Source organism: Gymnoscopelus braueri (genome assembly GCF_963280865.1).
Source record: "Gymnoscopelus braueri genome assembly, chromosome: 5".
In the NCBI taxonomy this organism is placed as follows: domain Eukaryota; kingdom Metazoa; phylum Chordata; class Actinopteri; order Myctophiformes; family Myctophidae; genus Gymnoscopelus; species Gymnoscopelus braueri.
The window spans coordinates 47,032,284-47,099,783 of record NC_137606.1 but is presented as its reverse complement, the minus strand read 5'-3'; the positions used below and the strand labels follow the sequence as shown (position 1 = coordinate 47,099,783).

The 67,500-nt window shown below is 41.0% G+C and overlaps 1 protein-coding gene across 1 annotated transcript; it reads right to left on the bottom strand.

Moving 5' to 3' along the window:
* Window positions 1-8,387: 8,387 nt before the first annotated feature.
* Window positions 8,388-16,033, bottom strand: LOC308085946 (zona pellucida-like domain-containing protein 1; the record flags this gene model as incomplete). Its single annotated transcript, XM_080429261.1, has 9 exons — window positions 8,388-8,539; window positions 9,716-9,854; window positions 10,212-10,383; window positions 10,979-11,062; window positions 11,365-11,462; window positions 11,945-12,017; window positions 13,284-13,474; window positions 13,956-14,182; window positions 15,862-16,033. 9 exons carry the CDS (start codon window positions 16,031-16,033, stop codon window positions 8,388-8,390), a joined length of 1,308 nt encoding a protein of 435 aa, XP_080285387.1.
* Between the last annotated feature and the right edge of the window lie 51,467 nt (window positions 16,034-67,500).

Genomic DNA, 67,500 nt, shown 5'->3' with positions numbered 1-67,500 from the left:
GTTACTAGTTACTTTTCATATATAAATTATGATATTATGAAACATACATGAACCACTTTAGCCCTATTTTATACCTAGGCTATTTGAAAATAGCCGATCTACAAGCTCACAACGCGTCGCATCGCGACGCGTTGTGAGCTTGTAGATCGGCTATTTTCAAATATTTAGTACTTTTGCTTTTGGTACTTTAAGTACATTTTGATGCCAATAATTTTGTACTTTTACTCAAGTAAATTTCTAATTCTGGACTTTTACTTGTAACAGAGTATTTTTATATTGCAGTATTGGTACTTTTACTTAAGTAAAGAATTTGAGTACTTTTTCCACCACTGGCACTTAGATGTATTACTGGTGAAAGCCAGTGTTGATTTCGTCGTCTAAAACTATGACGGAAAATGTTCGTTGACTACCTTTTTTCACTGATGAAAACTTAAAGACGGGGTGCCGTGATTTTCAGTGATCCCCCCCCCCCCCCCCCTAAAACATAATCATCAGGTATTATGGTTATACTGTACTAGGAACTAGGAGGACGATTTTTTTCAAAAAAGTGTACAGAAATTGTTAAAATTATGTTTTTATGTGGACACGTCTCCAGTTCATTAAGTATACCTGGTTCTCACCTTAGGACCTCCTCCACCACCTTAGCACCACCCACCTGTCCTAGTCCCTCCTCCTCCTCATGCCCACACCTGTTGTGTTATGATAATGAGGGGGAGGGTATGTTTTTACTATGTCACTAAAGCGCTGTTTCTCTGTTGGCACGTTTGACCCTCAAGGTTTCAGCCTCCAGGTAGAAACTCAAAATAGTCAGAGAAGACATAAAACACCATAAAAACACCACCAGGGGGCTTAATGAAGTTCTATCAACCTCATAGACACATGAAAAACAGAAAAAGTGCAAAACCATGGCACCACCTCTTTAATAAAAACTAAATAAAAACTAAGCTATGATGACTAAAACCAAGACTAAATATTATTGACAATTTCATCAGCAAATAAAAACTAGACTAAAATGTTAGGGAGAAACTAGTGAAGAAGAGATCCTGTAGAACTAAAAGTCAAGTCATTTTATGCTTGGTTGTGCTCGGGTGTTGCGCTCTGAAAATAGCAGATCTACAAGTTCATATCAGTGTATATCGGCTATTTTCAGCATGCAACCTAGTGTAAAATCTGCCATTACGACGCCATCAAGACACCACCAAAATACATGTTAGTCGACTAAATCAACTGAGATTTTGTCGACTATATTCTTATGATATTTAGTCGACTAAAACTAGACAAAAACTAAAACATTTCAGATGACTAAGATATGACTAAAACTAAATGGAATTTTATTCAAAAGACTAGGACTGAAATTAAATCAAAATTTGCTGTCAAAATCAACACTGGTGAACGCTACGGCACTCACCATTGTATCCTCTACGACAGTGGTTCTCAATCCTTTTCATGCCAAGGACCCCTAAATTGATATACATTTGGCCGCAGACCCCCATCTGAAAATGTTTTGTGCCAGGGACCCCCAGAAGAGAAGATTTGTGTAAAAAAATGCAAAATTCTACAAAACTCTTCAAACACTTTCAAGATTTCAAGCTTGTATATCTGCTATTTTTGAATAGCCAACGTATACAATATGGATAACGGGGTGAAAATGTATTAACACCTTTAGCTGGGGACCACCTGGACCCCCCTCAAGGACCACTGATGTTCCCCGGACCTCTGGTTGAGAACCACTGCTCTACGACAAAGTAGATTGGTCTTCCCTCTCAGAGAGGAGAAATAGGCACTGGTATCAGTTTATTTTTAAGGCTATTGATGGGAAGTTAAATTACATTTTCTATGGACACACAAATCTGAGGCAGGGAAAAAAAGCCCTGGTCGTGGAATGACCTGCAGAAAATTGGCTTCTTTGATCCCCCTAGTGACTTTTAAGAGGATTGCCATGGGCACACTCTCCAGCCATTGCTCCTGCTTTGACGAGTAGCAAACGCTGTGATCTTTATACTAGCTTAGTAGTTTCATGATATATTGTTCTTATTAGTTTTTTATTAGTCTGTTAATGGTTAGCTATTTAGATTCTCTCTGAGCCTCCCTGGTGGTAGGTTTTTCTTGGTATTACGGATGTTATTTGTTTGTCTTTGTCATGTCATGTATTTGTTGTTACTGGCAGAGCTGTGTAACATATATTTGCCTCTTCTCTTGGCCAGTGCACACTCGTAAAAGAGACTATGGTCTCAATGTGATTTTACTGGTTAAATAAAGGTTAAATAAAATTTAAAAAATGGACACGTGGTCAAATAGACCAGTGTTTCTATGGACACGTGGTCAAATAGACCAGTGTTTCTATGGACACGTGGTCAAATAGACCAGTGTTTCTATGGACACGTGGTCAAATAGACCAGTGTTTCTATGGACACGTGGTCAAATAGACCAGCAGTTCCCATTAATGTCTCAGCAGATGTCACTATTTCACCTCCTCTTGGCTCCAGAAGAATACGGTGTACTCTTTTTATTTATTTTTATACTACGATTTTGTAACCCATTTTTTCACCCAGTGCCAAATAATAAGTAATCCTGGGCGCTACACTCCCTCTGCCAGCCTAGGGAGAGCCGCGGTGAGGGTACCGACTGCGCCACCGTGCCTCCTAATACAGTATACTCTCAATACAAGTGAACAAGGTGGCTGGACTTTACACTTGATTTTATTACCTTAGTAAACATTTTCATAAACACTTTATATTTTCAATCGCTAGTTTAAAGTATTTTTTGAACGATCATGATATGTGTTTAGTAAATTATGGTCACATACATTTTTAATTAATGATAACGTTTGGTATGTTTCTAGGGCTTCTACTGGGTCTACCGAGTGGAGACCCTCCCTCTCTGCGGTTGTAGCCAATAGCAGTCGTTTCCGGTTGCTTTCACTTGTTGTAGTTAAGTTAAGTTGAGTAATATTTGAGTGGGAGCACAAATCAGATTTTTGGCCTATTAAGATTGGAATCCAATTTGTTTCATCAAGTCTGAACAGCACAAAAACAACATGGAAACTTATTTTTGCTCATCCGGTTTGAACTACATTCCTGAGCCTTGTTCAGATTGCATAAAGAAACATATTCCTATATTCCTCAGCACAGGTACAGCGCACAATTTACTACAACAATAACATTTTTAACCTCTTGTGACCTGCTGGGTGAACAAAAACATTTTTACGTAAGCATTTTGTAAAGCAAACACGATGCAACTGACTTGTTGATCTGCTATTTTCTGAGAAAGCTTTCCCCACAATACGGGTTCTGGAGTTGGTTAAAAACCACTGAGCTAGACCAGTGGTTCCCAAACTTTTTGTCTGGAGACCCAAAAGATACATTTGATATGATTAATGTCTGAATGTTGTGTTTTTTTTTGTAGGAAATGAACAATAAAGAGACATTTAGTTACTAAAAATGGGTCTCAATCCACTGTTTAGCAAACACTGAGCTAGACAGCAGAGATGTGTGCCAGCTGTCTTATCTGGCTGAGTGAGCGGGCATGCAATGAACTGGATGAACCTCTGAAGTTCCAAGAATGCGTTGTTGATTTGGACTAGAAGTAGTCTCGTGTAGCCAGATAACTATTCCACAATCTCCGAATGAAAACTCTGGAACTACACCTCCCGAAATCCGAGACAGGAAGCTATCATCTGTGCCTCATCATCATCCTTATCCGTTGTAGGCCTATAATATATCTTAAAATATCTTCACATTACATTTTTTAATTTCCATTTCTGCTAAAGTAGCAATTTATTTTGATAAATTTGCGTGACTGTAAAGACAAAACGGAGGTGGGAAGGAGGCTTTATTTCGCATGATCATTTTCAGAGCTTCCGTTGCTCCAGACTGTATGACGGAAGCATTTGAAAATTGTGGGAGGCAACAGTCTGGCTCGCCAGACTAGACTTGAAGGGCAGTAAACAGGGGCCCGTGCTGTGTGGTGTGTGTGTGTGTGTGGGGGGGGGGGGAGGACAGGTGTCTATTCACATGTAGTTGAGTCATACGTGTCTATATCAGCAAAAGAAACCAAAGTTCTGCTTGTACTGAGGCTTCAGGTGAAAAAAAAATCGCATTTTCATTTTTTCCTGAAGACGGAGTGCCTAATTCTTTTAATTTTTTTTTTGATGGCCTTCCTGCCCTGGCATTTGGCCTTTGTGCCCGCAAAAGGGCCTTGCCCTCAAAATTACAAAATTCCAGGCCTGGATGTAACAATACAAAGCATCTTGAATCTTAGTGGTGCAATGATGTCTAGCTGTCCGATTGGCTGTTTTTGTGTGTGTGTGTGTGTGTGTGTGTGTGTGTGTGTGTGTGTGTGTGTGTGTGTGTGTGTGTGTGTGTGTGTGTGTGTGTGTGTGTGTGTGTGTGTGTGTGTGTGTGTGTGTGTGTGTGTGTGTGTGTGTTGTGAGATATGTTATCAATGTGAACCTCCACGTGTTGGCTATGTTGACACAGGCAGAGTTTAGCCCAGCCTCTCTGATAACAGAGTCCTTTATAAACCAACATCAGAAGAGCTTCTCTGTAGAACCAGTACGGCCAATCGCTCAGTCATTGATCCCCATGCAGCTTGAATTATTTCACCGTTGAGGGAGACTCAATATTTATTTGTTAATTTTTTCATCTGTGAAGATTCTAACGTGTTCCTCTCGCCTGTCACTCCACAGAAAGATAAACATGCATCTCAAAGTAGTCATCTTTGTGCTGTCATTCTTATCAACATCAGGTAAGGAAGGATGTCCTCTCACACTTGAACGCTTATATACTTGGAGATATTTATAATTATGTTAGTATATGTTTAGATGCTAATAGGTGTGTGTGTGTGTGTGTGTGTGTGTGTGTGTGTGTGTGTGTGTGTGTGTGTGTGTGTGTGTGTGTGTGTGTGTGTGTGTGTGTGTGTGTGTGTGTGTGCGCGTGCAGCATACCCACTCCATCGTGACACCGGCAGCAGAGAGGCGGTCTGGGCTAACCCCGAAGCCAACCAGGCTAACAACAAGATGGAACTCACCAAGGATGTGACGTGAGTCTAGATTTGTTCGTGCACAGACGTGTCCGCAATGATCTGCCTTCTATTCATTCCAAACGGCAGTGTGCTATTCTGCTATAAAGCTCTCCGTCTTTGCACAGCACGGCGTACAAGACCCACGTGCACAGCGGCGACCTCTACACCCGGTTAGACGTCCACAACCCCATGGTGGAGGAGATGCGACGGAAACTCAACGTGGAGTCGGAGCGCCTTCGCGCCCGTCTGCGGCAGGAGCTGGCCGAGCTGCGGGAGAGGCTCTCGCCGACTCCGGCCGCCTCCTCCGGCTCGGCCCAGCGGGAGCTGCGGGACCGCCTGCGCCCCCTCAGCCGGCAGCTCCAGAGCACCATGAGCGGCGACACCCGGGAGCTGTGCGGGCAGCTCGGCCTCTACCTGCGGGGCCTGGAGGTCCGGGCGGAGGCCGGGCCGACCGTCGTCCTGGAGGCCGTCCGCTGGATGGGCCAGACCATGGAGGACGGCGGGTCCAGGCTGGCGGACGTCATCGGCGACTTCCACGCCAAAGCCTCCGGCGTGATCGACGAGTTCAGAGAGGCGGGCGGCGGCGAGGGAGAGGCGGCGGCCATCGAGCCGAGGCTCTTGGAGGAGATGGAGACAAACTGGGGGCGGGAGGTGGCCTCGCTGAAGCTGGAGGTGCGGAGCAGGGCGGCGGCCGTCAAAGCCGAGCTGGCCGCTCTTCTGGTGACCACGCCGTCCGGCGTGGCCGAGGTGGCGGCCGCCGTCGAGCGGTTCTGCCAAAGCGCGGCGCTGCAGAACCAGGTGTTTCAGGCCCGTATAGAGAGGCTGCCGCAGGGTCTGGAGGTGAAGAGCGGGGCGACGGAGCAGGGACAGCAGGCCAGGCTGCCGTCCTTGTCCTTGACCTCGTCCGTACAGGCCAGTGGAGTGTTGCAAGAGGACTTCTCGGCCAAACTGTCCGCTCTGATCCAGGACATTCTGACCTCAGTGCAGTGAGAGAGACACGTAAACAAACCTCTGTGGGAACCATTGTGACAAAGCTCCATTGATGTTCCGGTTACAATGGTACATTTTGAACTATATTTGTCTTCGTGATCTTGATTTGACTTTCATCCACTTTCTATACGCCCAGGGTTGGATGGGATCTATGCCTCTGCTTTTGTTAACCCTCCCCTCACGTTTTATCCCGAGGCAGTCTGATATGTTTGATATTTATGCTTGGTAATATCATCATTTAAAATGTGTTTTTTGGAAAAGCAAAAAAGTATCCCCCTAACCCTGTATACCCATTGTACATACAGCACAAGCAAAGTAAGTCTTATTATGTATATATTTATGAATGCATCGATCAATGCTTGTTTCATTCCATATGTGTGAGTGATGGTCAGTGGATATGATTGTACTGTAAAAATGTAAATAGACAACGTGTATGTTTAATACATAAATAGAATTTATGACAAAACATGTCCCATACTCGGTTTTGTGTTTGTTTATTCATTTGTCTTTGTCTCTGTTCAAAACTGATTTTTGTTCAGATTGTGAAGCATCATGTGAAATCAACAGTGGTGGGAAAAGTACTCACATTTTTTACTTAAGTAAAAGTATAAATACTGCAATTTAGAAATACTCTGTTACAAGTAAAAGGCAGGAATTCTAAATTTACTTGAGTAAAAGTACAAAAGTATTGGTATCAAAATGTACTTAAAGTACCAATAGTAGAAAGTACTCATTTAGCAGAAGGTTCCTTTTCACAAGCTTTCAAATGTTTAACATGTATAAAAGTCCTTTGAAAATAGACGATCTACTTGTAGATCGTCTATTTTCAAATTGCCAAAGTATATATATATATATCGGTCTGAAGTGGTTTTGTAATAATAATCAAAATCTACAAAGTAACCAGTAACTAAGTTTTCAAATAATTGTAGAGGAGTAAAAGCACAATATTTGCCTCTGAGATGTAGTGGAGTAGAAGTAAAAGTATTGGAAATTGGAAATACTCAAGTAAAGTACAAATACCAAGTGCAGTACTTGAGTACATGTACGTATTACTTTCCACCACTGGAAATCAAGCACACAAAACCCCAACGTCTTACAAAGTCAAAACTTTATTGTGTTTTGTTTAAAGTAATGTACAAAGCAGCAACAGGTCATATGTCTTCATAAGCATGCAGTAACTGTTTTAAAGCATAGTCCACCTCATGTGAACTTCTACACACCCAGCGCCTACGGAACGGCTGACCACGGCAGGCAAAACAAGCAAGCAAAGCATAATAAAACACATTTCAACGTATCCCACGCTCCAGAGTAGAATCAAGTGAACAATAATCAGTAACTTTATATACAAGAAGAACACAAATAAACAATATTCCATCTTTACAGTCTATACATACAATATTTCCAGTTTCCTTCATAACCACTTGACCTGACCACTGAACCACACACATGTTCTAAATTATTATTATTATTTAAATGGCTGATCTACAAGCTCACAACTCATCGCACCGTGACACGTTAGCTTACTTTTTGAGCTTGTAGATCTGCTATTTTTCTAACTTATTTTTTGAGCTTGTCGGTGTGCTATTTTTTTTTGGTTTGTTTTTGTTTGTTTTTTCGCCTACAGACATGCCCAAAATCGGGATGCCAGAGTTAAAGTGGATAAACAGTTATGTTGCACATATAGAGATATAAGTTGAATAATATAAACCACGGCATTTGAATTCTTACAACAGTGAGCGTCAGAAGAGAACACAGATATGAGCGCGCTAAGGGACGGGCAGTGGTGGAAAGTAACTAAATACATTTACTTAAGTACTGTACTTAAGTACAATTTTGAGGTATTTGTACTTTACTTGAGTATTTCCAAATTCCATTACTTTTACTTCTACTCCACTACATCTCAGAGCCAAATATTGTACTTTTACTCCACTACAATTATTTGAAAACTTTAGTTACTAGTTACTTTTCAGATATAAATTATGATATAATGAAACATACATTAACCACTTTAGCCCTATTTTACACCTAGGCTATTTGAAAATAGCAGATCTACAAGCTCACAACGCGTCGCAGCGCGACGCGTTGTGAGCTTGTAGATCGGCTATTTTCAAATATTTAGTACTTTTACTTTTGATACTTTAAGTACATTTTGATACCAATACTTTTGTACTTTTACTCAAGTAAATTTTTTATTCTGGACTTTTACTTGAAACAGAGTATTTTTATATTGCAGTATTGGTACTTTTACTTAAGTAAAGAATTGTAGTACTTTTTCCACCACTGGCGCTAAGGGACGGGTGCATTGGTGAAGTATCAGACGTGTATAGAATAACGAACAGGCTGTAAAGACTACAGTGTGACGGTTAAAGAACGGGTCAGTTGAAGAGGTGAGGGCGACCTCCCACCCAGTAATACTTCTTCAGGGCAAACCAGCCGCCGAGGACCATCAGGACGGCCGCCGCCGATCCGAACACTATGCCCACCGCCAGCCCCGTCACGTCCACATCGCTGCTCGCCTTTCCACCACCTGATGGGGAAACAGGGAGAAGATTTGTGAAGTGTTCTATAGTGTAACCTACAGTGGTGGAAAGTAACTAAGTACATTTACTTAAGTACTGTACTTAAGTACAATTTTGAGGTATTTGTACTTTACTTGAGTATTTCCAATTTTCAGTACTTTTACTTCTACTCCATTACATCTCAGAGGCAAATATTGTACTTTTACTCCACTACAATTACTTGAAAACTTTAGTTACTAGTTACTTTTCAGATATAAACTATGATATTATGAAACCTACATTAACCACTTTAAGGTCCTTGCACACTGGTGCGTCTTTTCGTTGCGTTTTTTTTACAACAATGAAAAAAATTGAAAAAACAATGAAAAAAAAAAAAACGCAACGAAAAGACGCACCAGTGTGCAAGGACCTTTAGCCCTATTTTATACCTAGGCTGTTTGAAAATAGCCGATCTACAAGCTCACAACGCGTCGCGATGCGACGCGTTGTGAGCTTGTAGATCTGCTATTTTCAAATATTTTAGTACTTTTACTTTTGGTACTTTAAGTACATTTTGATGCCAATACTCTTGTACTTTTACTCAAGTAAATTTTGAATTCTAGACTTTTACTTGTAACTAAGTATTTATATAATGCAGTATTGATACTTTTACTTAAGTAAAACATTTGAGTACTTTTTCCACCACTGGTAACCTATTCTGGTGTCATAATAGGCAAACATTCTGCAATTGTACTGTGGGCCTACATACTTTCCTCATTTGTTCTCAAATTGTTATATATGTTTTGACACTCGCTTTGGCAATGTAAACGTATGTTTTCTCATGCCAATAAAGCTCCATTGCATTGAATTTAATTGAATTGCAATCTTCTACAAGTCAAAGAGATTTGTTGTAGAGGGGGAAAAGGAGAGGGTCAAGTATAGAACCTTGGGGGACCCCATGCAACTACTGTAAGTATAATAGAGTTTACAGTATGTGGTTAAAACAAAGGACGAGTGAATGCTGTCATCCAATAGTAAATACATGCAAATATTATTGTTGAGTGCGTGTGTGTGTGTGTGTGTGTGTGTGTGTGTGTGTGTGTGTGTGTGTGTGTGTGTGTGTGTGTGTGTGTGTGTGTGTGTGTGTGTGTGTGTGTGTGTGTGTGTGTGTGTGTGTGTGTGTGTGTGTGTGTGTGATGACTCACCATAGGCAGCAGCTTGGGGACTGCCCTCTTCTGTGGCTTTTCGGGCTGTGAAGAGGGGTCCCACTGTAACGGTGGCTGACTCTTGGGACTCTCCGCCAAAGGGAGTGGCGGCTCTTTTTCTTCTTCCTGAACTACAAGCCTGTTTAACAAAGAACAACTCTCATTTACTTTAATTCACTCATAGCTTCTGTGGCAATGATGTGTCATGAGGATGATACAGTAATCATAACATTTCAGTCGTCAGTGTAAGAAGCATCAAGCATGCAGCGTCATTCACGTCCTTCTAATTTGCTTTGCCAAAACACATTAGTCCCTTCCCTAGTGCACCTGTAGGAGCCACTTTCCTCATGGGCTCTTAAGGTTTTTGAATCAATATCATATACACTAGTATAGAGCCCTGAGGGACTCCGGTCAACCAAATACGGTTTAAGTGGTTAAAATTGATTGATTTTATATTCTATGAAATAGATGTGTTGCAGGTTGCAGCTGTACTTACATTGACCAGCTCCTCACACTTGGTGGGTTCACACAGCCTCAGTATGCAATGCAGGTAGATGCTGGACTTGTCCTGGTCCCGATGCTCCACGAAGCGGAACGCCTCAAAGTTGAACCGAGCGGTGTTGGAAAGACCGTTTTTGGTCACCAAGGTCCTTTGGTCCACTGAACATCTGATCATGAAAAGCAGTAAAGTAGTTCCGTTCAGTTTTGGGTTGTTGGTTTGTTTTCTTTGGTGCAAATGACCAACAGAAGCAGACTCATACAGTAAAAAAAACAAAAACATTTTAGCTTAGAATTGCTAGAATAAATGTGTGATTGCAGGTGGTGTGAAACTGCCCATATGGCTTATTAACAAAAACCTCTCATTTCATAACATACTGTATCGTTGCTGTTGGGCAGAAACCTTTTACTGTGTCTCCATATTTTAACTTTAGTTTAGTTTTTTTTGTATATTAATGCCCTACGTGATCATACTTCAGCTTCACACAAACGTTTCCAAAACAGCTTGTCTATATCTTCACACTCGAAACGCAGCGCTTTTGAGCTTGTAGATCTGCTATTTTTGCTATTTTTGAATTTGAATCCTGAAAAGTAACAGTTACCTTTAGGAGGTTTCCACCCGACAGCGACGATATTGAAGGACAATAATAATATACATCAGATGTTGTTTGAAGAGTATATTGTCAATTGAAATCGTTTTGCATGCGGAATAACATGTCATGTCCAGGCATGTATGGTTGGTGTCGATGTGTTTGCTTATCTCACCCTGTGAAGAAGTTGTGCTGTTCATTGTTGCTCATGTTGTACGGAGACGGCGTTGCAAAACAGTGGTCCAGCAGCACATAGAAGCTGTGAGGACAGGACAAGACAGAGGTCAGTTTACCCCCACTAGCACACTTGGATGAACTCCAACACTGATGCATGCACTCTGGGATTCAGGGATAAATACATCGACCATGCATGCACCGCAACGGAACCCTCAGCGTTAATACAAATTACAACGTCACACTTTTTTTTTTAAAGCTATGTTTCCCTCTCTTTTGTCCGAACTCTGAGCCAGGTTTGTGACACTAGGGTTCAAGTGGTATACATACAGAATGGTCAAAAGAATGGATTGCAGCTTTAAGTGGTGGGTTTGACACTGAACTTACTTCCCAGTGAGGTTCACAGCCTTGACCTCCACAAATATCTTGGTTCTCAGCCCAAGTCCTGTTGAAGGGACCGCCAGTGGGTAGCCGTAGTCTGTATCCTGACAACACAAAACCAACACATGTGAAGTAATACTACACAACACCAGAGGGAGCTCCACTGATTTCATTCCTACCAGATTTGGCACTAACATGGGGAATTGGGGATGAATTCATATACTATTATGCCACCAAAATGTGGAATGCCCTACTAACAGCATCAAAAAGTGCGATTCCCTAGTGAAGTCGTATCCTCCTTCAAAACCGCCATAAAAGAGCACTGCAAGTCTTCTAGCTTTCCAAAATAAATGACCCCCCACAGTTTGTCAGTAAATATACCTTTACTGCTCCTATTATTAATGATTTCTTGTATAGTATGTTATGTCTTTATGTGTCTTGATGAATTGAATACATAGGACCACAATGGAAACAAGCCCTCAGGGCTTTTTGTGTTATCCTTTTAGCATCATTGTATAACTGTACCTCTGTACCTCAGAACAAACAGCAATACTGTACATGCACCAGAAAAGCAATTTGCACTTACATTATATACACTCATTCTGAGTGTATTGATGAAGGTTCCGTTGTTATCGCTGGTGGCCACAGAGACTGAAGACCTACACGTTTAGAGAGGGATAGAAAAATAACATGTATTATGGACATAAAAGTTTTATCTCATTTGCCACTTGACTTGCTGCTGAAATTGCAACTGCATGAAGACATAAAGGATAACTGTCTTACTGTAATAAATAAATATGAATATTGAGTCAGCAGTGCATCAGGCCATTTAAATGTAAGATTTTACCATATATTATTTATGCAAGTTATTACTGGGCTCGCTTTCCAAATATGCAGAGATTGTTCCTCTCACTATTTTATTATTATACTCAAAGATTTATCACAGTCCAGCTCCACTTTCACCTAGCTTCATTCAAACTTTTACATGTTTGGCTTCTTTGGGGAGTCACCGTGACTTTCTGAAACCTTTTTAAATGTTTTATACTTTATGAAACATTAACCATTTTAAAACGTTGTTTTAATTTTATGCTGGAAGTCTGCACTGTTCCTTCAGGAACAGTGCCAGTGTTATTGTACTTCATTTCTCCAGTGGAGGACAAAGTACTCAACACTAGGACTTGATTCAAAGTAATTAGAAAGAGAATGTGACATCACACCATTGAAAGTAATACTATTACTCCTGGTCAAATATTACTCAACTACAATTTGAGTAATTGACTAATGTACTAAGTACATTATTCAAGTAAACGTACTTTGTTACTGTCCACCACTGGTTTTCTTATCCGTTTTTAAAATTGGCATCTGTTGCCAAATCACTTCCGCATAATTTTTCTTTTTCATTCGGGAAATTTTTATTTTCTATGTATGCAACAAATAGACTAGACCTCACCTAGCCTGTGAAAACCATAGACCGTAAAACAATATGGACAACATTACGCCATCGGTTTCTACAGACTTAATTTAAAACAATTCAATGAGGATTTTGGCGAACTTAAACTGATTTTATTACCTTGGTAAACCTTTTCATAAACACTTAATGTTTTCAATCGCTAGTTTAAAGTCTTTTTTTAAATTTGTTTAGTAAATTATAGTTCCGTACATTTTAAAGCTAATGATAAAGTAGGGTATTCTTATAGGGTTTCTACTGGTTCTACCGAGTGAAGACCCGGCCTCGCTGCGGTTGCAGCCAATAGCATTCATTTCCGTTAGCCTTTCGGACGGGATTATAGAAAGATGGCGGATTTGAAATCGCTGACAAATAACCTTCATTTACGGTCTGTAGAAACCAATGGCATCACTTTGTCCATTCATGTTTACGGTCTAAACACTGATCTCTCCAACGAGATGAGAGAAGACGGACTCACGCCACAATCTGGGTGTTGTTGATGAGATACTCCAGCGGGTAGCGACAGGAGAAGTGGTAGTAGAGGTCTGTGGAGTAGCTGATGACGCCCTGGTCTCCTGCGGGGGTGTCGATGTACCCCGTGATGATCACCGACTGGATGGTGGAGAAGGAGCTGAACGGGCCATTGGGGTCCGGGACCTCGTCCACGATCTGAACCACACAGCACAGAAAGACAGAAAGACCCGCTTATCTTAACGGCTGCACAATTATTCATCGAAAATGTTGGATATTATACAGTTACCTATGATCCTAGAAGATTACTATTTCTATGCATTTGATGTGTGCTCTATCAGTGTTTACCGAACAGTGGGTAGGGACCCATTTTTATGGGTCGCGAGTATCCCTTTTGTCAGTTTCCTACAATCTGTTCATATATAGATATTAGTTTTTAAATTCGAAAACATTTCTAAAGAACTTCACAAAAAAAATGTCAAAAAAATCCATATAAAAACCTTAGAAGTAGTGAAAATAGCCAATCTACAAGCACACAATGCGCACGTGTTGTGAGCTTGCAGATCTGCTATTTTCAGCTATAGCTTGGGTCCCGGGGAGACCCAAACGTTTGGATCTCGAGCTAAAAAAAAGGTTTGGGAACCTGCAGTGCTCTATAATATGAAACCCTATGTCGGACCTGCAGTGACTGGCGGCAGGGGTTGGCCTCGCTGTGGTTGACGTGCAGGTAGTAGCGGATGACGGGCGGCTCCACGCTGGTGTCCACGGTGCCCTGGCACTCTGACGTGTTGTGCCTGCCGTTCAGCGCCAAGCCGCTGACCTGAAAGCCCGCCCACTGGGCCGTGCACAGGTTGACCTCCAGAGTGATCATACTGGTACCACAGTCCACCATCAGGTCCTGGTTGTCTGGAGGCGGGGGGCAAAGACACCAGGGTTACATATGATACCAGTGGTTTTAAGTAACTAAGTACGTTTAGTAGGGGCATTCATTTACAAAAGAAAACACAAAAAGTTAGAAAATGGAGATAAGAGGTTTCTGCCCGACAGCGACAATTTACACGTGTACTGTACAATTTTGAGGAGTAAAAAAGTACAATATTTGCCGAGGTGTAATGGAATAGAACTTAGAAGTATAAAGTATTGAAAAGTACCACTACAATTATTTGACACGCATTGTGACGCACTGTGAGCTTGTAAGTTTGACTTTGATGCCATTACTTTTACTCGAGTCAAATTTTTAATGCATGCCTTTGTGACAGAGTCATTTTTCATTTTGGTATTGCTACTTTTACTTAAGAAGAAAAACAATCTGACTACTTCCTCAACCACTGTTACAAATACAAAAGTTCACGGATGAGTTTCAACTGAAAGTATACTTTCATTCACAGTGTAAAGTGATATAGCTGTAATGTCTACAACAGCACCTGACCTATTCTCTCTGTTCTGAGGTTATATTATCAAAATCTAAACTAAAAACTAAAACGGAAACTAATAATGGAACTAATAAAAAACAAACTCAAACTCAAACATTTTTAAACAATAATAACTCAATTGAAACTAGCAACTACACACTCCGAAGGCTAACAGAAACTAAACTGGATTTAACAAAATATAGAATAAATAAATAATGGAAAACAATAATAAGTGTAGAAATAGTTGTAATGCTGATGGAAACAGAACGGCGAATGAGTGGATGAGAGATAGCCTACATAATATAAGCAACTAAGTATATTCACTTGAGTACTTTTATTTCCATTTTTCAATACTTTATACTTCTACTCCACTACATCCCAGAGGCAAAATACTACAATTATTACCACTACATCTTCAGTCAATAGTTACTTTGTATATTTTGATCATAATGACAAAACATTAACCAATTAAGCCCTATTTTATACTATTCAAAAACAGGCACAGTGTGTCGCATCGAGTCACATTGTAAGCGTTTAGATCTGCAACGCGTTGTGAGCTTGTCCATCAGCTATTTACTGTGAAAGCTTTCCCCACAATAACAGAAAACAGAAAAGACCCTAGTACAGAGCTCTGAGGGACCCCAGTCAACCATATAGGCTGGTTAAGTAAAATATCAGTAACTAAGTAAGTACATTTACTCAAGTACTGTACGAGTATTTCCAATTGTCTATACTTTTACTTCTACACTACATCTCAGAGGCAAATATTGTACTTATACTCCAGTACAATTATTTGAAAACTTTAGTTACCAGTTACTTTGCAGATATCAATTATTACATTATAAAACATACATTAACCACTTTACCACTTACCTAAAGCAATTTGAAAATAGCCGATCTACAAGCTCACAACGCGTCGCGACGAGTTGCGAGTATCGGCTATTTTCAAACATTTTAGTACTTTTACTTTTGGTACTTCAAGTATATTTTGATACTAATACTTTTGTACTTTTACTCAAGTAAATTTTGAATTCCGGACTATTACTTGTAACAGGGTACTTCTACATTGCAGTATTGATACTTTGACTTTTTTTTTTTGTAAAGCATTTGAGAACTTTTTCCCACCACACCTTGTTCCACCACTGGGTGAGATATAACAGCACATGTACCAACCTGGGATCCTCTCGTACACAGAGGAGCAGTTGTATGTAGCAGAGACAGCAGGCAGGTGCAGCAGCACCGCCACTAGGGGGAGACAGAACTGAAGAGGACTCATGATGCTCTGCAAGATGATCTGGACTTGAGTGGATGGTTCTGTGTGTTGAGAGGAAGATACCAGAGCCATGGTTATCATCAAATCCTCAGTGTTCATTTAACTCTGAGAGTGTACAATGCAACCACATTGACCGGTCCATTCTGTTCCATTTGTACACTCTCAGAGTTGCAGACCTGTAAGGCTACAGTATCATAGTATCATGGTATGATACAGTATCACAGTATCATCATGTTTAATAGCATCCGCTATAAACACTATGATACTTGCATTGGCTAGCTGTTCTCAGTCAGTCTGTGTAAACAGAGTCTGTAAAATCTGTCCCTATCAAATATGACAAGTAACAACAACAAAATTCTGTGCAGTGGTGCATGGAAAGTACATTCACTCAAGCACTAAGTAAGATTTAACTTTTAACTTTGAGTATTTAAATTTTTTGATAAGAAATTAATCTAATTATTAGCATGAACAGAGCAAAGCAAAATAATGTGATACCACATTTCCTTGCAATGTCTATTGCTGAATAAATCCCTTCCAGTCAAACATAAATAAGCAATGTCTAATGCCAACTGCAAGTAAAACGTTCCAGTTTTAAAAGTAAAATAAATAAATGAATAAATAAATACATACATTATTTCTATCTAAATAAATAAATATCCCCAAAAAAAAGAAAGAAAAAGAAGGGTAAAAAAGAACGAGTCTAGAACAGATGAATCCCTCCATAGATAGCAGAGCACCTACCGTTGTGTGTAGCTGGTGGAGTGTGAACACAGAGCAGGTGGGTGTGTGGTGTGAGAGATACAGGTTGAAATGTGACTTTTATACCCTGAGACAGCCTCAGCAACCAGAGAGGTGTACCTCCTTACACCCTCCCATCATGACTAATTATAGACCCACATCATGTGCACATGACGCATGCACGCTCACATGCACATGCATTCACACAAAAGCTCTCTCTCTCTCTTCCTGCATCTCCCGCCTATTTCCCCCCCCTTCACATCAGCCATATCAATGGCACCAACCCTCCGTCCAGCTGCACACAGAGGTGGCAGAAGTAGGCTACTCTGGGGTTTTTGTGTTTTTTTTTTTAACTTATTCACATCAAGGTTCAAGGTTGTACTTTATTGTTACATTGTGCACATACATAGGTCAAAGGTCAAAGGTTTGGTATTTGTAGCGCGCCCCCATCCAGTTATTACGCTGGCCCGGGGCGCAGTCCGAGAAAGAGAGAAGAAAGAGAAAAACATAGGACAAAGAAGACTAGACTAGGACAACAAGAACTCAGTCACACTGTCACAACAGAAGGGAGTAGAAACTAAACACACACACAAAACACAAAACAACAAGTGAACGTAGGAGTAATCTACAGTGATAAAGTGGGTCTTAAGCATGTTTTTAAAAGTCCCTAGGGTGGGGGCAGCTTTGATCCTCAAAGGGAGTTTGTTCCATAACTTGGGTGCCGACGGTCGCCCATCCTTACTGTGTTAGATCGTGGAGTCGTCATGTTCAACTGACTGTCAGATCTGAGTGACCTGGAGCATAAGAGTAAAACTTATTGTTGTCCGGGTTCCTTCAAACAATGTAGCAGCATAATAATAATAAGTAAAGAAAAAGAATGAGAGAAAACAAAAACAGGAGCAAAAAATTGTCTGTAGTTTTATACTGAATGAATGAATGAATGACTAATTTTATTTTCGTGTCTGGCTGCCTTTCACAGCCCATCCCTTACGGGATTATTCAGACACAATTTAAAGAACACAGTATTTCCAGTGCCAACATGCTGTTACGAAAATAATAAACTAAATAAATACCACACACACCCTGTATACATAACTCTGATCAAAAGTACTGTTTAGTAGTCTGATTTTCAAACTAGAGAGTGGAGGGCAAGAGAGAGAGAGAGAGAGCAAATAACTAATAGGATAATCTATCGCTGATCTAATAAAAATAGATCAGCGTATGGACAATGAACGTATGCTTGCATAATTTATACACCATCAGCATTTATCAGTAGCTGCCACAGTACCTTATGTAAAGCATCCTTATTCCGGTCCTGTAGGCAATGTAGAATAGCTTCGATTATTTTTTTACAGAATTCTTCTCTTCTGGGAGTCCCTGGCGCAAAACATATTCAGATTGAGGGTGAAAAAGTTTGAGAACCACTGGTATAAAAAAAATATATATATTCAAAACATTTAAATACTCAAGCAAAATTGTACTGTACTTGAGTAAATGTACTTAGTTACTTTGCCCCACTGGCTGCAGACTGTGTCACGGGGTTGTGACATAGATCCCACAGGTTCACTTTAACTTTAAATGCTGCTTCAGGTTTCCATCCAACAAAGCAGGTTCCAGCAGAATACCGGCAAGAACCAGCTGTATTGTGCTAAATCTGTTACAGTAGATTGAGGTTTACACACGGCACTGTACTGTATGTGTCATACAAATTATGATTCATGCATTTTAACTGACCACATTCCAATGTGGCCTTGATCATGTTTCATTAAAGGTGCTACCAGTGATATTTGTTTGGTTAAAACAAATATCACTGGCAATGGTTGCAATAGCAACCATTGCTATACGATATAGGGTGTTTGTTCAGTAGGGGACTTCCCATCTCTCCGGATCTGAAGTAAATATAAAATACATGTTCAGGTGGGTCACCAATTTCATCTAATCAGGAGAGAGAACCCATTCATCAGCTTCAATTTTATAGTGTTCCAGGTTCAGGTCTGCTCATTTTTAAAATAATTTCCATTTTCACTTGTTCATCCTGTATCCTCTATAAGTTCTCTCCTGATTGGAAATTGATATCCTGACTTGAAATGGTATTTTCTGTTACAGTACTATGCTATTTTTAACACATTCATTATTTCAAGAACAAAACATCACCTACACCCTCTTCAATACCTTATTTGTTTCATTTGAATTCTCTTCATTTCTTTTTTGTCATTTGACTTAGTAGTGAAAAGTGTGCCATTTTCAATGCCACGCATGTATGTTGTACTTTCTGTCGTGAATCAGACGGCCAAATTGTTTCAGGTCATATCTATCATCTGAATCAGAATTGTATGACTTAGATGTTCATGTTCTGTATTCATTTATTTAAAAAAATATATTACAGAAAAATAAAATAATCAACAGTGATGGGTTTTACATTCCGATTAGATGAGGGAGGAAAAATAAATGATTACATTTAAAATGGAGTGTTCAAAGTGTCCCTACTCTAACATAATTCCCAGCTTGGTGTGTTCTTCTGAGGAGGATAATTTATGGAGGTCAAGTTCACATCCTGGGTGCGTTTGGAGATATCTGAGAGCGCCGTTGTGCTCTGTGGTCTTTGGTAAATTCAGTGCCGTCGGTGCGTTGCCATTTGAAAATACATGCACTGTGCCCTACTGTAGGTCAGTGGTTCTCAATCTTTTCAGACCACGACCCCCCAAAATTATAATATTTGAACTGGGGACCCCCCACCCTGAGAAGCACTTGGAACTGTATAGGAGTTAAGGCATTATATATAGTTTGACTCGGTTCAACAGATAAACATTGTGGAAATAAGTGGAAATAGCCGACAAGCTCACAACGCCTCGCAAAGTGAGCCGTTGTGAGCTTGTAGATCAGCTATTTTAACAATTTTATTTTTAACAGTTCTTTAAAGTGGCATTATGTAACTTTTTGTTTAAATGAATCATTATTATTATTTATGAGTGCTTATAAATATAATGTTACAGTGTTATAAGCAGATTATAATGCATTATAAATATGTTGATAATGCATTATAGACATGGGATGCATACAGTAGCATGTGTTATCGTTTAGTTTTTTTTGTTCCTTAACTCTGTATAAAGAGTTACACAGTTTATCATTAGTGGGTCACAGCAAGACAGCTTGTCTTACTGTGAGCTTTCCCTGCGGTGGCACAGAAACAAGTGTGTAATTGGCCACTCATTCAATCCATATTCTGCATGTGTTATCTTGATGACGTTCTGTAATTCAAGTGGTTGTACTTGTTTTCACTTTGTTTATCTTGGGACTTGTTTATCCTATTGAGTGTCTTTAATTATACTTGACTTACAATATATTCTTTGTGTGTTTTGATATGTACGATGTGTATTTGATGTGGGTATTGGGCGTGCGTGTAATTGTGCCACATTTGCCCTGGTAAATACCCCCAAAATACCCCTGGGACACATTATTCCCAAACCACAACATCATATTTCATTGTTATGCTAATGATACACAGTTATAGATCCCACTTGAACTCGGTGATGCAGGCCATAATGTCCTGGATCCTCCCATGTCTCACTCCAAAAATTAAGTCATTGTTATAATTTTGCTGACCTGGAAAAGACAATTTACGCTTTCATTTCATCACGCCTAGATTACTGTAAGTCCTTACTCATCATGGGCTCAGTAAAGATGCATTTTCTCATCTTTAACTGGTGCAAAGTTCTGCAGCTAATCAGTAACTATAATTCTGAGAAAAGCCTTTCAGTGACTGGTTGTGAAATCCAGAATACATTTTCTGGATTATATTTTTTAGATGACTTTTGAAAACTTGCAAGGCCAGAATCCTAGATTTGAGATAGGCTATGCTGGTTGTGGTCCCCTATGAACATGACCATAGCCTTATATCATCAGATAGGGCCTTCTTGGTTGTTCCTAAAACTCACCTCATTATCCAATACTGGGGCCTCAGGGCTCTTGCGACTTGGACACCTAGGGCCCTAATAAGCACGTCTTAATTCAACGTCTTATGCGGTAATTGAGTGATAACGCCACCATCTTATGTGCAATCCCTATTATGCAAGTCGCGCTGAACGCAAACACTTAAGGCATAAGACTTGCCAGCATATTTTACGCATGGGGGAGTGTTCATATGTTCATTAAGGGCAGTAAATGCTATTTTGCCCCTTGGCTCAGCGCATACATACTGTACCACTAAGACGTGGTCAGACCTATAAGTGCAAAAAGAAATGTTTGGTTGTACAGTAAGGATACCGGCAGTTTAACTATGCCGTATCAGTCAATTCTCAACCGATTGTTATATTTCAAAGTCTATTTTCATTAGGTGTATCAGTCATGATTGTATTGTCTCTCCATCAAACGATATCAAGCGATAAGCAAACGTCGGCCAGTGACAGCGCACGTATTGCGCACGGACAGAAAGCCCTGCTCACCCCGTTTCAATCCATCCGATCTGAAAGACTCGTGTTCCACTCTAGGTGGTATCTCAAAGGCACATTTGCCTTTTATAGCGCCACCAGGAGGCCGACTTATGTAAAACACATTTTTTGATATTAAGCCTTCAGATTTTATCCAAATTTCACGCAAATCGATACACATGATCTCTATAGGCAGAGACCTGTGCTCCAAGGAGCACTTTTTCTAGTTTTTTTTACAGCCCCTCTTCTCTCCATGCACGCTCTCCACGCGTTCAGTGGTAGAAAGTAACTGAGTACATTTACTCAAGTACTGTACTTAAGTACATTTTTGAGGTACTTTCACTTTACTGGAGTATTTCCAATTTTCTTTTTTTCTTAAATAATTTTCTATCCCACGATTGTAACCCATTATAACCCAGTATTTCCAATTTTCAATACTTATACTTATACTCCACTACATCTCAGAGACAAATATTGTACTTTAGTTCCTAGTTACTTTGTAGATTAGAATTATACATACAATAACCACTTCAGCCCTATTTAAATTTTGACTATTTGAAAATAGCCGATCTACAAGCTCACAATGTGTCGCGATGCGACGCATTGTGAGCTTGTAGATCTGCTATTTTCAAAAGATTTGTATACATTTGACAACTTTAAACAACATTCTGACAACATTCTGCATAGTGAGTACTTTTACTTTACATTAAGTGTATTTTGACGCCAATACTTTTGTACTTTTACTCAAGTACATTTTTAATACCAGACTTTTGCTTGTAACAGAGAATTTCTACATGGTGGTATTGATACTTTTACATAAGTAAAACAGATGAGAACTTCTTCCATCACTGCACGCATTGCTGTTGTACTTTCACTTTCACATATGCTGCGCAAACAGATCTGATCTACAAGCCTGGCAGCTGCCTGGCAATGTCAGGAACACCGTTCAGGAACACCGTGCCTGATCTTTGGAGAAGGCTATGTGGTGTTACTCCCATTTAGTGACAGGGCTATATGGATCGGGCAAACAGTCCAAATTGCTCCATATGCCATTTTAAATATTGCCAATATTGCCAAGATCAAGACCATATTCTACAGCAGGCGTCCGCAACTTTCTTTTTTACATGAAGTGCCATGTTTTGGTTTTCTTGATAGTCAGTGTGCCATATCAACATTAGCTTTAATTTAATTAATGACTCCACATGAAAATAAAATATTTCCAACAGATTTTGATTGTCATAACTTTTTTAATATTTTTTTTTCATATCAGGACATTGTAATGATCATTAGACTCGGAGCAATAGCCCCAACTATCTCCCAGACTAAAAGAAAATCACACCCAGTGTGAAGTGGGCGGTGTGGTCACAGTGGTCATCACAGTGATGGAAGTTCACTTAAAGAAAAGTAATATTGTGGACCAACACCCCTAACTTAAAAAAAAACATAAATGTGTTTTTTTTAAGTGCATAGTCCTATTTATAGGGCTATGCACAATTGTCATGTTTCACTAGCCAATCACAGTCCTGAATAGACTGTGATTGGCCAATCACGGGGCAGGGTTAGGGGGGTTCACTGGTGGCCAATCACAGCGCAGGATTGGGGGGTGCATATATCCAAACCTCACATATAGGGGCGGTTTCACCGCCCAAAAAATCCTCTCTCATACTTAAGTGCCAGTGTGCCAGTGATTACCCTCCCCTCCCCTGTGCCAATGTTGGCACCCGTGCCTAAGGTTGCCTACCCCTGCTCTACGGAGACCCAACAATTCCTCCATGAGCGAACACTTGGCGACAGTGGCAAGGAAACACTGGGGAAGAAACATTGAGAAGAACCTGGCTCTCGGTGGGTGGCCCCCTGCCTCTCTCTCTCTCTACCCGTGTTGGGTAGAGAGAGAAAGAGAGAGGGGGGGAGGGGGAGGGAGGGAGAGAGGGAGGCAGGGGCTATGAATCGATGTTACCTCATAAAATCTTATTTATTGAAATGTCAAAAACTGTTCTGCATTTTGTTACTCTTATCAAACACTTAGTTTTCTAAATGCATACATACAGTTTCTTGGACACAGACAAAAGCATTTCACAGTGATTCACCCAAAGTGGATCCATGTCTTCAGAATGAAACACCATGAATGCTTGAAACGTGATCAACCATTGCCACAAGCTATGAAGTAGTATACCAGCCAACCAGAAATAGCCTTTGTTAATTTCTCCCTTGCATGTTACTTCTCTCTTCCATTGTGACCCAGGAGTTGCAGTGCAGGTAATTTTTAGCTACAGGCCATAAAAGCCACTGATCAACTGAGAAGCCTCATTGTTCTTCTAAAATATGGCATGAAAAGGCCATCCGTATTTTTGCCAGAGCGCCCGTGGTGATCGGAGACATTTGTTACACTATCCAGAGATGCGTCATTTCTTTATACAATTCCTTCAATTCTCCTCTATACACGGATAATGTGTCCCATGACACCAGTTTGGAAACACCTACAGTAGACTGGCCTCTTAATCCATTCAATCCGGGGACGCATCTGTGTCATTTTAGATTTCTTTGAGCTATTAAAAAAAAAGCAGATATACAAGCTCATAGCGCAAGTGCAGCGCTAGGAGTTTGTAGATGTGCTATTTTATTTTTAAATCGTGAAAGTTTGTGCAAATATTTTTGAATATATATACTTTTAAAACTTTTTTAACAGTTTTTCTTTTAAAAATCATATGTTTCTATATCAGTGGTGCTCAAACTTTTTCATGTCAAGGACCCCCAAAATTATATGTATTTGGCCACGGAACCCCCATCTCAAAATATGTTGTTCCAGGGACCCCCAGAAGCAAAGATTTTAGTTAAAAATGTATATATATATTCAAAGATTTGCACAAATTACACGATAAAAAAAACAAGCTACATGAGCTTGTATATCTGCTATTTTTTAATAGCCAAAGACATCTTAAAATGACACAGATGCGTTCCCTTCCTGGTCTTAATGGGTTAATCGCATCCTGCAATCCCTATAATCCCACCTGCTACAGGGGTCAGGTGGGTGACAATGACAATTGCATATTATGTAAAGATCTCAGGGACATAGCGTGCTCACCTGTGCAGGTGACTCAAGGTCAAAGAACTTGATCTCTAAATAACTCAACTTAAACTGCAGGCTATTTGTTTTTTTTACTGTGAGGATGAAAAGATGACAGACTGAAATATCTGTGATAACTAAATGACATGTAGAATGTAAAAAAGATAAGATTAGATTAACCTTTATTTATCCCTGGGGGGGGGGATTCCGGTGTCGTAAGCAATATCAGTAAAAGCCTCAAACACAGGAGAGGTACAGCAGGGTCGTATATCAGTTGTTTTTGGTCCTTACTGTGCCACGGTCTGGCACAGTAAGGACGGGCGACCGTGCCTTTCCTGTGTTGGCACCGAAGTTGTGGAACAAACTCCCTTTGAGGATCAAAGCTGCCCCCACCCTATAGGGACGTTCAAAAACATGCTTAAGACCCACCTTTTCACTGCAGAGTGTGTGTGTGTGTGTGTGTGTGTGTGTGTGTGTGTGTGTGTGTGTGTGTGTGTGTGTGTGTGTGTGTGTGTGTGTGTGTGTGTGTGTGTGTGTGTGTGTGTGTGTGTGTGCGTGTGCGTGTGCGCGTGTTTAGTTCCTCCTGTTGTGACTGACTGACAGTGTGACTACGTTGTCCTAGTCTAGTCTTCTTTGTTTTTTCTCTTTTCTCTTTCTGTAATAACTGGATGGGGGCGCACTGCAAATACCCAACTTATGAACCAATAAGATTGGAGTAAAATAAATAGATACATAATAAATACATAAGACATTTGCATTGAGGTTGACTGAGTTAACATAATGTATATCAAGTGAATATACAGTATGAATATACTGTACATCTACCACCTATGAATGGATATACGGTAAACTGTATGTGCAGACTATCAACAATAAATATTGTTCCTGTGGGGCAGAAACCTCCATATTTAAACTTTACAGCGTCACACAAAAACATCAAAAGTAACAGATCTTGCTGGAAACGCTTCTCGAAACACGGCTCGTTTTGGACGGTTTCCACCCGACAGAGACCATATAGACTGGCATGTATGGTATCAACCGGCCTACAACAGCGGGTCCATGAATCATAAAAACACGGGACGTGATGTTGATACTGTCCATTGTGCCAATAGATGGTGTGCACTCACATGAGATTTGCCTTGATGTTACGAGAGTGGCATGGGAGGTGTTTTTCTTAGACTGGGGTAAGATGTCAATTTTGGGACACATCCTCAGTAGTGTGCCTTTGAATCAGGGGGTGTTTCGGCCTTCAAACACTATACACCCTCATCAAAGGTGGCCAGCTACAGGGTGATCAAGCCTTAGCTTGTGTCCCATGCCCAATCATTAAGATTTGCCTAGTTGTTAAGTGGCAGACATCCCAAGGGACTGTGCAAGGCAGGGGCGTCCTCTTCCCTGAACCGGCCTACAACAGCGGGTCCATGGATGATATACTGTACTGTACATGTACAGTAAATCAACATTGAATGCATGAGTGATTACAGGTAGGTCTCAGCAGCAGTTATCCTTGACAGAAATGTCAAGTACATGTGTAGTGTACATCCGGTGGTTCTCAAAGTGGTTCCCGGGTACCCCCAGGGGTCCTTGAGGGGGTTATTGGAAATCTTTTTGAACACAAATCCTTTCTTATTGGGAGCCCATGGCACAAAATCTCTTCCAATATAGTCCAAATATATCAATTGGAGGGAGAGGGGGGGGGGGTCCTGGACATGAAAATGTTTGAGAACCAGTGGTGTATAAATTCCAGTGGTGGAATTGCAAGTTACAAAAGAGTAGCCTATAAGAATAGGCTCCATGAATGTGGGGCTAAAACGTGCCTTGTGAGTCAGTTCAGTGTGTGTGTTTGTGTGTGTGTGTGTGTGTGCGCACACACACACACACACACTGAACTGACTCACACACACACACACACACACACACACACACACACACACACACACACACACACACACACACACACACACACACACACACACACACACACACACCAATAAAGGCCATTGTACATCTTTTACTGTCTCCTTTTTCTCAGGAATCCATAAAGTGGTGAAGGAAATCCGACCCCCACACCGACGGCGAGCAAGTCAGTGGTGGACGGAGATTTAATTTGTGCAGAAAGAGGATACTCTGGGAAGGGTTCCTGGGGGTCCAACTGAAGGCTGCACTGAGTAATACACATAGTGACCCCCTGGGGTGGGAGTGTGTGTCCCCCCTGCCCCCTCCCCGCCTCCCGACCGACACCAACAGACCCTTGTACGGGTATTAAATGGCCAACTAATTATCCAATTCACAGTTGGACTGCACACACACACACACACGCACACACGCACGCACGCACGCACGCACGCACGCACGCACGCACGCACGCACGCACGCACGCACGCACGCACGCACGCACGCACACACACACACACGCACACACACACACACACGCACAAAGAGGTTATGTTCAGTGTTGGACAAAGTGCTCAACTCCCAGTACTTTAGTCAAAGTATAGGCTGTTGCAGGAGTAGCCAACTTGATTTAAAAATGAACATATAGCTGCACTATGTAATTTTCCTCTTCTACCAAAGATTTGAACCAGGTTTAAGTGCTGATTTTGTTTTACTCAGGGGATACATTGAATATTGACCATCAGGTGAAAATGTGTGGCCCGGACGGTTGGCGTAAGCGTTTGGGCACCTAGGCTGGTAATCTGACTGGTTCGACTCCCGATCCCGACGACCTTTGCTGCGTGTCACCCTCCCATCTCTCTCCTCATTTCCTGTCAGTCTACTTTCCTATCAATAAAGCCCCCCCCCCAAAAAAAAGAAGAAATTGTGTCAGTTCCTGTGTCTAGGTGAAACATGACATTTGACACAATCTAAATATTTCAATAGAAGAGCAGGGAGATAAAATACCCCAATTGTATAAGTTATATTGTATTAACATACTCTACCATACAGATTGAACAAAATTCCATTTTATTCATTAAAATAAGTTACGTAGTGAGGTTTGAAGTATTTAAAAAGACATGCTTTAAAAAAAAAATGAGTATTCAAAAGTACAAAATTGCAAAGCAGATTTTCTTTTTTCATTTCAATGCATTGTTGTATAACAATTCAGACCCCTTCAAAAAAAGATTTTCCAGAACTTTTTTTCCCCCAGAACTAGCAGATATATAAGCTCACAACACATCATGACGAGTTGTGAGCTTGCAGAACTTTTATTTTCACTAGGCTATAAGTGGTTAATTCATAATGTAATTGTTCCCTCCCTAGAAACATAGTGGAGTCAAAAGTACAATATTTGTCTCAATATACAAATATTGACATTCTCAACCATATACATAGGGCCATGGCTCATAATTGGGCTTCCAGCGCCCTCTGTTGGTCTGCAGAATTATACTTGGGAGAAAGTAGTGGTCCTTAGTGTACTGCTCATAGCATGGTGACAAACAATGGTTAACTAAATATGAAATGAATTATTATTTTTAAAGCAAAAAATTAAGATCAGTATAAATGTTTTAATATGTCATCAATGTGAGACGTTACAAAATGTTGAAGGTAGGTAAGTGACATGTTTTGGTTAAAACTACAAGTTTTTTGTTAAAAGGTTAAACCTCTATATTGTGATAGTAATCATTGTATAGAGTGTTTGTTCAGTAACAGTCTCCCTGTCTCTCCAGCTCTTTAATAAACAGAGGAGAAAGTACCCATTTATCAGCTTAATTTTTAGTGTTCCATTCCAATTTTGTCTGCTCATATCTTTGTGTCATCCCTTCCAATTACACAATACGTATCCTGTCGTGTGAGTTCTCTCTCCTGATTGGATAAAATTGGTATCCTGACCTGAAAATACATTTTATGTTTAATAAAGAGCTGGTGGGACGGGGAGACCAAAAAGAACTATGCCTAAACCTAACCTTAACCGTAAGCCTAACCTCACAAAAAAACAATGCCTAAACTTAACCTTGAAAATATAATATATAATTCCTTTTAACAGGACGTTCATGAAAGTCCTTGCGGGCTTGTTTCCAATGAGGGCCTGTGAGCAATTAGGGGTTAAGAGTCTTGCTCAGGGACAAATTTCATTTCATCGACACATATGCTGGCGTGGCCTGGAATCGTACCTGGGGCAATCAGGGCCTCTGGCTCCCTAGGCGGGCTCACTAACCACTCAGCTACCCTAATCTTAACCCCTAAACCTAACCATAAATCTAAACGTTGAAACGCAACGTACTTAAAATGTAACGTTTTTGTGGTCCAGAAGCTCTGGCTATTGGGTTTGCTTTCCCTGGTCAGGTTTTGACACTGAACCTTAAAAGCACTGAATTATAGTACTTTATTAACCATTTTGGCATCCCTGTTTACACAATTTTGTTTATAATGACATGCCCAAAATGTGCAAACATTTAAAAAACGTTTCAATAAATGAGTTAACGGGCCATTAAGTGATATAATGAATAATAAGTGGGCCTTCAGTGGATAACCACTGGCCTAAAGCATGGTCTAGTAGCCTATAGTGGAGGGATGAGGGTGTCCATTTTATTTCTAAACAAATTGATAGGTATTTTTTTTTATTGTGCAATATATCTCTGAGAAGATTATACTTAAAATGATCTACTATAATTGTATGAGATATTGTCATTCATTGAATTGATACATGTAACTTCCAAGTTCACATGAAAAGTTTAAAACTTACTGCACCAAAGACATCTGGTTCGAATTACCAGGATGCTCACAGTTCAAACATATAACAGGTTCCCACTCCAAAAGATGACAAACAAAGCTAAAGAGACATTTAGATATGTTTTATGAGGTGTTAACAAGAGTAAGCTACAAATGTTTCAGCCTGTGACTACATCATCAGTGTACTCCAGTGTACTTTGAGCATGGTTTTCTTTACATTCATTGCATTGGCTTCATGAAAGCAGAAGGGAGGTTTTGAAAGCAGTCTTTAGTCTCATCCTAAGCTTTCCTTTGCTGTCATCTGCTGGCCAAACATTGAAAGTGCGTTAGTAGACATGTTTATATACAGAGCTCATGATTCACAAGCAAGCCGTCATTTAATTACATGAGCCCTGGTATCTTTATTTTGGGCATGTCATCATTATAGCAAAAACTTGTCAAGACATCGCCCACAATACCAGAGGGAGCGTAAACAACGATCTGGTAACATCCACCCATAAAACAAACATGGGTAAATTCTCCTTCTAAAGCACTGCCAACCAGGTGTGGAATGCCCTGACCCCATCCCTCAAAAAATGTAGATTGCTGGCTTCCATTTAACACAGCCCTGAAAATTCACCTTTCCGGAGGCCAAAGGGGGAGTAATTATCACTTCTCCCTTAGACAGGCAACCCCCCCCCCCCCCTTTTTTTTTTTACTCTATACGTGTAGTTTTATTTTATTTGTGATGATATTGAATGTTTGGTGCTATACGTTGATGGGAGGGCATTGGGAACAAGACCGCAGGGACTTTTTTGGTGTTATCCTTTTGACAAAGTGTTTGACTGTACTTGTGCTGTTTTTACATTTCTGTCTAATAAGTATGTTCATGATGCGTTATACACATAGGATGCATAGCAAGTGCTACCCTTGTTTTCATCAGAACTAGACTTTTACAGCAAACACTTTTGTGTCAAACTAAATATCGTCTCTGTCGGGTGGAAACCTCATATATCCAAAACTGTTACTTTCCAGCAAAAGTAGCAGATCGACAAGTTCGTAACGCGCCGCTTCGCGCCACATTTCAAGCTTGTGGATCTGCTACTTTTGCTGCTTTTGTGTGACGCAAGCACAAAAAGTTAGCATACGGAGATAATAGCTTTCTGCGCGACAGCGACGACATCTAGGTCGAATAAGTTATTCATTCAAAGACAGATCAGTGTCTGGTGTGTCCAGAGCTCTGCGTAGGTTCTGCCAGAACAGTCCAGGGTGCTGTCCAGCCTGGGACCAGCTCAGGTAGGTTTGTCTCTTCACCAGCCTCCTCATGTGATGGTAGGGAGACAACTGCTGGGCTGGGATGTCCTCCAGAAACACCAGGATCAACACGTCCTTCTGTTCATCAAAGAGACGGTAGCTGCACACAGGAAAGGAACCCCCCCCCCACCAGCACCATGGGGTAAGAATTTAAACGATTGGGTGACACTTTCTATGAAGCCGGAAACATTTTATATAGGGTATAGCCGTGGTGGCCACTGTGTCGTGCCACTGAAGAAAACACATTCATTTTTTCCCGTAGATATTTCCGAATATATTTATTTACATTATTTTAAGCCTGGAACAAAGCCGAATATTTATATTGCACTGAAAATGCAGGATTTTGCTGTCAAAGGTCAAACAAATTGTGCCCCCCACCTGGCCATCTGGATCTCTCTAGAGCACCATTCACTCTCCAGGTAATGATGGCTGATCACACAGATGGTCTTTCTGCTGCCATAGATGGCATCTGTAATGTTCTCTACGATGGGTTTACCTGGAAACAAACCGTATAAAATATTATTCAAATCTGATTCCTAATGATTTCATATCTCATATATAAGAAATAGACAGACAGACAGACAGACAGACAGACAGACAGACATATCAATCGACCGACCGACCGACCGACAGAGTCATGATAATGGCCCTAATTCACTAAGAGGGTCGTAAATATGAGGTAAATAAAGTTCGTAAAGGAGGTCGTATTTTCGGTCCTCACAAACTGACGTGCAATTCTCAAAGGGGTTCGTATATCCCTGAGACGTGTGTATGACCAGGTGTTGGACATGATTAATCTGGAAGGCTTCATCAACAGCATCCAACTTCAACGTCACTTTACTGAACAGTATTGCCATGTCCGCTTATTATAAGTGAATTTGAGCTTATTTTTCTGTAAAGTTGCTTGTAAATATTGGTAGCTGTGGGGCGGTTTTTTGGGCTTGTTTCTAAAGTGTAGTTGATTATTTGGGCTTGCTACACAATTGTTCAATTATTTTAACCGGTGGTTCTCAAATATTTTTGTCATGGACCCCCAAGTTAATATGTAGGCTAATTTATCCCTATAAGCCCCATCTGAAAATGTTTTGTGCCAGCTGGAGCCCCGTACCAGATTTGTGTTGTTAGAATGTTTAAAAAGCCTTCCAAATATTCCACATTTTGTTACAAGATTATTTTTTTTAAATAGCAGATCTACAAGCTCAAAACGGTTTAATTAAAGTGCTTATAATGGCCTAAGTGCCAGTTGCTTCTTTTGGGCTTGTTTTCCTAGATCTGGTTGCTTATTTCTCTCACAACATCTGGCAACGCTGATGCAAGTTCAACTCGTCTCTCGTCTAAAGATAACAGATGTGGCCGTCACATCGCCTTGACAACTTACTGTTCTGTCTGGAAGCGGATCACGTAATAAATGCTCTCATGTGTAATGAGAATAAGAAGTTTACACGGTTTAACCCCATTAACAAATAAAAGGCTAATAAAACGTGGAAAGGATATTATATAAGCCTTTTCTAATGAACATTGCGCACCTTTACTGAAGTAAAAAATATGATGAAATCCAGCATACAAGTGGAACGCTGCTATCCGATTATGGACCAGAGCTTATTGATTACTCATTGATTAAATTAGTTAATTTTGGATCTTCTGGACACAGCTTTCTTCCTCATCAGATGGTAAGATTTATCAGGCTGTTGTGTGTGGCGTTCATGTGATCAATATGCAGTAGCCTACAGTAGGCTATTACAAATTAATACCGCGGCACGGACACTGGAGGTGCGTCAGTCCCTCCGCAGTTTAAGTCATCATAGCCTATTTTCCTTATTAGCCTACTCATCACCTTTGGATTCATCGTTGCATTCATCTTTTGGCCGTGTGGTGACCCTCCAAAAAGTGCCTAGAAAATGAATTTCGTTCCCACGTCTTGGATCTACTTTTTCAATGCATTTTTGCATAGACAATACCCTTTTGGACTTTGGGTTAAAATACCTCCACACAAAATCCTGCAGTATTTTTTCACAAGCCAGAAATGTATATTAAAGTGAATAACCAAAAAACGAAAATCTTGTGCTGCTATTTTTGCTTGTAAAATATTGAAAATTGATTTTGGCAACACAAAATCTTTCTCAAATGTCATAAATACATGTACCTAACATCTGAAACAAGTATTGGTGCCTTAGTGTACTCATGTTTGAATTTTGCAGCAAAATAGTATACAAATATGACAAAATATGAAAGTGCAGACTGCATCTCCTGTGGATGACCACTGATCACACCATTAATGGATTTGGGGCACCAACTTGACTCAATGAGTATGTCTTGCAGCCCTGCATCACCAAACCTTTTTCCTAAAATACCTAGGAAGGACATGTATGTATGTTCAGAGATGTTGCACTTGGTAGGGCAGTGAAAAACCAGCTGGGGGAAATCTCCGCTTCAATTTATCCAGCCTGCAACATAAAATGTTAGGGAAAGATGAGCATAAGTGTATAAATAAAGATGTATTAACAATGATAGCCAATTTAGTTTAAATATACTCTCATAGACGTTTTTGTGAGGGAATACATCTATAATATACTTTTCAGCATAAAGGTTTTTGTTTTGTTTCCCAGAACTGTCAAAGACACACATGGTATTTGAGTTACCTGTAGTTTTAAGCATCAAGATCCTCATGCTTCTTCACTGTGTTTACGAACATCCTTCGTAGCTGGTTTATTTTCAGCACCTCTTGGTCAACTATAAGCCATGGCGGATGACTCTCACAGAAGATCTTGTAGCGGTCAGCGAAGGGTGGTTCATTTCCACACACACACACACGCACGCACGCACGCACGCACGCACGCACGCACGCACGCACACACACACACACACACACACACACACACACACACACACACACACACACACACACACACACACACACATAATCCTGGCATATGTCTTCACGATACAATAAACATGTCACTCAGTACTCTATGGATATAAGTAACACCGTCTCCGCCATATATGGCGGCTGCCAATTACAGCACAATACTTTGCCAACCTTTTTGCCTCCTTTTTGGGCATCCAAAGTTGTTGAAACCCTCTAACAGCCAGTATGTGGGTATGTCCTATAGGCTGCCAAATATAAAAACAAATAGTCTGCACCTTCTAGCCCAGCTCTGAGATGGTATGTAGAAGTGGTTGGTATTTAATGACCTTTGTCATAAAGGCTTCCTCTAGGCTAGAGTCTAATACAGACACTTCCCTGGACTCTTTATCAGTCACAACATCTGGTGTATTAGCTGTTAACGATGTAAAGATGTCTGAGTTATCAGAGATGGAACATGGATGAAATTACACACAAATGTTTAAAATACAGTAATAGCACCCATACAATCATAAAATGACAAATCAATATTTGACAGTCCAATATTGACATGCATGTTTTGTTTACAATCTCTTAATTGGCCATATTGCCAATTAGCTTATGGGCTTTATCAGCACTGGTGAGATGCAGTGGTGGACATTCACTTGAGTACTGTACGTTTTCTTTAGTACCTGTACTTTCAGTGGTGTAAAGTAACTAAGTACATTTACTCAAGTAGGCTACTGTACTCAAGTAGAATTTTGAGGTAGTTTTACTTTCACAACGCGACGTGTTGTGAGCTTGTAGATATGCTATTTTCAATTGATTTTTTTCATGTGATAACAAAAAATGATTTCAGTCTCATATTAAAATGTGTCTCCCCCCAAATAAATCTATTGAAAATAGCAGATCTACAAGCTCACGAGTTGTGATGTGTTGTGAGCTTGTAGATCTGCTATTTTCAATGTTTTTATCTGATAACACAATAAATTATTTCAGTCTCATGTTAAAATGTGAGCCCCCCCCCCCCCGTGTGTGTGTGTGTGTGTGTGGCTCACCTGCTGATGTTTCTGTTTGAGAGAGTTGATCCTTCTGCCGTTTTCCTCTCACATTAATCACATTAATGTATTTTTGTCAATAAAACGCTGGTAGAATGTTGCGTGAAACCCAGCGTCCTCAGGAGGCTTGTAAGAACCCATATCCACACAATGTTGATGTTTATATAAGTAACGTTGACGCACGTTCTGTAGTAGCCCTGAAACATTCAACCAGGTGTTTGCACTTTCTCCATTAACGGCCCGTACATCTACATAAACGTTCATATTTCATATTTTAAATGCTTACCCATGGCCATGGATGTTACAATTATGTACGGGCCCAGAGAAGTACCTTCCGTATTGTTCAATAAAAAGCCTGTTAATCCGATCGGTGGCCATTTTCACCATATCCGACCCTATCGGATGGGAGGTGTATTGCACTCTGATACATTATAAATCTGTGAGAAAATGGCCACCGATCGGTTAAGAATACTCTTTATTGAACAATACGGAATATACGGGTATTTCTGTGGGACCATACAGAATTTTAACATCAATGGCCATGCAGCAAGCACTTTATATTTGAAATCTGAACGTTTATGTAGATGTACGGGCCGTAAATGGAAAAGTGCAAACACCTGGTTGAAGTTCGGTCGGGACAGACGACCGTCGTGTATCCATGGCTTGTTGTACATGTATCCCATCTTGTCCGTGTAAATTCCTGAACCTCTTCTTTCTGGACAGACATAAGATTCATATAGCATCGTTTCGAGTCCTTTTGCCGTGCTTTTGAAGGATATTTTCTTTGTTTTGATTTATTTTCTTCGGACGTTACCGTTGCTATGGCTGTTGTTGCAGGAAATGGTGGAAATATAGAGGCGACCCCATTGGTTGTAACGGGAATCACGTGCCAAAAACCGCACCACCCCTTTGAAAGTATTACTACGCTGCTAAGTAAAAGTCGGTACTATTTTAAATAGTACCGACTTTTAAACACTGATTATAAAAATACTGCACCAAATCAGATGGCGGTAACTTTGTTTCTTACTTACTACCAATAGATCTTTTTCAAGAAGCAGAGATTATTTAGATCCACTTGATGGGAACGAAACTGAACGAAAAGGACCTAGACAATATGGCCTACTAAGGTCTCAGAGGCACTTGAGTACAGGTCATTTTCTACCCACTTTTCGGGCAAGTGGTCTTGACCACTTGCCCGAAAAGTAAATAGTCCTTTATAAAATAATAGGTTAAATTTTATTACCGTTCAATTAAACACTTATTATTTACTTTCTACTTGCGAATTATGGGGCTGCACGATAAAAAATGTCATACCTCAATATTTATGCCAAATATCTAAATAGCTATGAATATGACTATGGGTTAAAGGTAGGGTAAGTGATATTTTTTGGTAAAAACAAAAAGGTTTTTGTTATGGGTTAAAGCTCTATATTCTGATAGTACTCATTGCTATAGAGTGTTTGTTCAGTAACAGGGGTCTCTGTCTCTCCAGCTCTTTGATAGACAGAAAATATATTTTCAGGTAGGTGACACCATTTCAGCCAATCAGGAGAGTACCCATTTATCAGCTTAATTTTTTATAGTGTTCCAGTTCCAAAATTACATGCTCATTTCTTTGTGTCATCACTTCCAATTTTGTTCCACTTGTTTAATCTGTATCCTGTCTAAGTTCTCTGTCCTGATTCGATAAAATTGGTATCCTGACCTGAAAAGGCATTTTCTGTTTAATAAAGAGCTGGAGAGACATGGAGACTCATGTTACTGAACAAACATTCTGTAGCAATGAGTACTATCAGAATATAAAGCTATTTAACACTTATTTTAACAAAATAAAATCATTTACCCTACCTTAACACTTGTTATTTTATATTTTTAAGTGTAGCAACAGTGAAAACAGCACAATATAGGCCAACATAGCCCTGAAACATGACTGTCATACCATGACAGTCATGGTGCCGAGTCCCCCTGGTCTAAAGTTGTGTTCGATTTTTTTCACATTGCCATCTCTCACATAAACATAAACGTTCAGATTTCAAATATAAAGTGCTTACCACCGAGCCACGGATGTTACAAGGCGATGCGGACCGCGATGAGTACCCGTATCTCCCGTATTGTTCAATAAAAAGCATTTTAATCCCATCGCCGGCCATTTTCTTTTTTTGTTTTTTTTTGTTTTGTAATGTATCAGAGTGCAATACACCTCCCAACCATTAGTGTCGCATGGTTGAAAGTATCGGAGACAATTTGGAGAAAATGGCCGGCGATGGGATTAAAATGCTTTTTATTGAACAATACGGGAGATACGGGTACTCATCGCGGTCCGCATCGCCTTGTAACATCCGTGGCTCGGTGGTAAGCACTTTATATTTGAAATCTGAACGTTTATGTTTATGTGAGAGATGGCAATGTGAAAAAATCGAACACAACTTTAGACCAGGGGGACTCGGCACCATGACGCTTGTATACAAGCGTCATGTGAACCATGGCTAAGGCCAACAGTGCTCTTATTTTACATTCCACAGACATGAAGACACTTACTTTCCCATAACTTCAGAAAGCGCTCTTATTTTGAAGTCCACCGACCAGAAGTCAAGGGTTTACGTTCGTCTGACTTGACAAGTGTTAAGCTTTGACCGTTCAGGGTACTGGGCTGATGCTGGGCTGATGCTGCTGTTTTGAACTGATACTGACATAAGGAAGGCTTTACAAGTTGCTTCTTGTATTTTCACACGTCGGTTAGGGACAAGTAGGGAACTGCAGCACATGTGAAAAAGGTCAGCGGGTGTTTTTGTTTTATATCCCGGGTGGGATGCAAGCAGCCATGCTCATCATCAACTGCACTTTCTCACAAACGTATCTCTTCACTCTAGATTCCAAACGTGATTTTGCAACCCGGTGATTTATATATATGACTAGTTGCGTGCCCGTGTCTTCAGTATTATGTGAGCTTGTAGATTAGCTGTTTTCGCCGCGTCGCAGGTTCAGTGTGTGTGTGTGTGGGAGAGAGGGAGAGGGGGAGACGAGCGCTCTGGCCATGCTCAAGCGTCTAAAGACGGATATCTCGTGTTGTGTTTTATAGCGAACAAAAAAGAGTTGCATCCCCACTGAAAATCCGCACCTGCCCGTCGGTGAAGTATATTTCTGGTCCCAAAAGTGGCTAATCAGTTTCCTGGAAAAAGGTTTCAATGAGAGAAGATCCAGTCCAAGGGTTTTAAGTCAGGCATCTTTTATTTCCGCCCAACAGGCCAACTGCCATGTTCAGTGGTGGAAATGGCCTGGATTCGCTTTGGGAACCCTACTGGTCACACATGTGTGACCCACGCGCGTGCAATTTTTTCCGTGGTTTTCCGCGGTTATTCCCCTTTTATTTCGCGTTTTTCCGCGGTTATTCCCCTTTTATTTCCGTTTTTTATTACTTTAATTCGGTACAAAAAATGTACTCCATGAAGTGTATATGTGTGGCAAAAAGGAAACGTTGCAGGGGGGGGCTTATTTAATTGTTTTAATATATATATATATATATATATATATATATATATATATATATATATATATATATATATATATATATATTTTGTTATCAATTATCATCAACATTGGCCATCATCTTCAGTTTTGCGGTTAATTTTGCGGATTTGGGTACTTCATATTGTTTTTTTTGTTACTTTATTTCGGGGTTAGGGTTAGGGTTATGTTAGGGTTATGTTATTTAATTCTTTTTTTTTGCGGTTAATTTCGTGGATTTGGGTACTTTATTTTCGTTTTTTTGTTACTTTAATTCGGGTTTAGGGTTAGGGTTAGGGTTAGGTTAGGGTTATGTTGTTTATTTCTTATTTTTTCGATTGGGTGCCCCTGATTACTCAATAAAAATACCTTAAAATTATACTCGAGTACAGTACTTGAGTACATGTACTTAGTTACTTTCCACCACTCACTCTCACTGTCAGCGTTAGATTAAAATTACTTACTCACCTTCTGCAAAGATTGTCTTGGTTTCAGAGAGCAGAGCATGGTGGTAAATATGAACTTTTGCCCCAAACTTTAAGTCTTTATATTCCATATGTCCACGTCCGTGTGTTGTTTACCTTTTACTCAAGCCAACATGGAGTGTGTGAGAAGAACGTAGGCTTGACATTAGTCAAGCAAGCGGCCACAGAAGTCTGTTTCCTTTCAAAGCGATGTGCATTTCAAAATAAGAGGTTTTTTAAATCTATACTTGAAATGTGTTATAATTCAACACACGTTTTATTTTGAAATACTACTGGAAATAGAAGTAGCCAGGTAGCCTAGTTGAAACTACTTCACACGCTATTTTTTCCTGGAGCCCCCCCCCCCCCCCCACACACACACACACATTTAAATCATTCATATTTCATAATAATCATAATACACAAAAAATATCATATGGCTTCATGTCTCACAGACATTTTTTTTTTTTTTTCACGGCAAACGATTCTGCAACAAGTAACAAACAACAAATAACAAGCCAAAAAAAAAAAAAAAAAAAAGTTGGACACTCTGAAGAGCGTTCCCACACGTGTTCACACCGTTCCCCCGCAACGGTTGCTATGGGAACGCCGTTCCCAAGCGTGCAACGCCATTTCCACCACTGGCCATGTTAAGGTCTGATTCAGCAGCGCAAAGCATTCACATTGAAACACATTATTTATACACTGTCTACCTTCTGCAACAAGAGGAGGGGCTAGGTGGTTTAAGCCCAGCCCCCAATCCCTGTAGGCACATACAATACATGAATATTGAGGAGTCGTGGCCGAACCCCGCAAACATCCTGTTGAAACACATTAGCATTGTCCTTACAGTGTACCAACTTTTCTTATTTCCTATTATCAAACTTTACTTTTACACAAAGGCTTGTTTAGTATTTCTTGTTCAACATCTCGTAAGCTTTAGAATAAATCCACACACTTTATACTTTCATGATTGCAAACAGTAGTTAGAAATCCAATGAGTCAACATAAGACAACAGTTACTTCAGACTGAACACTTCCCTTAACTGATGTTTCTCTTTGTTTACAACACAGGTCATAGTTACCAAGACTTTACTCATTTTAACTACAACATACGTTTTTACTCAGAATTAGTACTATCTTTAAAAGTAACTTTGTTTTAAGCCAGTGGCTCAACCGACCTATGTAGAATGCTCAACATGTATGCAAAATGAATCAGAGCTTGACACTCTGACCCCCATGGGGCCGAGCCTCAAACGGCATGCATACAATAGAACAAAGGCTTCTCTTGTAGAGGTAAACACAAGTTTCTTTTGTCAATCAATTTGAGGTGTTGCCTCTGTACCTTCCCGGACCCCCACAATGTAACTGCTTACATTATGATCAAATGGCTCCAATCTTCACCTGCGAGTGTCAACACCTGAATTCTAAAGATTTACTTCTCTAAAACAAGAAACAAAAGGTTTACCAGACAGCCTGTTCCATCTCTCACTTCACCTGGGCTTCTAAAACTTAACACAATGGCCAGAACTTTGGGGAATGCAAATTGATCGCATCTCAGCCTCAGCCTGCATAACAGATGGAGAAAACCCCCAACCAACATTTAAATTCATTAGTGTGTCTTTACTTCAAGCAAGTTCTTCTTTCTCCTTACTTATATGTAAATACCATTTCATGTTTGAAACGATACTACAAATCCAACGCGACTGCCGACATAAAGCCATGTTGTGGTATCGGAACCACTGCCGACAACCCCATGTTGTGGTATCTGAACCCACAGACTTCACTATATTTGGTAAAAGTTTCTACTGCACTTTTAGTTGCCAACAACGCCATATTGTAGTTAGTTTGTTGTTCCAGTGGTGTGTATGAATGGTTGAAGAATGAATTGAGTCTTCACTCCAGTCAGTGAGGTTAGATTCTTCCAGTTTTATTTCATAGCACAAACAGCTTCCTATGGAGACCCTGAGGTCCCCACCATCAGCCCCTCGGCCTCTGAGTGACACACACACTACACCAAGCTTACATTTCAGTACAATCTATATAGCAGTTGTCACATTGAGATCTAAAGAAGAGGTACATATGTGGGTGTGTCAGCCTTCAAAGGTGAGCCCCCACCCCCTGCCCAACACATTTGCAACTGTATAGGCCAGGAAGGGGGATACCCAGACCTTCTGTCTCCCAGGTAAAACAAAGAAAATGCTAAGTGTACCCCACACCCAGCTCGGTCATCCCTGAATACACTCTTCTGTCTGTAGCCTACTTGTGAAGCAAACATATGGCTTAACTGTGTATGTTATGTTATGAAATATACAGCATCGGGCAACCAGATAGCAAACTTCACCTGCCCTACCATTTGATTTACCTGCCCCTGGCAGGCGGGCAGGCGTTAGTGTCAACCCCTGCAGGCTTAGGCGTTGTTTTACTGAGGTTAGTGTTAGTGAGGGTTTAAAATGATCATTTGTTAATTGCATGGTCTTCTTTCTCTCAAGTTTAGTCTTCTATGTTTCTATGGCTTATTGTGCATATTACTTATCATTGCTTCTTTCTTTTTTCTTTCTGCATTCACTGGCCCCGTATCATCGCTGCTTGCAGCTATATTAGAGCTTGTATTTCTCTCACAAAATCTGGCAACACTGGGGAGTGGCAAGAACTCTGTTCACTGCAATCAAGGACCACAATTTTTATTGAAATTTCTGGATCATGGAGCTTCTGTTCAGTTCCCGGAAGTTAGTTAGCAGTCAACACAACAGCAGTTGCAGAAGAATAGACTGTTCGTAGCAGTCATAGGTTGCAGTGCACTTTTGAAAGTAAAGACATTTAAATAATCAGATTGTATAGGCCTATCACCTCAAAGAATCTAATTAATGTGCATATGTTAGTTTTGAAGCGTTTCCTCCCTTCCCTCCTGCTCCCTCTAAAGATATCAATTTATTAGCATGATTGCAATGTGTAATGTGTAATGTGTATTCAATAAAATGAATAAATAAGTCAGTAAAATACACAAGTAATTCATTAAATGCATAAATGATAAATAAGGATTGAAATGAAAATGGTTTGATAATGTTTAGAGTCAACAGTAAAACTGTACCTGTACAAAAAAAGAACACATCCCTTTAAGGCAGGCAGTGATGTGACTCCCCCTTTAAGGACACACTGTGTGTCATATTGGAGCTGAGAGTGGAGAGAGAAGTAGCCTCGGTCCCAGCCTCACTCATCTGCGAAGAGAAGAGCCTGGTCACGACCTAAAGCAGCGAGACTTCATAGTATTTCACCAAACTTCCTGTTCCAGTTTTGGCTCCCATGCGCACCAATGGCGTCTGCCATGCAAGCAATGGCGTCTGCCCGCCCCCTAGGCCGTCCCTTCCTTCTTTTCTAATTTCCTTGCCACAGTCTAGGAAGTCCTGAGTGGACAGGATTTCCGTTTCCCCCGGAAACGATATTTTTTGACCAATCACAACACTCGTTTCATTCACGGAGAATGTTAAAGAGGTGGTGCCATGGTTTTGCACTTTTTCTGTTTTTCATGTGTCTATGAGGTTGATAGAACTTCATTAAGCCCCCCGGTGGTGTTTTTATGGTGTTTTATGTCTTCTCTGACTATTTGGAGTTTCTTCCTGGAGGCTGAAACCTTGAGGGTCAAAAGTGCCAATAGAGAAACAGGGGCATTGTGACATCACAATGCCATACCCTCCCCCTCATTATCATAACACAACAGGTGTGGGCATGAGGAGGAGGAGGGACTAGGACAGGTGGGTGGTGCTAAGGTGGTGGAGGAGGTGCTAAGGTGAGAACCAGGTATACTTAATGAACTGGAGGCGTGTCCACATAAAAACAACATTTTAACACTTACTGTACACTTTTTCTTTTTGAAAAAAATCCTTACATAATAATAATACCTTATGATCAGGTTTTAGGGTTGAAAAATATCATGGCACTCCATCTTTAACAGATTTGTAAAGCATCAACGTCATTTCCTTGGGCGGTACTTCCGCCAAATGCAACCATTTCCGGTGGTCAACTTCCTAGACAACCAACATCCCAGGTCTTGCCCAGCGTAAGAGAGAAGCAGCCACAGAACGTCTGAAAGTAACTTAAATTGATTTCAGAAAGAAAAAACAGATAAACGTTTGTTACAGCCATAAAGAGTGTCTTAACACCTTTGTGAGGAGTTTGGTCAGACTTAGGAGCAGCACCTGCCTTGGTTTGTGCTTGTATTTGCACAGACCAAGTGTTTTGGTGAGTTAAAAACAAATGCATTGATCACTGCACTAAATATTTGTACTTGCACTTTTAAATGCAAACATTTTGTATTATTTGAACTTATTTGAGTACAAGAGAGTGTGATTTTTGATGATAGATTTATTCATGGAAAAAAGGATTGTTTGATCAAGGCAGCTTAGCTGGGCAGCCAGCTGACAGCAATCAGTCATCAATTTGGGTCTAGTTGTCCACTGCAACTAGTGTTAATTGGCCCGCAGTACCTGAAGCCCTTTATTGTTGATCTGAGTGATTGATAGTGATTTATTTTCTTTATGACCTGTTGTACAGGTCAGGTTTTTTGTCCCTGTTGGAAAACAGTGAGGATATTTCTTGGAGATACAAGATGGCGAGCTAGGAAGCCCACGGACACTGATTCAAGGAACCGATCTACATGCTAGTGCAAGGGTCCACTTTGCATGGTCAGACCACTGTGAAACTCACTGCCAGAGCGGTAGTGTTGGGATTTATTTAGAATTTTTTCCAATCCATTATTATTATTTTTTGGACTGAACTAATTAAGGCACAACTTGAACTGAAAGATAAGTGTCAAAGTGTCGCAACGTTTTGGATTTAAGACACTAACTGAACTGAAAAAGGAGTTACAGTGTTACATATTTTTGTTTGATACAGAAACACTTTTTTGAACTGAACCGACTGAACTATTGAAGTATAACATCTGTTGTATTTTATTTTCATTTCACATCAAGCTGTGATCTAAAGTATAGTGTTCATTTGATTTGATTTTTTGATAATGTTACTTACCTCTACCTGTGAATGTGATTATTGAAACCTGGTTTGTTGAATCTAATTTTACCTGTGGAGAAAGGGAAAGCATTAACTCAAGATAAATAGTTGAAATAAAATGGAGACAAAATAGGAACTATTTTACAAAAATTCGTTTGACCTGTCTAAAATAGCTGACCTAAAATAGATAAACAAAATTATCTCTAAATTAGAATACTGATCATTGTCCATGTGTGGTCTAGCCCTATGGAATGCATGTGCAAAAATGCATTTCAAATATTGATTTGATGCTCATATTAACCTTAGGAAGTATAACGTTGCTTTTTATTTTCACGCGCATTCCATAAATTCCATAGGGCTAGACCACACAAATGACATCATCAACTTGCTACGGGCATGGCCCCTATTGAGTGAAATAACTATTAACTAGTTCTAAAATAAAAAGGTGTTTTTAATTTTATATTTTAGTTATAGAGGACAATTATAATGTATTAAGGCATATTTGGCTTATTAGCCAGGAATCCTTTTAAACATGTCAACAAGGAACATTAGATGTACACATGAAAATATATATAATAACACATTTTACAAATCTTTTTTTAGACATAGTCTATTGTCGTTGATTTAAATACATAGGCTTACACATATTTGGTGTGCTATATAAATAGCATATTGTTAATTCATTGACTTAGCCTACTAGATTTTTAAAAAAATGTCCATGTGTGGTCCAGCCATAAACAATTGTACTTAACCTAAACATAACCAACTTAATACTTCCTAGGGTTAATATGAGCATCAAAACTATATTTGAATTGTTTTTATTTGCACATGCATTCCATACTGTACATTCCATGTGGCTGAACCACACATGGACAAATGTCATCATCAACCTTGTCCCCCTTGAGTAAAATATGAACTATTTCTAAAATAAAGAAAATATTTAAGGTGTTTTTATTTAGTTTTGTTATAGAAGGCAATTATAATGTAATAACCAGGGATCCTTTTAAGATCAAAATGGTTTTATTAGGTGACTGACATGACCTCTGCACATGTAATAAAACACACAGGGAAGTATTTATCCATTTATTTCACACACATGGTGATGTCAGTGAGAATGAGTTGTAGGCCAGTAGAGGGATAGGCAGGATGGTGGAATCAGAGTAGAATTCTTCTTTAGGTAGGCCCTAATGTTTGTGTCTATATTACAACCACAGTCCTACAATACCCGGCTGGCTACTGAGCAGTTCCACTAGACTAGAGCATTTGGGGATTCAGTGGCTCGCTCAAGGTCACAACGGTGGGTATTGAGGGAGGGGTGAGACAGTGTTGGTTTTTCACCCTCCCGCCAATCCAGAACATAACGCCGGGAAGGCAGGAACCTTTCGTCCACAAGCGTGCTTCTCTAATCTTTAGGCCACAACTGCCCCTTCAGCTGTAACACATGTTATCACTGTATTGATAGTATAGTGGAGATTGACAGGAAACAGCGGAGAGAGTTGGGGAATGACATGCAGCCAAGGTACCTGTCAGGCTGCATCAGAGACTATGTGGTATGCTCCTTAACCACTTGGCCATTGGTTACATCTTTATTTGTATTTTTATTTAGTAACGACAAATAAAAGTTGACAAACTAAAGTATATTACTCAAGAGGAAATATTTATTAACAAAATGATTCAAGAATCGATTTGAAACTTTGCAAAAATTACACCAAAGTAGAACCTTGGATCCACTAGTGGTCTAAAGGTGGGCCTTTTGGTTATCAGCCTCTGTGCTACACTCCGATAAATAGGAACTTAAAGTATACACGGTCAGTTTGATTGATCCAAGCCGGAACACAATCGATTGATTGATCATTAAAATAAGCACTCTGAAAATACACACTACCCACCCATCTGACCACTTGACACGCCGGCTGATTTTCAAGTGGATCCAGAAAAGGGTGGGAACCACTGGGCGCTAGAGGAGACTTTATCATTGTCTTGCACATTATGAAATTGTTCTTTTTTTTACACCAGTCCACTACTGAAGGAAACTATATCGGTGAAACTGGGGAAACGTTGAGGAACAGTTTAGGTTTAAAATCCTCCACAGAAGTAAACCATAATAAAAGGAATGTTTTCTCTGATCTTTGACAGGTTGGGGCGGCAGTGGCTCAGGGGTAGAGTGGCCGGATGGGAACCGTGAGGTTCCCAGTTAGATCCCGGGCTCCCCCAGAGTTGGTGTCGAAGTGTCCTTGAACAAGATGCTGAACCCCTCAGTGCTCCCGATGAGCAGGTTGGTGCCTTGCATGGTTTCCTCCATCATCGGTGTGTGAATGTGTGTGTGAATGGCACAATCTATGTAAAGCGCTTTGGATAAAAGCGCTATATAAATGCACCATTTACCATTTTTTATTTACCAGGTATCTTCATTTGGCAGTGGGTGAGGAGATAGAAGGACATCAGTCGGCTCAGAGCTGGGAGGCCTTGGGACCACATTCAGAGACACATCTTCCAGAGAGAAATTGTAAGTTGAACTATGTCGGTTTCCATGTAAAACAAACATGGATTTGTTTACATGCCTAATATCACCTATAATTTCACATGTGCTGCTATTGGCCAAAGCCCTGCAGTTCAGCTTTAAGATAGATTTGGTAATACTGGAAGTCTTTACCACACAGAGAGTAATCTCTCAAGAACAGATTCTGCTCTGCGTTTGAATCTGTCGGTAGCTGTGTTGACAACCCGTGCGCATTGCTTATAAGTGGGCGTGCTATCAGATCAGGAAGCAGGCCGCGCTTTACCCAATCAAATGTAGTAGTGGGTGGGATTTACGTGTGTGCCGTTCCTTCCCCACTAGAAACAAGCCGAAACTCATTTAACAATAGCGCCCTCGAAGCCGACAAGACCACGGAAAGTTAGTAACATTTTAAATTGCTCTTTCATCATAGAAACAAGTGGGCTTATAACCAAAACGATCCATGTTCTTTGGGAGAATTGGTGTTAGTGTTCCGTGGAGAAATATTGTTAGAGGGAATGAAAACATAGTGACACCACCGGAAGTGAAGCGCTGAAGGCAGACCAAAAACCCTGGTTTCCTTGCGCACGGGTCCACCGTATAGCCCCCCCCAGAGCCAAGTGAAAGAGTAAAAAACAGCAGAGGGCGCTGTTTTTCCTTTTTATTTGGCGATGGGTTCCCAGATTGCACAGAGAGTGACCGGTGTGTCCATCAGGCTTGAACTATGAGTTTTTTTATTCAAATGTTTTTATCGAATTTTTCAAGACAACGTACATGCACATACCAACATATAACAAACTACAAGACACCACAGACGTCTTGTTTCATTTGGTACACAATATCAAATGAAACAAATACTCATATCAACCAGTAATTAATTGACCGAAAGTGCAAGGACATTATAGTAAAATATATTTTCATGAAAAACTGTATTAATGTTACAAAAATTCAAGTCAATAAGAGATAAGAAAAAGGAAAGGAAAAATCTGTAAAACAAAGAAATCAAACAACTGGGAAGAAAGGGGGAAGGAAAGGGGGGGGGAGAAAGGCAAATGGCTATACTGCAATGGCTATATTGCAACAGTAGAATACACCTACTCAAAGTATGACAGGAACGTTTGCCAGACTATAGTATACTCTGATCGTATATTTAAGCTGTTCAAGTTTAAGATGTGACATAACATCCGCCACCCAGTGTTTGTGGGATGGCGGAGCCTCTTTTTTCCAACTGAACAATATCAGTCGTCTAGCAAGTAAAGAGGAGAAGGCTATAGCTTCAGCTTGGTGAGTCGCTATTGGTGTTCCCTGTGGGAGAACACCAAACAATGCAGTCACTGGATTGGGGTCTATAGTTGATTTACACATATATGAAAAGGTATTAAATACCTCCGTCCAGAATGTAGTCAGTCTAGGGCACGACCAAAACATGTGGCTAAGGGTAGCTGGGCCCTGATTACACCTAACACAAGCTGGATCTAAATTGGGATAGAAAGTAGCTAGTCTACTTGGAGATAGATGCAACCTGTGTAAAACCTTGAATTGTATCAACCCATGCCTTATGCAAATTGAAGATGAATGTACCAGTGAAACTGCCGACTGCCAAATTGAGACGGGCAGATCAATCCCTAGCTCTTCCTCCCAAGCCCCTGCTACATGATTAAGTGACGGGGAAGCTACCCTCTGGATGCTGTCATATACCCTAGAAACTATGCCCCTGCCTCCCGGGTCCCAGCTCAAGCACTCGTCCACCCAGGTACCCTGTGGAGTTGCCAGGGAAAAGTGTCTTTCTTATGATAAAACTACGTACTTGTAGATATTTAAAGAAGCTTGATTGTGGAATATCAAAATCCTTCTTCAACTGCTCAAAAGAAATGAAGTGTCCCTCTTTAAAGAGGTCCTTCACACACTTAATTCCCTTCCCATACCAAAGCTGATAGGATGGATCTGTGAGAGAAGGAGCAAAATTGCAGTTCACCCGGATGGGGGAAGTGATGAGGGCCTTTTTAACGTGTATTTATTCAGTTCCTTATAAAAAAGACTTTGGAATAAAGACTGGGATTGCTTGAAAAAGAAAAAAAGATCTAGGCATAATAGTCATTTTCACAGAATTTATCCTACCAGCTAGCGACAATGGAAGTGAAGCCCACCTCTCCATGTCTTGCTTGGCCTTTCTCAGTGTAGTTTTGAAGTTATTGTCCATCAGATCTTTGTATTTATACGTTACACAGACTCCTAAGTAAATAAAGCTATCTTTACTGACAGAGAAGGGAAAATTCTGGTACGACAGTTGACGGGCCTTATCGTTAATGGGAAATAAAACACTTTGGTTGAGATTTAACTTATAGCCTGATACCTGACCAAACTTTGAAATAGCTTGAACTAGGAGTTACAGGAACATCTTATTACTCTCAGTACTATCTATGATTTGTCTGACAAGGAAGCAAAATGTCAGTAAAGTTGAGTGAGTGTTGAGTGTTGACCTATTATTTTCTAATACTATAACAACCCTGAACATGGAGTACTATCTTTGTCCACTGGGTGGCAGTGATACCCTATGCAATGCTCCATGAACCTTTCACATGATTCCCACACATATTCCAGTTTAGCTCCATACTGTGGATTATAGAAATAACAGACAAGTATATACTGTGTTAAAGATGGAAAGGACGGAGAAGAGCACAAGTAAGACTGAGTGTATTTGTTGGCGGAGATGTCTTAGGCTCCTAGAGATCTACATAATGTAGCTTTAAACAGTCTGTGGCTCTGATCTAGTTGTAGTTGGTTGCAGATAGAAAAGCATTTCCTCCGACAGAACAAACCATGCTTCCAAGAAGAAATATATTTACAAGCTAACATAACTGACTGAGGACTAGCACTACATTCCCCCCTCTAGAGACTGCAGAGTGGGAAAAAAGAAACTCTGCGAGTGTGCGTGATTGTATTATAGTTGTTGTGGGGCCCAAATGTCCCCACAAGTATACTAGAATTTAAGAAATAGAGATTGTGAGGACAATGTTCCTGTTTTCATGGCTTAAAAAAAGATCCGGTTGGGGTTAAGGTTAGGATGAAGCATTTATAGGTTAGGTTTAGGGGTTGGGGTTAGGCTTAGAGTTATAACTGATTTAGTCGTGGGCTAGTGTGTCGCACAACTAAGTATAACTCATGCTTTAAGGTAAGCGTTAAAAAAGGCAAAAAGAATGTTAAGATGGCATTCCTCTCCTAAAATATTTATGTCCTCACAACACAAGTATGGTGATACAAATGCTTGTGTGTGTGGTTGCGCGTGCGTGCATGTGTGTTTTGGAGCAAGACAGTAAAAGAACGAGGTGAGCCGTGAGGGAGTGTAAGGTGACAAATGGACTGGAACGGTGTGAGATTGAGCGAGTGTGAGAAAGTGAAAGGTTTGTCCGGTGCAGAGGAGGACAGGCTGACAGTGGATATACAACCACACGGAGACACTCGCACAGGATGCAGCCAATATGAAAAGGTGCTCGGGGTCACAGGGATGGAGAACCCCATGGGAATGACATAATATCTACTGCAGAGTTGCTCTAAGACAGCTGGACCTCCAGTGTTGGAGGAGAGTTGCAGCTGGTAAAGGGACAATCCACCCTAAAAAATTGTGGCCACTTTAATAGGTATAAGTAAGCCTTACCGAGCCATGTGGCCCATAGGGCAGGAGCCTATCTCCTGTTTCTGTAGTGTGAGGCGGCTTGATGTACAAGTAAATAAATCAGGGGGACAAGCAGGGCGGCATCGGGTCCCATTTTTATATTCTTTGGTATGACCCAGCCGGGGAGTCGAGGTCGGCGTTCGATGGGTTTCCTCGAACCCCGACCTCCCAATCTCAGGGCGGACACTCTAAAGGCCACTGAGCTGGTCAATTAATAGGTACCCCCGTTCATTAATGCTAACAACCTACTCTTCCAAAGAGAGGGTGATGTGGCTGCAACTCAGTATATAAAGTATTGCATAGGAACCAGGAGGTTCAGTTTCAGTTCCACCAAACGTCAGAATGAGGAAGAGACTTTGTACGTGATACAATTATTAGTGCCACACAGGGTGGTTCCAGCATCTCAGAAAGAGCTACTGATAAATCTAGGATATACCTGCCTGATAGTAGGTGTGTGTACCTAATAAAATGGCCACCGAGTGTGTACTGTATAATATATACAAATATTATTTGCAATGTATCTCCAATTACCTTGGGCACTATTTGTGACCATTAGTGTATTTACTGTAGCTAGAGATCAGAAGTGGAAAAGTGTGTGAGCTGCCACTACTAACAGTAAATCAAAGCTTAATGGTGCAATAGACAACATTCAGCCATTAGATGTTGCACAATACTGTGCAATGTTGCATAAGGTTAGTTATTTCCCAGACTCATGTCTATAAGGCAGCAATCAGCTTGAGAGATTAGTGACTTTGTAACACGATGACTTTAGGGAAAGAAATACCTTACCCATTACCCAATGAAAATGTAAGTAATAGGGATTATATTAATTTTGATTCAAACCTTTATTTTCCCTTAACACAATAATAATTAATAGCCATAATAGAATAAAATACAATTACTCTCTTCCAACTTAAATAATAACAATAAAAACACACGTCAATTAAAACAATTAGAAACAGTTGCAGACAGTTACAATAAATCAGTTATAATAAGACAGATGGCTGTCAGCTTGCAGAGGTAAGCTAAACAATACAGTAATTCTGGACCCGCAAAATCCTCAGTGATAATTTAACCCAGAATGTGGCTTTAGGCGAGCCTTTAGGAGACACTAGTCCAGTTAAAATCCTCAGCGTTCCTCTAACTCAGAGTTAAATTGACACTCCAGAGTTTACTGTTACTCGGTCATGTTGACAAATCAAGAACAGCGCTGCATCATAACCAAAACACATGATATGAATTATGGTTTGCTGAGGATTTTTCCACTTTGTGGTAATGTCATAAGACGCCATAACGAGCACCAAATGCAGAAAACTATAATTTGATGCAGTTGATGTGTTTGTCAGAGATAAATCTAGCTCATAAAGAGCCGGTTCTGATGTCACACACTTATAAATCTGTTGTACAGAATTACACCCCTAAAAAAAAAGAAATGCAGTTCTGTTTAATATATCATATTTGGTCATCAGAGGCATATCCCCTTTGCGTCCATACATACGCACGCAAGTACGCCTGCGTACACACAGGCCAGCTGGAAGCAGGGATAGAGAGAGACAGAATAAGGAATGTAGTCAGGGGTAGGGCTGTTAAAGCAACTGAATTTAGGACATTGCAGACATTTCCCCAAACCACAGGCACGCACGAACACACACACACACACACACACACACACACACACACACACACACACACACACACACACACACACACACACACACACACACACACACACACACACACACACACACACACACACACACAGATATACTGTACTGACTACTTCTGACTACCTCCATCTGTCGCTCTGTTACTGTCAGTTTCAAAGCCAGTTTCAATAACTTCATTGGTAGGACAGTTAAACATGAGCAAACATTTTTACGACAACCATCCATTATGTTGGTGTAAATTATGAGTCTGTGTTTGACTGCATCTCTCTCAAATGCAAAGCTCCTTCCACTCTTAGACATCTGCCAAAATTAACAATAGTTCCAAAGCATTTCACAGTGCATTTCAGTGTGATTATCTTACAAGTCACTGAAATGAACAATTCCGAGAAACGGTTGGTCTAGATGTATTATAATAAACAAGAGCAGCGTTTGTGGGTAAATTATACGCCTGTCAACTACAACGATTTATACTTTGTTGTACAACGGTGGCATAGGCCAAAAATAGTCTCTAAGTTCACCTTGCGTCGCCTCCGCAACACGTTACGAACTTGTAGAACTTGTATTTTTGGCCTGCGGCACCAACGTATACGATGGATCATAAATCGAGCATGACAATGACCTTGACCTTGGCCACAGAATGCCCGTAGCTTGATCGTGAAATTGTTGAAGCTACTCTACGTTGGTACTGAACCAGGAAGTAGGAGCTAATGATTTAATCTCTCTGTTTCTTTCTGTTTTTGCTCTTTGTCTCTGTGTTTAGCAACAACATTTTATTTGTTTCTTTAATCCAATTTAGCAATGTCTTCTGTGTGTGTGTGTGTGTGTGTGTGTGTGTGTGTGTGTGTGTGTGTGTGTGTGTGTGTGTGTGTGTGTGTGTGTGTGTGTGTGTGTGTGTGTGTGTGTGTGTGTGTGTGTGTGTGTGTGTGTGTGTGTGTGTGTGTGGCAGCAGCAGCAGCATCTGTTGCCTGGGGTGAAATCAGGCCTATAAAAGGCAGTGATGATGAGGTCTAGATCACCGACATCCTACTAAAGAACCTCTGACGATTAGAAAAGCTCTCTCTCTCTCCACCTCTAGAGCCCTTATCAGGAGTGTGGGGTAGGGGACTTTAAACAAAAATGCATCTTTGTAGGTCTCAGACAGGTTATGAAACGGCAGCTGCCAGGCTCTGTCTGTCTGTCTGTCTTGTTTCTTTCTCTCCGCTTCTGGACTCATCGACTTGCTTTTCCTCCGTTCGTCCGTTCGTTCTTTCATTCTTTTCCCCTATGTTTCTACGAATTTGAGCCATATTGTGACGGATGAAGGCAGAACACCAGCACTTCAAACCTTGACAGTAATTGAGAGATGAAACGGACACATTTCCCAGGTTCTGAGCGGCTCGCTCTGCTCCGATCGACGCTCCGATCGACACATCAAACGCTCCCACTCGGGATTCCAGGGAATGGCGGAGAGAGAGAGAGGGAGAGACAGAGAGAGAGAGTGTATGCTCATCTCCCACCGGAGCTAAACGGCTCCGTTAGGAGACTTTAGTGCCTTCTAATGTGCTTCTATTGGTAGTTAAACTCACTCTGATATGAAAATAAGAGTCAAATAGGCCCTGTTTGCTCCTGTGCTTCTTGTTAGACATGCACACACACACGCACACACGCACACACACACACACGCACACATTTTTTTCTACAGATCTACAAATCTTCTCTCATGGGGGTTCCTGGCACAAAATCTTCTCAAATGGGGTTTCACGGCCAAATAGTATAGGCTACTTCTTATCAATTTGGGGGTCCTTTACATGAAAATGTTTGAGAACCAGGCCTTGGACAGGCCTTTATCATGCAGAGAGGCTGCAAAGATCTCCAAGACATCACTAGAGAGCAGTATTGGGCTGTGTGTGTGTGTGTGTGTGTGTGTGTGTGTGTGTGTGTGTGTGTGTGTGTGTGTGTGTGTGTGTGTGTGTGTGTGTGTGTGTGTGTGTGTGTGTGTGTGTGTGTGTGTGTGTGTGTGTGTGTGTGTGTGTGTGTACACTCATATATGACTATGCTTGTGAGGGCTAAATATCCCCTCAAGTAAAATAGATTTGGAATAATACACAATATAATGATGATACATAGATGTGAGGACAATTTTCCTGGTTCTCACACGAAATGGTTATTTTATATTAAAAGAAAAATATGATTAGATTTTCAGGTTGGGTTTAGGATTACAGTTTAGGTTTAGGGGTTAGGGTTGGAGTTAAGCCTGATTTCAACATAGTTGACCGCTGGTGTCAGACAGTCACACACTGAACATACTATAGCTGATCTACAAGCTAGATCGGTTATTTTCGGCTTCGGGGTTAAACATTGCTAAAGAGTTTTTTTAACTGGAATCCATAAAACCGGTGTCCTAAAATGTCGATGTCCTCACAATTATGGTAATATAAACGTGTTTGTGTGCATGCGCATGCGTGTGCGTCTGTGTGTGTGTGTGTGTGTGTGTGTGTGTGTGTGTGTGTGTGTGTGAGAGAGAGAAAGAGAAAGCGTGAGAGAGACACACTCAGTAAAAGGGCGTGTGTGGACTTACATATCAGAATGCCATCGCATCAGCAGCTGGCCAAACAGACTGAGCGCGGGTTCAGACGAGAGAGGGTGTGTGTGTGTGTGTGTGTGTGTGTGTGTGTGTGTGTGTGTGTGTGTGTGTGTGTGTGTGTGTGTGTGTGTGTGTGTGTGTGTGTGTGTGTGTGTGTGTGTGTGTGTGTGTGTGTGTGTGTGTGTGTGTGTGTGTGTGTGTGTGTGTGTGTGTGTGTGTGTAAAGAGCCATGAGTAAAAGACCGAGAGAGAAGTCTGAAGAGGAGAGGCCTTCTCCTCGGCCGGCCCCCTCAGCCCTGCTGCAACCGACCAACAGAATTAATTGGCTCGTTTGCCAAGAAAAACACTCTAATCAGTGGGTTTCCTCTCATTAAAAGTTAATTAGTTTGACACGAGTTTCCTGCAGAAGAAAGTATTGGCCACTTAGAACTCATTAGAACCAAAGGAAAACATCAAGCCGAGGAAAGCTGGAGGACAGAGAGGGGAGAAGTGAACACAGACGGGAGGCTACGCGTTTTAAACTCGCACAATAAACACACACACCCACGCACGCACGCACACACACACACACACACACACACACACACGTGCGCACACGCTAGCTGGCACAGGTTGACGGCAGTACTTCAAGATGTAGCGTGCGTATGTGAACACGAACATGTATACAGTAAAATAAGAGTGTTAATTTGACTCCTGAGAGTGTACAATTGGAACTAAATGGAGCTGTAATTTGCGGTGTACACACACACACACACACACACACACACACACACACACAGGAACGATGATATCAGAGAATAGAGCTGACATCGTGCTGACCACAACTTTCACTGTCGTGTTAACACATTTGAACAAAATCAGTGCCTTTGTCCCTATGCAACCCTTAAGACCCCTCCTTAGAAATAACACGAACACACACACACACACACACACACACACACACACACACACACACACACACACACACACACACACACACACACACACACACACACACACACCTTGTTTGGCATCCATCCATCTATACATACATCCCTCCATACATACTCTGCTCTCCCCCCCCCCCCCCTCATGTGTTCAGTGGGCTCAGACTTCCTCCTTCTTAATGAATCATGAAGTTTGACTTTCTACTCCTTAATAAGCAGTGTTTTGCAGCGTGCGGCTGGAAAGTGCACAGTTTGTTTTCCTTTAATTAGCCAGGCAGGTTCTCCCATGGGCGCAGGCCTGTGTGTGTGTATGTGAGTGTGTGAGAAGAGAGAGAGAGAGAGAGAGAGAGAGAGAGAGAGAGAGAGAGAGAGAGAGAGAGAGAGAGAGAGAGAGAGAGAGAGAGCAGAAAGATGTGGTGGAAGAAGTACTCTGATTTTTTCACTTACGTAAAAGTAATAATAACGCAATATTAAACAATTAAAAGGCTTGTATTAAAAAATTTACTTGAGTAAAAGAACAAAAGTTTATACAGTCATATATACTTAGGTTCAGCAATCTTAATGTCAAACTATTTTGAAAATAGAACTACAAGCTTGTAGCTATTTTCCAATAGCCAGCGTATAAAAAAGGGCTTAAGTGGTTAATGTAGGTTTTGTTTTGAAAATCCAAATCGACAAAGTAACTAGCGACTAAAGATGTCAGATAATTGTATGCCTAGTAAAAAGTGCAACATTTGCCTCTGAGATGTAGCAGAGTAAAGCATAAAGTGTTGAAAATTTGAAATACTCAACCTCAAAACTGTACTTCGTTACTTGAGTAAATGTACTTAGTTACGTTCCTCCACAGAGAGAGAGAGAGAGAGAGAGAGAGAGAGAGAGAGAGAGAGAGAGAGAGAGAGAGGGCCCCACAGATCAACATCAGACAGGGGGAGCGGTGGCCGGGCCCCCTCGCTGCCAGGTGGTGGGCGTTAAGATAAATGGGCACGCGGGGCACAGATGGAGGCGGGAGATGGAAATGTACGGCATGGAGCGCTCGCCGAGTGAAGCACAATGAGGGGAAGCGTCCTGCGCGAAAAACACACCGTGAGTCTGGTGAGAGATGGACCGAGAGAGAGAGAGATAAGGGGAGAGAGAGAGAGAGAGAGAGAGAGAGAGAGAGAGAGAGAGAGAGAGAGAGAGAGAGAGAGATAAGGTGTGTGAGAGAGAGAGAGAGAGAGAGAGAGAGAGAAGCAGGGTGTGAGCAAGATTAGGGAAAGACAGATGAGGAGAGTGGTGGAAAGGAGAGAAACAATGATGATGTAACCGAGGAAAGTAATAAGTTCAAGCGATAGTTAGTGCATATATCGTTGCAGTCAGGCAGAAACCTCCTATCTCCTCATTTTTTTTTACTTTTTTCGCAAATTAACGCCCTGCGTCACACAAAAGCAGCAAAAGTAGCAGATCTACAAGCATCTATTTAGGAATTTGAATCCTGAAAAGTAACTATTTTGGACATAAGAGGTTTCCACCCGACAGCGACAATAAGTCAATTAAATATACCTGGTTGGTTCGTTCAGACAAGAGGCACTGAGAAATTAAGAATTCAGAGAATTTCAAATGCTGGAAATTCAAATAAAAACTGTTATCATTTGGCATTTGTCCTAAACAATAAATATGTCATATATTTTGGTGTTTGAACAGCTAAATCTATCCCTAACCCAACAGTCAGAAATCATCCAGTTGAGTAGTTTTGTGCTGTAAGGAGTGAAAAAAGTGCTAAATTCCGTAGAAACAAACAAGGATACTTATATCATCAATAAACATTACATTTTACATTTAACCTTAGAAAGGCTTCCAGAGCATTGCAGGTACAGCTGGTTTTGAATGCTAGATGTTTACAATGTACATTTATAGGCCAATATTATACCAAGTACCACAGTCAGATATACAGTATATACAACTAGCAACTTCCTCCACTCATGATGTCATGATTCTTACCCAAATAGCTGCTTTTTCAGCAGATATGGAGAATCTTTCCCCTTTTAAGTCATTTCCATGCATTTTCTTTAAAAAAGATAATCAGCTAATACTGTATTGTTGTCTAGATAAGGACTAGTATGTAAAAACAAATTAAGTTATGCCTTATCTGTTGCCCTACTACCTCCAAGAGTTAACCACTGAAGCCCTATTTCATACTTTGTCATACGATGATGTCGCCTGTCAAAAATAGCCGATCTACTGTACAAGCTATTTCTTGTCTATTTTTGGAGACGTTCAAACATTTTTGAGAATGTTTGCCTATGAGGGGCCTTTAATGGCATACCCAAAATATAGGGACGCCAAGTTGAAGTGGTTAAATTGGCACTTTTGGCTTTTTGCAGTGTGGCTTGGACACAGAATTGAACAGAACACAGTTTTGACAGAATGGCACAGCTGAACTTCGGTCACACCGCGACCCACGACTCAGTGGAAACACAAGAAATCATCTCTAAACCAACGTAAACGCATCCAGATGCCGCCGCACCACGGGACACAAACTCTGCCTGCTTAGGGTCGGGATCCTTTAGGATTTTAACGGTTCTGATTCCTTAACGTGTCCCTCTTCAACGGTCCGATTAGCGGTTCCCTTTAATCCATTAAGACCGGGATCTGTGTAATTTTAAGATTTCTTTGGCTATTCAAAAATAGCAGATCTACAAGCTCATATGAGCTTGTAGATCTGCTACATTTTTTCTAATCGTGGAAGATTTGTGCAAATCTTTGAATATGTATATGTTTTAAAGCGAAAGTTTTTAACTCCGATCTGTGCTTCTGGGGGGTCCCTGGAACAACATATTTTGAGATGGGGGTCCGCGGCCAAATACGTATCATTTTGGGGGTCCTTGACATGGAAAAGTTGGAGCACCACTGACATAGCAACAACATACTGTTGTGATTTAGAAAACATTTTTAGATATGTATTTGGCGGATATGAATTTGTTCCAAGGACCCCCAGAAGCCCCCCCAGGAGCCCCCCAAGGCGGATGGAGAGACACCATCCACCATCCACTGTACAGCAGACATATTTACAGTGACTCAAATTGCTGCAGCATCGCATTGTTTATTCATTATAATTCAACGAGCGCTTGTTTGAAATTGTTGCATGCTCTGTTGTGTTTTGTGTGTGTGTGTGTGTGTGTGTGTGTGTGTGTGTGTGTGTGTGTGTGTGTGTGTGTGTGTGTGTGTGTGTGTGTGTGTGTGTGTACGCTGCAAGGGGCTGCCCAGGCGTTATTGTCTCATCAGAGGGAACCTTTGTAGAGTCAATATCAGAGGCTTCACCTCAGAGCCTGACCTTTCCACGCTGTCCCCTCTCTCTCACACACACACACACACACGCGCACACACACACGCACACACACATACACACACACACACACACACACACACACACATACAAACACACACACACACACACCGGCCCCTCAGGCCTCCGCGATCAATCTTCCCCCCCGTCGCTGCGACAGCGGAGCACAAAGCCAATCACAACGACATGGTCTGGATGCCATACTCACCTGCTGATGAAATGTCACAGGAGAGGCTATGTCAGGAGACCTGAGGCCTGCTACGAGTCTGTGCGTGCGTGAGTGAGTGCGTGCGAGCGAGTGACTTGGTGACAAGGAGGCAGTGAAGGTAAAGGAGAGGTTGTTAGTCTAATTTATGGAAAATATTATATCTCTGCTGTCCGGCAGGAACCAGCTAACTCCAAAATGTTCATTTTTCAGGAAATGAAAAAAACTGAACAAAAATGGAGTTAGGAGGTTTTGTTCATCATTGATGAGAACAGCTGAATGGACAAAAGGGGGTGGAGCCTGGAGTCAGCAAAACCAGCTAACTCCACCCCCCTTTGCTGGAGTTAGCTGGTTTAGCAGAAAGTTTGATGATCCAATGGAGTTAGCTGCTTTTGTCAGAAGCGCTTTTTAATACTTTTTTACCAACAAACAAGGGTAAAGGGTGTTCAATAGCACTGATTTATGGAAAAAAATGCAAAAGCGGAAAAATTTAGTTCAGCTGGTTCCTGCCGGACAGCAACGATAATGTTATGTTCCGTATTATACAGAAAATAGCTGATCTACAAGCTAACAACGTGTCGCTTTTGCAACGCGTTGAGAGCTAATAAATTGGCTATTCTCAGCGCACGACATGCACTGCCATACGACAAAGTATATTTATCAGACGTGAGCCTTAGTTTGAGATGTACAGTAAGCATTAGTTTGCGTAATTGTGTCTGTGTTGTGTTGTGTAATGTCTGTGTATGCACGCACGCACGCACGCACGCACGCATGCACGCACGCACGCACGCACGCACGCACGCACACACACTGTTGTTGTTTTTGCTGTAGAAAGTTGTGTGGTTCAGAGACGGGTGATGGAGTGACTTTATTACTGACTGCTGTTTCACCAGTGAACTTGTGGAATTACTGAGTCACAGAGTTCAGCCCGGCTTTATTGGGCTCAGGCTGGAGGTCATGAGGATGTGAGAACATAATGTCATCGTGCGTCGTATGTTAGTGGAAGAGAAAAGCTCCGACAGGGTTGACAACATGTACCGTACTAATCCTCTGAAACATTCTCAAACTTTTTTAATTTATAGGGCCCGCAGTTTAGTGTTTAATTAGGCCACGGGCCCCCGTAACTCTGAGTTAAAGACACGTAATGGTCCATTTGGTTTCTAACTACTGTATCAATGATTTAGCTGGGTGGGGACCCCTTGGAACCACCCTCAAGGACCCCTGGGGGTACCCGAACCCCACTTTGAGAACAGCAGTTTGTTTAATCCTGCAATGGCTGAGTGGCCAAAAACTCCTACTAAAGTGAACCTTTTCCCATGTCAAAGTTCTACGTATCTGTCCAGATGGCATAATTGTAAAGTGACTAGGCCTGTCCTTGACTAAGAATTTATAGCCGAATAGGATTGGCCAAATGTTGCCTATAGAATATAGTCGACTGGTATAGTCAAATCAAGCCAAAAAAAAAAAAATGCATGATTCGGCTGACAGATTGGCCGTCGAATCAGTCTGATTCGACTGCCAATCTCTCAGTCGAATCATGCCAAAAAAACTAAAAACTGTTATGCAATAGAGGATCATTCCATTTGGGCTGTGGGGGGTACTTAATGTCTGATTTAACATATACTTGTTTTTTCTTTTTTTCTTCATGATTCGACTGAGGGATTGGCAGTTGAATCGATTAGTCGACTCTTCAACTAATCGAGGTCAGGCTTAAAAGTGACAATTAAGGGGATGACCAGTGTCCTTTACTATTGTCAGTGCTGCTAGGCGTGTGATGGCTTTATCGTTCATATCAGAAAGTTTGCGTGTGTGAAGGCCAGTGTGATATCTGAGGCAGTACGTGTAATGCTGGAAAGTTTGTTTTTGTTAGACATGGTCCATAAGTTCACATTGTATCACTATAATACGTAGACAGCGTATCACAACGCAACGTGTTGTGAGCTTGTAGATCGGCTGTTTTCCGTGAAGATATTTAGTGTGTAGACTGTAGAGGGACCTAATATAGACCCCTGCGGGACTCCAGACAACTAATTATATAGGGTTTAAGTGGTTACATACAGCAGACAAATTCCAGGTGTGTGCAAATGTATATAGGCTACTTGGTCAATATCCAACTAAAGGGGACACAATTATTATGATTATATCGTCTGTGTCGGGTGGAAACCTCATATGTCCAAAACTGTTACTTTTTCAGGATTCAAGTTCAAAAATTGCAAAAGTAGCAGATCCACAAGCTCGAAACGCGGCGTTTCAAGCTTGTGGATCTGCTACTTTTGATGCTTTTGTGTGACAATGTAGTATGATCACGTAGGGCGTTAATTTTGAAAAAAAACACAAAGAGTTACAATATGGAGATAAGAGGTTTCTGCCCGACAGCAACGACATGTTATGTTATCATGAGTGCAGCCAGCGCTGTTACCCAGGTCAAGTGGTCTTTGTGAGTGAAGTGGGTTTGCCAACAAGAGGCTTCAGAACAACATCTGATATGCGTGTGTGTGTGTGTGTGTTCTCCTGCCAAGCTCACCTGTGCTGCTTCACCTGTTCTCTGTGACCTCACGCTACCATGTGGTCGTGTTGGTGTGTGTAGCGCCGTCGGCCCAATCAAAGCAGCGTATTGAGTAACATGACAGGAGGCTAGTGAGGAACATGGCACGCACACTCAAACAGTGTTGATTTCGTCGACTAAAACTACGACGAAAAATGTGAACCTTTTTTCACTGACGAAAACTAGATAAAAACTAAATAAAGACTAAGTAAAGACTAAGCTATGATGACTGAAACTGTAACTAAATATATTGACAATTTCATCAACAAATAAAAACTAGACTAAAATGTTAGGGAGAAGAGATCCAGTAGAACTAAAAGACAAGTAATTTTATGCTTGGTTGCGCTCGGGTGTTGCGCTCGGGTGTTGCGCTCTGAAAATAGCAGATCTACCAGCTCACAACGCGTCACAGCGCGACGCGTTGTGAACTTGTAGATCGGCTATTTTCAGCATACAACCAAGTGTAAAATCAGCCATTACGACACCATCAAGGCACCGCCAAAATACATTTTAGTCTAAATCAACTGTAGATTTAATCGACTATAATCTTATGATATTTAGTCGACTAAAACTAGACACAAACTAAAACATTTCAGATGACTAAAATATGACTAAAACTAAATGGAATTTTATTCAAAATACTATGACTAAAATGTAAGCAAAATTTGCTGTCAAAATCAACACTGCTCTAGAAGAAACACAAGTTATTTGTTTTATTTTGTGCACTGCTTAGAGATTTTTTTGTATTCATTTTACTATTATTCAATTTGCTTTCAATTGTGACAGTACAAAAAAAGAATACAGAATCCGATTCATATTTAATTGTCGTTTAATTGTCAATGAATTGTCACTCCGTCATTTTGTAGTATTCCCGTGAGAAGGAGGATAGGTAGAGTGAGAACAGGAGAGAAAAGAGAAAGAAACGTGGTTTAGAAACAGGTAAATAAATAAAGATACATGTCATATATACAGATAGCGTATGTGATAGCAGGTATGTACATACATTGGCATAATATGCAGGTGGGTACTTGTTCTTTTAGAAACAGTATGACTATCTTAAAAAATATGTTTCAATGCGCCACTTTGAATTTATTTCTCATGTACGATTAAGCCAATAGTCAATTTAAACCAAAACCTATTTTCATATCAGGGTCTATATGGGACAGAATGATTTTAAAATGGGGGTCCGTGGCCCCTGTCAAAGTCGATTTGGGGGTCCGTGACATGAAGAAGTTTGAAAAGCGCCTCCGCGTCAGGCAGCGCACACATTTCAGACATCATAAACATTTATGTTGTGATGGAGACGGTTTAGACGAAAGAATACACACAAAATAAATGGGAAAATCCTGGATGGTTTGGTCTTGTTTTTTAGGGTTTTAGAAAAAGTCCTTTTGTCAGGGGTAAAATGGGATTATATAAATGTGAGATGATTGATATCTCTTCTCTGTCAGGTGGAAACCTCATATGTCCAAAACTGTTCAGGATTCAAATAAAAAATATATAAAAAGTAGCAGATCTACAAGCTCAAAATGCGAGCTTGTAGATCTGCTACTTTTGATGCTTTTGTGTGACGCTGTAGTATGATCAAGTAGGGCGTTAATTTACGAAAAAACACAAAAAGTTAGAATATGGAGATAAGAGGTTTCTGCCCGACAGCAACGATTTACGAATTACGATTTACTATGCAGAGCATGACTCACATTAAGAAAGAAATAGTTTACTGCAGGGGTTCTGAAACGTCTTTCACTTGAGACCCAAAAACTAACTTTTTTGTCTACCTGGCACCCAAACTCACACAAATACGTTGTGAATTATCCACTTAAGCTCAATTTAATCTGACTTACAAGCTCACAATGTTTCACAGTGTGACGCATAGTGCTATTTGTACTATTTCTTAATTATTGTTATTTATTTATGGAATTTTGGGGATTATTGTTATGTTTTCTTGTTCTGAAACTATTTATTTGAAACTTTTTGAAATAATGATTTTGTTTATATGGAAACATTAAAACAATATATGTTTACACCCATAAAACCCCAAAATGGGTCCCGAGCCATTGTTTGGGAAACAGTGGTTTAGGGCACTTTGAGTGAGACTTAGTGGGGATAAGGGAGTGTCTGAAACAATGCAATTTCAGCCTGTAACCCCAGCTTTAACCCAACATGAGGGCCTTATTGATTGAATTACTTTGAAGAGGCCCTTGAAATGGTTTGCAACCAGGAACTATTGCGTTGGTCTTTTGAGGTGGGGGTGGTGAGGGGGTTCAAGGCACCGGTCCAAATGAGAATGTCTCCAAGCAGGAGAGAGAGACAGACAGACAGACAGACAGACAGACAGACAGACAGACAGACCGAAACACAAAGACTGTTAGACAAAAAAAAGACAGACAGACAGAGTGACAAACACAAAGGCAAGGGAAAATGGCAGACAGCCTCAGACAAAAATGGATCGGTTGGGGGATGAAAAAAAACAAAATAAGAGGGTAAAATGATAAACAAAAACATTCTAAAACAGTGAAGAAGTCGTTTTAAAACCAGTGAGTGGTATGATGATTCAGTGACCTGCGCATCAGTCGGGTATAGAGTGCGTTACGCCGTTGCAATATCCATGTCTCTGACAGAACTCGGGGCAGATCAGGCTTTATTGCATTACCTGTGGGGGAAAAAAAGCGGAAAGGGGTAGAAATAATCAAAAATGCATCAGAAATAATGCACTTTTCAGACTCTATCCATCATTGTTTCGGCACCCGCGATTCTTTACGAGAAGTGAGAGCGCAGCGGCAGGGGGGGGGCCACGCGCGTGCTCCCGCCAAGACCGCCAAAGAGGAGGACGTGTAATTAAATTGTGTGTCGCTCTCTAAGAACTAAAATGAATGAAATAGATGAATGCTATTGCATTATGCCACAATCGTGACCTGCAGAAAACTAATGGCAGAATAATAGTTTTAGCTGCTGCCTCTATTTCCCTGCTACAGACAGCCACTTGAGTGAATATACAATGCTGCTTGGCAGTCAAAATGATTTGTCCCCTACTGTACCTGCACTACCAAATGGCTTTCTGTCTGTCTGTCTGTCTGTCTGTCTGTCTGTCTGTCTGTCTGTCTGTCTGTCTGTCTGTCTGTCTGTCTGTCTGTCTGTCTGTCTTTATGTTTGCCTACATCTTTGGCCAATGTCTGACTCTCCATTAAAGCCTGACTGATGTCAGATTTTTGGGGCCAATGCCGGTCCCGATTTTGGACAGTTCTATACCACCGATTACAGCTATGTTTTGACCGATATTTTGTATAAAAAAAAAAATATGAAAGAAGAAAGAAAACAAAATAAATCTTGAAACTGAACATTTGAAAGATACAGTAAATATGAAATATACTTCAATATGAAAAGAATATGTAACTAGCTTAAGCGACACAATCAACAAGTAAATATAAAAAACACACATGAGCTAAACTTAATTTTATTTAACCACTTAAGTCCTGTTAAAACATTTTCGACTGCATCATTGCCAAAACGGATGTCATCAAAAGGTCAAATAAAGGCCAATATATCGGCCAAACCTATACAGCTCTCCATCGCCATCCATCCATCCACCTCTGCCACTGTCTCAGGGTCAGACCGACCCACAGTACAGGCCAGGCGGGCACAGAGTCCAAAGTGTCCAAGTTTGTATTTCTGAAAGCAAGCAATGCAACCAAGCCAGCGGTCTGTTTTCTCAATTCGACATTGCCTCCCAGAAACGAAGGAGGCTTTGCTTTGTAGTTTGTTGACTGCAAAGAGCTGGGAAAATTGTCCTGAAATCCTGAGCAAAAAGGAGTGTAAATAAAAGATCAAACCAGGGCTGTGAGCAAAACCAGCGGCCTGGGTGCTCAGCGCAATAACTCACCATGCGTCACCCTGCATTAGCTTGACGCGCTCAGCCGCGGTGGAGGCAGTGAGGTAGCCAGGAGCCTTTGTTTTCTTCTCCCGGGTTTCCTCGCTTGTGTTATACGGGATCAGCTGAGGAGATGAGGCACAATCCAGCGGTGAATCAATGGACATTATTTTAAGCTTTGAAGCTTCGTAAAGGCGTCGTGATCATTGATTCATTTAAGCTATACCGTATGAAGATTGAGGAATTAAGTTTATGTTCTGAAGGTGTGTGTGTGTGTGTGTGTGTGTGTGTGTGTGTGTGTGTGTGTGTGTGTGTGTGTGTGTGTGTGTGTGTGTGTGTGTGTGTGTGTGTGTGTGTGTGTGTGTGTGTGTGTGTGTGTGTGTGTGTGTGCGCGTGTGACAGAGAGAATGCACTTTTCTTTTCACCATATGACGCAAACCACAAGAGACGTCTTTAACTTTAATCTAAGCTTAACTTTGTATTATATATTTTGTTGACCGGGGTCAACAAGCCCAGACAAGCCCAGAAAAGTGACGCTATAGGGTTCATGTGGTTAAATCAATGACACCACATGTTTGAAACAGCAAAAAGTGGGACTGACGTGACGTTCCACATGCCTGTTTCTAGCTTTCAAAACTCCCTCATACGAGAAGAACCCAAATCCAAATCCACGTTTCAATATGACAGTGGTTCTCAATATGGCCTCCAGGGAACCCTCAGGGTTCATTGAGGGGGTTCTAAATAGACCCTTAAAGGTTTGTAACTGTGTACACTCTCAGATGTACGGGAGTCCTTTTAAATTTAAATGTTTAAGAACCACTGCAATAATAAGCGATATGAATTCACCTTCCTCTGGTGTGACCCCTGGCCAGCAGATGGCAGCACTCTGCTGCGCTTCAACAATTCTCCTTTTCTAGTGTGGTCCACGGGTCTGTTGTTCATGGATAATAATAATAATGCTCTGCTGTGGCCAATGACGGATAGAGATGTTTCGCTGCTCTCAGGTCTGTGTTAGCGTGTGCTGACCGGACCAGACCGGGGGCCTGCGCTGTGCTGTGTTCCACTGTTCTCCCTTAGTACTGATAAACACCGCCGGCCGCAGCAGCTCCAGCTCGCGGTGGTGGCATTCCTACCATCAAGCCCCCAGGAATCAACAGCCCAAAATCAAAATGGCACATGACACATTCTGGCACGGGATAACTAAACATAACTTAGAAGGGAATCGCCGTCGGGGGAAAAGGGGAACGGTGCTTTGCCAACCACCACGTCAAAATACACACGGAGACAAATGCACACAAACACTTAAATGACTGCTCCAACTTCACAATGCTGCATGGGCCTTGAAGAAAAAGTTATTATCCCTATTGTTTAATAGAGAGAGCAGCACAGTGGTTTGTTTCTCTCTCTCTGTGTGTGTGTGCGTGTGTGCGTGTGCGTGTGTGTGTGTGTGTGTGTGTGTGTGTGTGTGTGTGTGTGTGTGTGTGTGTGTGTGTGTGTGTGTGTGTGTGTGTGTGTACTGCAGGGTGTTGCAGTGGCAGTTGTTGGCTCTGTTATTTGATTTCCTTTTATTTTTTATTTTTAACAAAGGCCACAGTTCATGTCAAAAGAATGCATGCAACACCAAAACAAGCTTGACTTGAAAATAGCCTACCATTATCTATGTGTGTGTGTGTGTGTGTGTGTGTGTGTGTGTGTGTGTGTGTGTGTGTGTGTGTGTGTGTGTGTGTGTGTCCTCGGGGCTGAGCTGTTAGTGTGCTCTTCCTAGAGTGCATCTGACACAAAAGGTCTCTTAACGCGCAAAAAACAAAGCAACTCGAAACTCCTCCAACCCTTTAATGATGTCTAATGATACCCATCAGTGACGCAGTACACACACACACACACGTGTGCGCGCGCACACACACACACGCCTCTCCATGACTCCCTCCAGCGGGAAGCGGCACCTTGCCGACTGTGGAATTACAGGCAGGCGATAATCAGGTCACCCCGAGGGTCCTCGGGGGTTTGAGGTGTTCATAAACATTCTCGCTGTCTCTTTTGTGTTAGTTTCCTGGGGTAAAACAGCGAGGCGCTCTCCTTCTTCATGCCGACGCAGGATAGCTAGCTAGTGCAGCGCCGGCTCCTCGCCCCTGGGTGCACCAGTACCGTCTCTCTCTATCTGGAGAAAGACATAACACACACTCTCTCACACACACACACACCTGCTCTGGGATATTAAAAACACACTCAGGCTTCATGTAGACTATAATCTGAATATTAACACTGTGTCTGATTTGCATAAAGAACCCTCCCAGTCATCTACGTCTGATTTGACATTTGGCATTGAAATCAGTACCGTGCCTTAAAATAATATCTAACAGCATTATACATTTCTTTTAAAGACTACGTGTGTCTATGTGTATGTGTGTATGTGTGCGTGCATGTGTGCATGTGTGCGTGTTACCCGAGGTTCATTCTCAGAGCCAACTACCTCTTCTGTGTGAGGATCTTTTACAAACAAAGACCAAAACAATAAAGAGACGTGTGGGTTCAGCTTCTGTCTTCTTCCAAAGACGTCAGCGTCTGCTGTTCAAAGGCCTGACTGCTGCTGCTCTGCACTCAAACAAAAGAAACCTTTTGGTAAATTGATTAGGCTCTTCCCGCAACTCCCCCCCCCCCATTTTGCAACATTGTGCAACTCGATGTGAAAAGTTCAATATCGCTATAAGTTTCCCATTTGGAAACCTCAAGTGTTTTGTCTCGCTCTGTCACCACTGCCTGCGTGACCCGGGGCCTATATACCGTACCTCAGGTGTACAGCGGAGCCGCCTCGCCTGCGTGTTCCACCCCAACCTTGAGCGGAAAAAAAGATGAGAGTTTGTCACGTAAACGTAAACATCCCCTTTTTTTATTCCTACATTTAAAAATGTATATATATTATTTCAAATAGATCTATATATAGTATAGAAACTTTTCATTTTAACCAGGGCTGCATGTCTTTCTACGGTTAGCATAAAGGAGTCAGTTGGTTTTGTAGAGACAAGACAAGATTTGTTAAAACGTTAAGTTGAATTTCCATCTCTGGTTTGTGTACTCCCACCGTAACCACTTTGAACCTATACAGTATAGCCTCACTATTTTGACCATGTCATCATAGGAGACGACTTGGGCAAAATCTACGTTATCATTTTGCTCCAATTTAAAGTTAGTCTTCACTGAACATCTTC